At 54.8% G+C, this 70,347-nt stretch overlaps 1 protein-coding gene and 1 non-coding gene across 2 annotated transcripts; both read right to left on the bottom strand.

The window, feature by feature from the left end:
- Positions 1 to 18,101: 18,101 nt before the first annotated feature.
- Positions 18,102 to 18,172, bottom strand: TRNAC-GCA (transfer RNA cysteine (anticodon GCA)). Its single transcript has one exon. It is a non-coding gene; the product is annotated as a tRNA-Cys (tRNA).
- Positions 18,173 to 46,224: 28,052 nt separating this feature from the next.
- On the bottom strand, positions 46,225 to 69,541 carry CPZ (carboxypeptidase Z). The gene is made up of 11 exons (XM_019963253.2): positions 69,392 to 69,541; positions 64,621 to 64,653; positions 63,120 to 63,494; positions 60,746 to 60,958; positions 58,541 to 58,737; positions 57,853 to 58,014; positions 57,388 to 57,546; positions 52,824 to 52,959; positions 50,964 to 51,103; positions 47,335 to 47,434; positions 46,225 to 46,675 (listed from the first exon to the last, which is right to left on the bottom strand). Exons 1-11 carry the CDS (start codon positions 69,474 to 69,476, stop codon positions 46,341 to 46,343), a joined length of 1,935 nt encoding a protein of 644 aa, XP_019818812.1. The 5' UTR covers positions 69,477 to 69,541; the 3' UTR covers positions 46,225 to 46,340.
- Positions 69,542 to 70,347: the final 806 nt, after the last annotated feature.

Raw genomic sequence — 70,347 nt, 5'->3', positions numbered from 1 at the left:
TCTTTTAATTTCATGGCTGCAGTCACCATCTGCACTGATTTTGGAGCCCCCCAAAATAAAGTCTGACACTGTTTCCACTGTTTCCCATCTATTTCCCATGAAGTGATGGGACCGGATGCCATGATCTTAGTTTCCTGAATGTTGAGCTTTAAGCCAACTTTTTCACTCTCCACTTTTACTTTCATCAAGAGGCTTTTTAGTTCCTCTTCACTTTCTGCCATAAGGGTGGTGTCATCTGCATATCTGAGGTTATTGATATTTCTCCCGGCAATCTTGATTCCAGCTTGTGTTTCTTCTAGTCCAGCATTTCTCATGATGTACTCTGCATAGAAGTTAAATAAACAGGGTGACAATATACAGCCTCGACAAACTTGTTTTCCTATTTGGAACCAGTCTGTTGTTCCATGTCCATTTCTAACTGTTGCTTCCTGACCTGCATACAAATTTCTCAAGAGGTCTTCTCCAATACCACAACTCAAAAGCATCAATTCTTCAGTGTTCAGCCTTCTTTATGGTCCAACCATAGCTTTGACTACAGAGTCCCAAATAAGATCAACCCAAATAGGTCCACACACAGACTCATTGTCATTAAATATAAAAAAATTAAAGATAAAAAGGGAATCTTAAAAGCATCAAGGAAAAAACAACAAGTTATGTACAAGGGAACTACCATAAGGCTCTCTGCTGACTTTTCAACAGAAACTTTGGAGGCCAGAATGGAGTGACATGACATATCTAAAGTGCTGAAAGGAAAAAACTTACAATCAAGAATATTCTACCTGCAAGGTTAATTCAGACATGAAGGAGAATTAAACAGTTTTATAGACAAGCAAAAGCTAAAAGAATTCAGCACCAGTAAACTGGCTTTATAAGAAAGATTAAAAAGATGTCTCTAAGCAGAAAAGACCATACAACAGATATGAAAATTGGAAAAGGAAAAGGGTCTTCCCAGGTGGCTCAGTGGTGAAGAATTTGCCTGCCAAACAGGAGACCTGAGTTCCATTCTGAGTCTGGGAGGTCACCTGGAGAAGGAAATGACAACCCACTCTAGTATTCTTGCATGGAAAATCCCATGGATGGAGGAGCCTGGCGGGCTACAATCCATGGGGTCACAAAGAATCAGATGCAACTTACTGACTAAATAGCAGCAGCAGAAGAGAAAAAAATCTCACTGGTAAAGGCAAGTGTACAGTAAAGGTGGTAAATCAACCACCCCAGCAGGAAGGTTAAAAGACGAAAGTATTAAAATCATCTATATTCACAATAAATATCAGACTATGTGTAAAACTGTGGGAAATTCTTTAAGAGATGGGAATACCAGACCATCTTAACTACCTCTTGAGAAATCCGTATGCAGGTCAGGAAGCAACAGTTAGAATTGGACGTGGAACAACAGACTGGTTCCAAATCAGGAAAGGAGTACATCAAGGCTGTATATTGTCACCCTGTTTATTTAACTTACATGCAGAGTACATCATGAGAAATGTCGGGCTGGATGAAGCACAAGCTGGAATCAAGATTGCCGGGAGAAATATCAATAACCTCAGATATGTAGATGACACCACCCTTATGGCAGAAAGTGAAGAAGAACTAAAGAACCTCTTGTTGAAAGTGACAGAGGAGAGTGAAAATGTTGGCTTAAAGCTCAGCATTCAAAAAACGAAGATCTGGTCCCATCGCTTCATGTCAAATAGATGGGGAAGCAATGGAAACAGTGAGAGACTTTTTTTGCGGGGGGGTGAGGCGGGGGGCAGTTTCCAAAATCACTGCAGATGATGGCTGCAGCCATGAAATTAAAAGACGCTTGCTCCTTGGAAGAAAAGTTATGACCAACTTAGACAGCATATTAAAAAGCAGAGACATTGCTTTCCCAACAAAGGTCTGTTTAGTCAAAACTATGGTTTTTCCAGTAGTCAAGCATGGATGTGACAGTTGGACTATGAAGAAAGCTGAGTGCTGAAGACTGATGCTCTTGAACTGTGGTGTTGGAGAAGACTCTTGAGAGTCCCTTGGACTGCAAGGAGATCCAACCAATCCATCCTAAAGGAAATCAGTCTTGAATATTCATTGGGAGGACTGTTGCTGAGGCTGAAACTCCAAACTTTGGCCACCTGCAGAGAACTGATAGGCAGAACTCTGCATACAGAGAACTGACTCATTTGAAAAGATTCCAGTGCTGCAAAAGATTGAAGTTGAGAGGAGATGGGGATGACAGAGGATGAGATGGTTGGATGGCATCACCGACTCAGCGGACTTGAGTTTGAGTAAACTCCAGGAGTTGGTGATGGACAGGGAGGCCTGATGTGCTGCAGTCCATGGGGTTGCAAAGAGTCAGACACGACTGAACGACTGAACTGAACTGAAGACAAAACAAGAGGTGTAAACTGGGAAGTCAGCGTTAAGCACAGTAGAGGGGAAGTAAAACCGCAGGGTTTTTATAGTGCACTCAAAATTAAGAGATTATCAACTTAAAAACACATATATGTACATCCTCCTTAGTAATCGCCAACCAAAAATCTATAATAGATATGCACACATAAAAAGAGAGAAAGGACTCCAAACACTAAAGATAGTCACTACATCTTTAGGGAAGGAAGACAGTCAAAGAAGAAGAAAGGTACAAAAAAGAACTATAAAAACAATAAAATGGACGAGATGGTAGTAAGTATATAATTAATAATTACTTTAAACTTAATTACCTAATAATTTAATTACCTTTAAAATAATTACCTAATATTTTAAATGTAAATGGACTAAATGCTCCCATCAAAAGACAGAGTGTCTAAATGAATGCAAAAGCAAGACCCATATGTATGCTGCCTACAAGAGACTCACTTCATATTTCAAGATACACACACACACAGAGACTGAGAGTGTGGGAACAGGTATCCATGCAAATGGAAACAAAAAGAAAGCTGGTATAGCAATACTTATATCAGACAAAATAGACTTTAAAACAAAGACTGGGCAGGAGACCAAGAAAGACATTACATATTGATAAAAGGTTCAACTCAACAAGAAGATATAATCATTTTGAGTATATACGCATCCAACACAGGAGCACCTAAGTATATTTTTAAAAATCTCAAAAAAAGGAGAAACTGACAGCAGCCTAATAACACCCACTCACATCAATGGAAATGTCATCCAGACAGAAAGTCAGTAAGGAAACACTGGTCTCAAATGACACTTTAAACCAGATGCGCTTGGTAAATGAACGAAGGAATCACATCCAGTAGCCGCAGCATACATTCTTCTCAAGTTCACATGGAACATTCTCCAGGATAGATCACAAACTAGGCCAGAAAACAAGTTTCAGTAAATTTAAGAGGATGGAAATCATATCAAGCATCATTTCCAACCAAAACAGTAAGAAACTTGAAATTAACTACAAGGAAAAAATTGCATAAAACAAAAATAGATGAAGGCTAAACAGTATGCTACTAAACAACCAACAGATTGCTGGAAAAAATCAAGAAGGAAATTTAAAAATATCTGGAGACAAATGAAAATGTAAACACAATGACCCAAAATCTGTAAGACACAGAAAAAAACAGTTCTAAAAGAGACTTACAGCTCTACAAGCCTACCTCAGGAAACAAGAAAAATCTCAAATAAATGACTCAACCTCACACCTAAAGGAACTAGAAAGAAGAACAAAGAACCACCAAAACCCCATATTAGTAAAAAGGAAAGAAATAATAAAGATCAGAACATAAATAAATAAAATGGAATCTTTAAGAAAGATCAGTAAAACTAAGAACTGGTTTTTTGAAAAGATAAACTGATAAACCTTTAGCTAGACTCATCAAGAAAAAAGAGGACCCAAGTAAATAAAAACAGAAATTAAAGAGAGTAAGTTGCAAATGAGATCCCAGAAATAAAAAGAATCATAAGAGATTACTATGAACAAATATACATCCATAAAGCAAATACTCTAGAAGAAATGGGCAAATTCCTAGAAATGTGTGATCTCCCAAGACTGAATCAGGAAGAAATAGAAAATATGAACTGACCAGTTACAAGTAATAAAGCTGAATCAGTCATTTTAAAACTCCCAACAAATAAAAGCCCAGGAAGAGACAACTTCACAGGTGAGTTCTGTCGGACATCTTTAAAAGAGTTAACATCTATCTATTCTGTTCAAACTATTCCATAAAACTGAAGAGGATGGAACACTTCCAAACTCATTCTGCAAAGCTTGAATACCCTGATACTGTAACAAGATCAAGACACCAAAAAAGAAAAAAAAAAAAAAGAAAAAAGAAAATTGCAGGCCAATATTGCTGATGAACATGCATGCCAATTTTCTCAACAAAGTGTTAGCAACAGCAATATGAATTCAACAGCACATTAAAAGGAGTATGCATGATGATTAAGTCAGATTTGTCCAGAAATGCAAGGATGATTCAATATCGACTAACCAATCAATGTGATACACCATGTTAACAAATTGAAGAATAAAAATCATATGATCATATCAAAAGATGCATGAAATGTTTTTGACCCATTTCAACATCCATTTATGATTAAAACTCCTAACAAAGTGGACAGATTGCCAGTTTCTTATAAAGTCAGACAAATAGTTACCATGTGACCAAGCAGTGCCAGTCCTGTTTGCTTACACATGGGTATTACAATCATATGTTCGCACAAAGATCTGTCTGCACTCAAATGTTCAGAGCAGTGTCCTCCCCTGGTGGCCAATCAGGTTTTTCTTTAATCATTATGAACTCATTCATTTAAACATATTTAATGCACCTCAGATCACTGCAGTTAATATCTGCATTATTCTTAGTGAAGTTCAAATTTTGCATGTTTAGCCAGTGGTGGCCTCATCTCTTTGACTTATGAGTCTTTTTCTAATGTCTTTTTTATTGGGTTGACTTATTTGGTGTGATAAAATAAACATAAAATTTACTACGTTATGATTTTTCATTGAAATGTAACTGCTTTACAGTGTTGTGTTAGTTTCAAGTGTACTGCAAAGTGATTCAGTTTTATATATATGTCATTTTCAGATTCTTCTCCCTTATAGGTTATTCAAAATACTGAGTATGGTTCTCTGTGCTATACAGTAGGTCCTTGTTGGATTTTGGCCATTTTAAGTGTACAGTTCAGCAGCATTAAGTACACTGACGTTGTACAATCTCATCACCAGTCACATCCAAAACTTTTCCATCATCTTTTCCAAACAGGAATTCTGTCCTTGTTAAATACTGATGCCTCATTCCCTTCTCCCCCACCCCCACACCCATCATTCTACTTTCTCTATAAATTTGCTTGTCTGCATACCTCACTGATGCTGAAACTGAAACTCTAATACTTTGGACACCTGATGCAAAGAACTGATTCATTGGAAAAGACCCTGATGCTGGGAAGATTGAAGGCAGGAGTAGAAGGGGATGAAAGAGGATGAGATGGTTGGATGGCATCACTGACTCAATGGACATAGGTTTGAGCAAGTTCCTGGGGTTGGTGAAGGACAGGGAAGCCTGGCATGCTGCAGTCCATGAGGTCACAAAGAGTCAGACACGACTGAGTGACTCAACTGAACTGATACCTCACTTTGCCAACAAAGGTCCATCTAGTCAAAGCTATGGTTTTTCTGGTAGCCATGTATGGATGTGAGAGGTGGACTATAAAGAAAGCTGAGCACCAAAGAATTGATGCTTTTGAACTGTGGTGTTGGAGAAGACTCTTGAAAGTCCCTTGGACTGCAAGGAGATCAAATGAGTCAATCCTAAAGGAAATTAGTGCTGAATATTCATTGGAAGGACTGACACTGAAGCTGAAGCTCCAATTATTTGGCCTCCTGATGTGAAGAACTGACTCATTGGAAAAGACCCTGATGCTGGCGAAGATTGAAGGTGGGAGGAGAAGGGGATGACAGACGATGAGATGGTTGGGTGGAATCACTAACTCAATGGACATGAGTTTGAGCAAGCTCCAGGAGTTGGTGATGGACAGGGAAGCCTGGTGCACTGTAGTCCATGGGGTCCCAAAGAGTCAGACACGACTGAGCGACTGAGCTGAACTGACATACCTCACATACATGGGATTATATTACATTTGTCTTTTTGTGACTGCCTTGTTTCACTTAGCATGTTATCTACAAGGTTCATCTATGAGGCAGCATGTGTCAGAATTTACTTCCTTTTCATGGGTTGAATATTATTCTGTTGTGTGGAGAGATCACACATTGTTTACCCTTTCTTGGGCAGCCTCTGTGGGTGGAACTTGCCTGGTGCACAGAAGGTGCCTAGCAAATATTTTTGAGTGAAAGAATGACCAGGGTCAGGGTACTGGCTCTGTCACTTCCTTTGTGTCCCCTTGTTTACACACCTGCTTGTCTCTCCCATGTGACCCTGAGCCCCATGAAGGCGGGGACTAGTCTAATCTATTGTTTCTCAACTATATAATGTGCCTGGCAACAGTGGGTGCTGGTGAGTGAGCGGACAGGGATGTAATGGTTACAAATGGGAGTTGATGAGGCAAAGGGTTTGGAAAAGCTGAAATGATTGTGCTAGGACAGAAGTGGGCTTGACTTTTGGGAAGGGAGAGTCCAGTTAGCTGAGGAGGCTCGCACGCATGCAAGGGTATTTCAGCACCAGGGACAGCTCCTAGCACTGCACCATCCAGGACTCTCCCATCCTCACCCACCCTCACCCACGGGTGGACGCCCTGGGCCCCAGATGGCTGAGAGGGAAGGCCCTTCCTGGGGGTCCATATGTCATGGTTTACTGGGGATTCTGGATGTATCAGTGGCACACCCTTTCCTGGGAGGATGAGGAAGGGCAGTGCAGAGGAGGGCAGTAAGGACATGTTCCTCACCTGATGACCAAGGACGGGTCAGCAGGACCAGACTCTCTCCTCCAGGCAAGGGCTCTTCCACCAGAAGAACAGCAGTCTGGGGGCAGGACCCTAACCTGATCTTAGGAAGTCACATCATCATATCTGTGGAGCCAGAGCTTCACTGGTAGATCTGGGAAATGGGTGCCCTCACACCCTCTCAACCTAGGGTGCGTGTATGCACGCTGAGTCACTTCGGTCATGTCCAATTCTTTGTGACCCCGTGGACTGTAGCCCTCCAGGTTCCTCTCTCTGGTTGCCTTCAGTCGTGTCCAATTCTTTGTGACCCCATGGACTGTAGCCCTCCAGGCTCCTCTCTCTGTCCATGGGATTCTCCAGGCAAGGATACTGGAGTGGGTTACCATACCCTCCTCCAGGGAATCTTTGCGACACAGGAACTGGACCCATATCTCCTGCATCTCCTGCATTGCAGTCAATTACTTTACCCACTGAGTCACCCGGGAAGCCCCAGCTTAGGGAGCAGGGGCCTTGTTTTCTTTCTTCTGACAACCCACTTCTAGAGGCAAACCAAAACCGAAGATGGGGGCCTTGACCCTTGACTCTGAGATGGTCGCCAAGGGAAACAAACCTGTTTGGGGTGGGAAAAGAGAAGACTAAATTAAAACAGGCTTGAGCAAGGGGGGAGATGGGATCAGGTCTCATCTCTCACCAGCTCCGAGGCCTCAGGATTGCTCAGTTACAAAAGGGCACAGTTGCACCCATGAGGGATATGCGAGCTGGTGGGCTCCATGCTTCATGCTCATGGAGCCCACACTTTGGGGAGGACCCGGCAGAGAGGGCAGCCTCTGCCCTTCCTTGACCTCCACGCTGGTGGCAGGACCCTCTCTGAGTGTCAGTGGGCAGAGGAGGTTGTGGCCTGGGCTGTGTTCCCTTCCTCGTCCCCTGACAGTCACACTGCACCTCTCTTCCAGAAAAGCTTCTAAATTTAGGCAAACATCTTTTCCTCTGATGAGAAAGCCGATGCCGGTAAGCAGACTAGCTCAGAGCAGGGCGGGAACTGCCCAGGTAGGAGCGGAATGGGGAACGTCACCCTCAGATCAATCTCTGACAAGTTGTTCCTGGAACCGTGCTTTAACACAAGGTCACCACCTCCCTCTCCTCTGCGAGTGTCGGCCACAGGCAGGGCGCACATCTCTGCCCCTCCCCGCACAGGAAGCGCCCCTTCTTTTTCTTTTTCTTTTGAATTGGGGTATAGTTGACTGTCTATAAAACCATCCTCAAGAAAAAGAAACACAGAAAGGCAAAATGGTTGTCTGAGGAGATCTTATGAATAGCTGAGAAAAGAAGAGAAGCTAAAGGCAAAGGAGAAAAGGGAACATATATCCATTTGAATGCAGAGTTCCAAAGAATAGCAAGGAGAGATAAGAAAGCCTTCCTCAGTGATCAGTGCAAAGAATTAGAGGAAAACAATAGATTGGATAAGACTAGAGATCTCTTAAGAAAATTAGCAACACCAAGGGAACATTTCACGCAAAGATGGGCACAATAAAGGACAGAAATGGTATGGACCTAACAGAAGCAGAAGATATTAAGAAGAGGTGGCAAGAACACACAGAAGAACTATCCAAAAAAGATTTTCATGACCCAGATAATCACAATGGTGTGATCAGTCACCTAGAGCCAGACATCCTGAAAAGCAAAGCCAAGCGGGCCTCAGGAAGCATCACTATGAACAAAGCTAGTGGAGGTGATGGAATTCCAGTTGAGCTATTTCAAATCCTGAAAGATGATGCTATGAGAGTGCTGCACTCAATGTGCCAGCAAATTTGGAAAACTCAGCAGTGGCCCCAGGGCTGGAAAAGGTCAGTTTTCATTCCAGTCCCAAAGAAAGTCAATGCCAAAGAATATTCAAACTACTGCACAATTGCACTCATCTCACACGCTAGTAAAGTAATGCTCAAAATTCTCCAAGCCAGGCTTCAGCAATACATGAACCGTGAACTTCCAGATGTTCAAGCTGGATTTAGAAAAGGCAGAGGAAGCAGAGATCAAATTGCCAACACCCATTGGATCATTGAAAAAACAAGAGAGTTCCAGAAAAGCATCTACTTCTGCTTTATTGACTATGCCAAAGCCTTTGACTGTGTGGATAAAAATACACTGTGGAAAATTCTTAAAGAGATGGGAATACCAGACCATCCTACCTGCCTCTTGAGAAATCTGTGTGCAGGTCAAGAAGAAGCAGTTAGAACTGGACATGGACTAACAAACTGGTTCCAAATCAAGAAAGGAGTACATCAAGGCTGTATATTGTCACCCTGTTTATTTAACTTATATGAAGAATACATCATGCGAAATGCCAGGCTGGATGAAGCACAAGCTAGACTCAAGATTGCCTGGAGAAATGTCAATAACCTCAGATACACAGATGACACCGCCCTTATGGTGTCATGGATGCGATGGACTTGAGTTTGAGTAGGCTCTGGGAGTTAGTGATGGACAACGAGGCCTGTTGTGCTGCAGTCCATGGGGTCACAAAGAGTTGGACATGACTGAGTGACTGAACTGAACTGAACTTATGGCAGAAAACGAAGAACTAAAGAGCCTCTTGTTGAAAGTAAAGAGGAGAGTCAAAAAGTTGGCTTAAATCTCAACATTCAGAAAACTAAGATCATAGCATCGGGTCCCATCACTTCATGGCAAATAGATGGGGAAACAATGGAAACGGTGACAGACGTTAATTTTCTGGGCTCCAAAATCACTGCAGATGGTGACTGCAGCCATGAATTTAAAAGACGCTTGCTCCTTGGAAGAAAAGCTATGACAAACCTAGACAGCGTATTCAAAAGCAGAGACATTACTTTGCCCACAAAGGTCCTTATAGTCAAAACTATGGTTTTTCCAGTAGTCATGTATGGATGTGAGAGTTGGACTATAACGAAGGCTGAGTGCTGAGGAATTGATGCTTTTGAACTGTGGTGTTGGAGAAGACTCTTGAGAGTTCCTTGGACTGCAAGGAGATCCAACCAGTCCATCCTAAAGGAGATTAGTCCTGAGTGTCCATTGGAAGGACTGATACTGAAGCTAAAGCTCCAATACTTTATCTACATGATGCGATTAGAAAAGACCCTGATGCTGGGAAAGATTGAAGGTGGGAGGAGAAGGGGACGACAGAGGATGAGACGTTTGGATGGTGTCACCGACTCGGTGGACATGAGTTTGAGCAAGCTCCAGGAGATAGTGAAGGACAGAGGGGCCTGGCGTGCTGCAGTCCATGGGGTCCCAAAGAGTCAGACACAGCTGAGTGACTGAACAGCAAGAATAGTTGATTAACAAACAATGCTGTGACAGTTTCCGGTGAACAGCGAAGGGACTCAGCCATACATATACCTGCATCCAATCTCCCCCAAACCTCCCTCCCATCCAGGCTGCCACATAATTGAGCAGAGTTCCATGTGCTGCACAATAAGTCCTTCTTGGTCACCCGTTCTGAACATAGCAGTGTGCACATGGCCATCCCAAACTCTCTAACCACCGCTTCCCCCCACAACCATAAGTTCATTTTCTAAGTCTTGAGTCTCTTTCTGTTTTGTAAGCAAGTTCATCTGTATTATTTCTTTTAAGATTCCACATATAAGGGATGTCATATGATACTTTTCCTACTCTGCCTGACTTACTTCACTCAGTATGACACTCTGTAGGTTCATCCATATAGCTGCAAATGGCATGATTTCATTCTTTCTAATGGTTGAGTAATATTTCATTGCATCTATGTACCACATCTTTTATCTATTCCTCTGTCGATGGGGTTCTCAAGGCAAGAATACTGAAGATATGAAGGGGACAACAGAGGATGAGATGGTTGGATGGCATCACCGACTCAATGGACATGAGTTTGAGTAGACTCTGGGAGTTGGTGATGGACAGGGAGGCCTGGCGTGCTGCAGTCCGTGGGGCAAACAGTCAGACACGACTGAGCGACTAAACTGACTGTCGATGGACATTTAGGTGGCCTCTGTGTCTTGGCTACTGTAAACAGTGCTGCCATGAACACTGGGGTGTTGTGTATCTTTTCGGACCATGTTTTTCTCTGGATATATACCCACGAGTGGGATTGCAGCATCATATGATGGCTCTACTTGTACTTTTTAAAGCCACCTCCATACTGTTCTCCGTAATGGCTGCACCAACTTACACTCTCATCAGCAGTGTAGGAGGGTTCCAGGAAGGGCCCCTTCTTTCTGAAGATCTGGTAGCAAAGTTGAGTTTGGTCCTCAGACATCAGAGACAGAGGCGTCTCTGCCTCTTAACACTCTGTCTAGGTTTGTCACAGCTTTTCTTCCAAGGAGCGGGCGTCTTTTAATTTCATGGCTGCAGTCACTGTCCGCAGTGATTTTGGAGCCCTGAACCATTAGGGAAGCCCCCAGTCACAGCCCAGCCATTCTAGTCTTCTCCGTACTGGTCTCCCCACTTTACTACTGCCCCCTAGAGATTGTTCTTGAACCACCAGGTAGCATGATCCTTTTTCTCACCTCATTTCTCCTCTCCAAAGCCCCCAGAGATTCCTCTACTCACTCAGAGTAAAAGCCAAAGGCTTCTCAATGCCTTCAGTGGTAACTCTATCTGGCCGTTGTAACTTCTCCATCACTTACTCTGGACCAACCAGCCTCACCTCCTCACTGCTCCTGGAGCAGCCAGACAGAGCACACCCCAGGGCCTTTGCACCATCTGCCCTCCCCATTCAGAGCTCTCTTCTCCAGACAGCTGCCCAGCACACTCCCTCAAGTCTGTGCACAGTAAAGCCTGCCCTGGCCACGGTGCTCAAAGTCCTAACCCCCAGCTCCACCCCACTCCCCTTAGCCCTTAGCCAAAGATTCTCTACTCTGCTGGGAACATGTAAAACCTTCTGTGATTCTACTGAAGCCATGAAATTAAAAGATGCTTACTCCTTGGAAGGAAAGTTATGACCAACCTAGATAGCATATTGAAAAGTAGAGACATTTCTTTGCCAACAAAGGTCCGTCTAGTCAAGGCTATGGTTTTTCCTGTGGTCATGTATGGATGTGAGAGTTGGACTGTGAAGAAGGTTGAGCACTGAAGAATTGATGCTTTTGAACTGTGGTGTTGGAGAAGGCTCTTGAGAGTCCCTTGGACTGCAAGGAGATCCAACCAGTCCATTCTGAAGGAGATCAGCCCTGGGATTTCTTTGGAAGGAATGATGCTAAAGCTGAAACTCTAGTACTTTGGCCACCTCATGCGAAGAGTTGACTCATTGGAAAAGACTCTGATGCTGGGAGGGATTGGGGGCAGGAGGAGAAGGGGCTGACAGAGGATGAGATGGCTGGATGGCATCACTGACTCGATGGACGTGAGTCTCAGTGAACTCCAGGAGTTAGTGATGGACAGGGAGGCCTGGCGTGCTGCGATTCATGGGGTTGCAAAGAGTCGGATATGACTGAGCGACTGAACTGAACTGAACTGAAGCCACTCTCCCCAGGGAATTTTGCTCAAGTTGTCTTTCACAGACGAGTACCTGGCACCTACAAGGTAATAGAACCTGGGTGCTCTGAGGTCTGCAGATTGTGTAGAGAGGAGGCTGCAAAGGGGTCTGAGAAGAGGCCATGGGGATGTATGTGGAAGTGAGGTGGGGGCTCCTCCTGCCCCACGTCAGACCACGCAGGCCCCCAGCAGCTGTTCTCCCCTGGTTCTCAGGATATGCATGTCTTTCTGATGAACAGGGGCTGGGAGTTCTCTGAAACTGGTGCTAAACTTGGGCACGTGTCTGAATGACCTGGGGAGGGGGTGTGTGTTAGTCACTCAACCTTGTCCAAGTCTTTGACCCCATGGACTATAGCCCACCAGGATCCTCTGTTCGTGGAATTCTCCAGGCAAGAACACTGGAGTGGGTTGCATTTCCTTCTCCAGGGGAGAAGGGATTGAACCGGGTCTCCTGTATTGCAGGGAGATTCTTTATCATTTGAGCCACCATCAGGAAGGGGGGGAGGGGGGACTTGTTAATACAGGCTGCTGGGTCCCATCACCCCAGTTTTTGATGCCAAAGGGCTGGGGTGGCACTGAGAAGTTGCATCTCTAACTCCTTCTGATTGACCTCTTTCTTTGGCTGTGTGCACGCGGGGTCTTCATTGCTGGGCGGGGACCCTCTAGCGCGGAACTCTGGCTCGGTGTTGCTGCTCTGCGACTCTGTGTGCGATCTCAGCTCCCCAACCAGGGACCGCAAGGTGGATTCTTAACCGCTGGGCCACTGGGGAAGTCCCCTTCTGGCTGATTCTGATAACGTATCTGTAGACAGAGGGTACGTGCATCTTCAGCTGTACTCAGTTCAGTTCAGTTCAGTCGCTCAGTCATGTCCGACTCCTTGCGACCCCATGAATCGCAGCACGCCAGGCCTCCCTGTCCATCACCAACTCCCAGAGTTCACTGAGACTCATGTCCATCGAGTCAGTGATGCCATCCAGCCATCTCATCCTCTGTCGGCCCCTTCTCCTCCTGCCCCCAATCCCTCCCAGCATCAGAGTCTTTTCCAATGAGTCAACTCTTCACATCAGGTGGCCAAAGTACTAGAGTTTCAGCTTTAGCATCATTCCTTCCAAAGAAATCCCAGGGCTGATCTCCTTCAGAATGGACTGGTTGGATCTCCTTGCAGTCCAAGGGACTCTCAAAAGTCTTCTCCAACACCACAGTTCAAAAGCATCAATTCTTCAGTGCTCAGCCTTCTTCACAGTCCAACTCTCACATCCATACATGACCACAGGAAAAACCATAGCCTTGACTAGACGGACCTTTGTTGGCAAAAAAATGTCTCTGCTTTTCAATATCCTATCTAGGTTGGTCATAACTGTCCTTCCAAGGAGTAAGTGTCCTTTAATTTCATGGCTGCAGTCACCATCTGCAGTGATTTTGGACCCCCCAAAAAATAAAGTCTGACACTGTTTCCACTGTTTCCCCATCTATTTCCCATGAAGTAATGGGACCAGATGCCATGATCTTCATTTTCTGAAAGTTGAGCTTTAAGCCAACTTTTTCACTCTCCACTTTCACTTTCATCAAGAGGCTTTTGAGTTCCTTTTCACTTTCTGCCATAAGGGTGGTGTCATCTGCATATCTGAGGTTATTGATATTTCTCTTGGCAATCTTGATTCCAGCTTGTGTACTAGGAGTTGCTTTGAAAGTGGTCCTACCGATCTGTATCCCACGAATACAGGATCATAAGTCAAGTGTCCACCTACACACAGGTCTGTGTCTAAACATTCCACTTAACTATTAATATATATAGACACACCTTTTTTATTGCGCTTCACAGACATGACTTGTTTTGTTTGTTTGTTTGTTCACAAATTGCAGGTTGGAGACAACCGTGCATTGGACGAGTCTATCAGTGCTGTTTTGCCAAAAGTGACTCCTCACTGCATGTCTCTGTGCCACATTTTGATAAGTCTCACAATATTTCTAACTTCATTATTACTGTACTTGTGATGGGTGATCTGTGACCAGTGATCTTTGCTGCTGCTACTGCAAACATTACTACTTGCTGAGGCCTCAATTAGCGGTTAACTTTGTTGTTGATACTCAGTTGCTAAGTTCTGTCTGGCTCTTTGCGACCCCATGGACTGCAGCATGCCAGGCCCCTCTGTCCTTCACTATCTCCTGACGTTTGCTCAAACGCATGTCCACTGAGTCAGTGACGCCATCTAAGCATCTCATCCTCTGTCGCCTCTTCTCCTCCTGCCTTCAATCTTTCCCAGCATCAGGGTCTTTTCTAATGAGTTGGCTGTTTGCTTCAGGTGGCCAAAGTATTAGAGCTTCAGCTTCAGCATCAGTCCTTCCAATGACTATTCAGAACTTATTTCCTTTAGGATGGCCTGGTTGGATCTCCTTGCTGTCCACAGGATTCTCAAGAGTCTTCTCCAGCAGCACAGTTCAAAAGCATCAGTTCTTCAGTGCTCAGACTTCTTGTTGGTCCAACTCTTACATCCATCCATGACTACTGGAAACACCATAGCTTTGACTATATAGGTCTTGTCAGCAAAGTGATGGGTCTGCTTTTTAGCACGCTGTCTAGGTTGGTCAAAGTTTTCCTTCCAAGGAGCAAGTGTCTTTTAATTTCACAGCTGCAGTCACCATCTGCAGTGATTTTGGAGCCCAAGAAAATAAAGTTTGTCACTGTTTCCATTGTTTCCCCATCTGTTTGCCAGGAAGTGATGGGACTGGATGCCATGATCTTAGTTTTTTGAACGTTGAGTTTTAAGCCAGCTTTTTCACTATCCTCTTTCCCCTTCATCAAGAGGCTCTTTAGTTCCTCTTCACTTTCTGCCATTAGAGTGGCATCATCTGCACCTCTGAGGTTGTCGATATTTCTTCGGGCAGTCTTGCCTACTTACTCCTTGAAGAGAAAGCTTCACTGAGCTTGAACTGCACACTGGGCACCCCATCCAGCAAGGGGACAGACAGAGCCAAGACAGACTCCCAAGTGTGGCCGAGGGTCACCCAGGCTGCAGCTTCCACTTTAATCGGAGGCTGTGGAAGCAGGGAGGTATGATCCGTGGTTACGCCCCCTCGGGAAGACTCAGCAAGTGGGTCGCAGTGGGCGGTCCTTATCTGAACGGCGTGAAGACCTGCCAACCTTCGCCTTGTGTAGCTACTGTGTAGTTAGTCCCTCAGCCGTGTCTGACTGTTTGGGACCCCGTGGACTGTAGCCCACCAGGGTCCTCTGTCCATGGGGATTCTCCAGGCAAGAATACTGGAGTGGGTTGCCATGCCCTCCTCCAGGGGATCTTCCCAACCTTCCCAACCTTCGCCTTAGTTGGTGGCTCAGATGACTCTGGGTCACAACTGTGAAATTTACCAGTACATCCTGGAAATGATTCCCACTGCTTGCAGCAAGGTCTCCCTGTAGGAAAGCGGTGAGTTGCCGTAGGAGTTGATGGAAGACGGGCTGCCAACGCAGTCCACGGCCGTCTGTGCCATTTCAAATTCAAATGGCTGTTTTCAAATTCCAGTCTGGTTCTTGTTAGCCCTCCGAGTGCTTATGGTGATTTACGGACCCTCGTTAAGTGCGGCCATAACTGGATGGGTCTGAAGTCATTACCAACAATTAAGAAGCCGCCATTGATTTCCGCTAACCAGAAAATGGGCAGTTGAAGGCACTTGAGATGGGTCCTCAAGGGGGGTCATCTCCCTCATCCCCAGGGACCCACACAGACCACTGTAGCGGGCCCACAGCGGACAGCGGTGTGGCAGGAAGGTGGGCAGAGGTAGGCTCAAGGCCAGAGGGATTCAGAGGAATTCAGGTGCACACCAGGAGTGACCTTGAGCACACCCTCGGCCGCCCTGTCCTCCCCTTCCCCACGAAGGCGAGTCCCGGCTCCACCGGCAGTTTTGGGTCACACGCAGTAATGTGTGTGCCTGGAACGTGGCAGTCACCTGATCAGCTGTGGCTCTTGCTATATTTAAACAGGTAATGGCTAGGAACTGGGCACTGGAAAGCAAGCTACAGACACAGGGCTGCAGCTCGACATTACAGGATGGAAATCACGTTACATCGTTATCAGTACACATCCAACCTGCCGCTGGATGAGGCAGCAGAGAGCCAGAGGAACGGGGCTCCTGCTCCTTGGACAAGGCAGCCCTGCTCGGCAGCCTGACAGGGAAGACAAAGCCCCACCGGCCTCCGTGCTGGGCCTTGGGGCCCAGCTCCAGGCTTAGTTAAACTGTTTTTATCTCCCATAAATCCTCGTAAGCTACTTTAAGGCTCATCAGACCCTTCAATTGCCATTTAAGTGTTTTCTCTGCGCTAACTGCTTCTTGTTAAATAGTTTGACGTTTATGCGTCTAGACTTTGGCTGTTTTGATATTGATTTGGTCCAGAATCGTAATGGAGCAGAGAGGCAGCTCTTGTTTCGCTGTCGTTGGCAGCGGCCATATATCTCGGTTAAGTGGATTACGTTTGTATTTCTCCATGTTGGAACCCAAAGCAAAATGCACGCAGGGTTTGGGAGGGGCCACACCCTCCCAAATGGCTCCCCAGCTCTTCGGAACAGGGGAGACGGTTCAGCACAGGGACTGGACGTGCAACTCCGGGCGAGGTCTCCTGGCGGGTCCTGGCCCGTTGTCGCTGGGGGTCACAGGTGCCAGAGTCTCAAGTGGGATGATGTGGGCATTCCAAGGGAGGGTGACATTACCCCAGCTTGTTTGCAGCTTCCTGGGCTTGCCGAGCCCCGTCCTACCTCCCCACCTTTGTCTACGCTATTCCCTCGGACATGAGCACCTTTCTTTCTTCCAGCTTGTAAACTCCTATTCATCCCTCAAGACCCCAAGCAGATGCTCCCTTCTCAGCAGGTCCCCTTCGACTTTCCAATCATGCCTGTGGTCATGTGGCCACCCTTCAGCCTCAGTATTGTTCTTCAAGGTCAGCCAGACCCTCCGTCACTGTGGGTAAGAAGGGGTGTGACCTGCCCAGGCCAGTCAGCAAGTTTGAGGGGCAGCTGGGCTCTCAGGCTCCTGGCCTGACCCCTCTCTCACCATGTTCTCTGCACACCTGCCCCGGCTTACCCCAGGTGTGGCTATTCTCATGATCCAAGCGGCTGCTGCAGACACCACCCGGCGAGCTTGTGGCCAGAGAGTGAATCTCCGATCAATACCCAGGAACCACACGGAGCCACCGGCTGGCGGCCAGGGTGAGTTATGCCTGCAGGAGGTAAGGGAAGCCCCTTCCTCTCTCCCTCCTTCCTCTCTCCCCACTCATGCCCTTCATCCTCTGGCATCTCTTTCAAAACAATTTAAAAACACAGAAAAGTGCCAAGGGAAAAAAAAAAAACCACCCACATTCCCAGCTCCCAGAATCCACAAATATTCACCTCTCATCATTTCTATTTAGATTTATGGCCGTAAAGGAAATCAAAGCCACAGATGCCTTTTGCCTGTCTCCTGCCCATTCCGCTCCCCTCCTGCCCCTCCTCTAGTGAAGCCATACAGTTCTGGGCCATGGTTTCTCCTGGGGTTCACCTTCTCTTCTACATAGATGGCCATGTGGAAACAACGGATGGCACAACGCTGCCTGTTTAAAAATGTATGTAGACCGTTCCAACTTTGTTTCAACTGTGCTGCAGTATTTCATCATATGAGTATATGCTGCTGCGATGTGCTTAGTCGCTCCGTCATGTCCGACTGTTTGCACCCCTTTGGACGGTAGCCCCTTAGGGCTCCTCTGTACATGGGGTTCTCCAGGAAAGAGTACTGGAGTGGGTTGCCATGCTGTCCTCCAGTGGATCTTCCCCACCCAGGGATCGAACCCGGGTCTTCTGCATTGCAGGCAGATTCTCTACCACTGAGCCACCAGGGAAGCCCCTCATATGAGTACACCTGCATTTTACTCATCCATTCCACATGATGTGCATGTACGCTATTTCCAGTATTTTTTTTTTTGCCATGACCACCAAAGCTGCCCACAGCCAACCGTGTGTGCCTGCCAAGGGCATGTGCACAGCCTCTGAGGGCAGTTCCCGGAAGGAAAGAGGTGGCAGCGACCCTTCTCCCGCCCTTGGGTGCGCCAGCCTGACCAAGCCTGAACGTCTGCGTGTTCACGAGCTCATTGGACATTCAGGTTTCCTTCCCATTTGTTTACAGCTGTTGTCTGTTTCCACGAGGTTGTCTGCCTCACTGGCTGACAGGAGGGATGAATACACCCCAGGTATCAATCTTCCGTCGTATGCGTCGACCTCAGCTCTCCTCCGTTGCTTGATGTTTATCTTTGTTTCTGGGTCTTTCATCCTGCAGACCATTTAAACTTTGATGTAATCAAATCGATCACTCTTTCCTTTGTGAGTTATTATCTTTGTCTCCTGACTCAGAATTTTCCCTGAGATTCTGAGCTCATCTTATGCATTTTCTGCTAATAGTTTTGTTTTCCACGTTAAGCTTCTATTTCTGTTTAAATTATTTATTTATTGCCATGCTGGGTCTTTGCTGCACCCAGGCTTCTCCCTGTAGTGGCCTCTCTCGTTGCAGAACTCTGGGGCGTGCGATTTGAGCAGTTGTGGCCCTCGGGCTTAGTTGCCCTGTGGCGTGTGGGATCTTCCTGGACCGGGGATAGAACCCACGTCCCCCGTATTGGCAGGCGGATTCTTAGCCGCTGGACCACCAGGGAAGTCCCACTTTAAGATTTTAGGCTCATCTAGAAGTTTTATGGAAGGCATGGATCTAATTTTTGCTGAAACAACTTTATGTTTGTAGCATAAAGCTTGCTTTCTCATCATAATGGGTTTTTTAAACAATCTGTTGGATTGCACTTGCTAATTCGTCATTAGGTTTTGTGTGTGTGTGTGCGCACATCCGGCCCACGCTCACCTCTTCTTGTACAAACCGTCGGCAGATCTGGTGCCAGGGTGTATCCTCTCCTCAAGCAAGGCGGCGGCGGCCATTTTTCTTCTGAGAGTTTGAATGAGGTAGAAATTGCTCGTTGAAGGTGGGTGAAAACTCACCTTTGAAATAGCCGGAGCTTGCTCGGTTAGCTTCATGGTTGTAGGTGTTCTCGTGGACTCTAGCCTGCCAGTCAGGTCTGACTCTTGGCGACCCCATGGACTGCAGCCGCCAGGCTCCTCTGTCCATGGAATTTTGCAGGCAAGCATCCTGGAGCGGGTTGCCATGTCCTTCTCCAGGGGATCCTCCCAACCCAGGGGTCGAACCCAGGTCTCCTGCACTGCAGGCAGACGCTTTACTGTCTGAGCCACCAGGGAAGCCCAGGGAAGGTTTTCTATTTCTTCTTAAGTAAAATTTGATAACATGGTTTTCTGGGGGGAAAAAAAATCTATTCCTTCTAATTTTTCAAAATATTTGCATAAAGTTGTTTATAACCATTTCTGAGCAATTTACAACACTCTATCTGCTTGTGGCCATGTCTTCTGCTTTCTATATGATTTACTTTTGCCCTGGGCTTCCCTGGTGGCTCAGATGGTAAAGAATCCACCTGCAACGTGGGAGACCTGGGTTTAATCCCTGGGTCAGAAAGATCCCCTGGAAAAGGGAAAGGCAACCTACTTCAATATTCTTGCCTGGAAAATCCCATGGACAGAGGAGCCTGGTGGGCTACAACCCATGGGGTTGCAAAGAGTTGGACATGACTGAGAGACTTTCACATTTTCTCTTAAGCAGTCTTGGTAAAGATTTGTTTGTTTAATATTTCAAAGAACCAAATTGTATATTTTGTTGGTATTTACACTACCCTAGGTTTTTTTTTTTAATGTGCGTATTTATTTCCATGGCTGTGCAGGGTCTCAGCTGCAGCATGCGGGGTCTTCATTGCTTCAGGTGGGGCTTTGCTTGCAGCACACAGAATCTCTAGCTGTGCTCGCGGACTCAGGAGTTGCTGCTCAAGGGCTTAGTTGCTCTGAGACATGTGAGACTTTAATTCCCTGACCAGGGATTGAACCCGTGTCCCCTGCATTGCAAGGCAGGTTCTTAACCACTGGACCACCAGGGAAGCCCCTACCTTAGGTTTTTCACTGTTTTATTCTTGCTTGTTGAAGGCAGAGCAGGATGGTGATGGACATCCTGGGTCCTGGAGTGAATCTGGCTGCCGCGTCAGCCGTGTGGCATCAGGCCAGTTACCCACCTTGCAGGGCCTCATCTGTCAGGTGAAGAGAACAGCACCCACTCCGTGGGTTGTTGTGGAAAAGCTGACAGGGTAATGCACGTAACGAGCCACAAGCATTCTTTCAGCATCTAAAGCCGACTTGGCCAACCAAGACCGGAAGAGCATTTCCTTGGCCAGTACTGAACACTCAACAAGTCTATGCAGACAGCCTGCTTGAAGGTGAACAATTCAAAACATTTCACATGTCAGAAACCAGGCAACAGAGCCTACCTCAAGTCAACACCACTAAGAGCACCCAGCCGGTGCAGCGAGGCGAGACAAAGAAGGAAAAGAACGAGTTTGGGGAAAGAAGCCAAGTTGTCATTATTTTCATATGACATGATTGTTCTCTGCCAAAACCCAGATAATCTATAGACAACTTATCTGAATTACCAAGAGACTAGCAAGGTTTCTGAAAACGATATCAGTATATTTTAAAAAGATGTTACTTTAGGAGAAAAAGTTTTAAAATAAAATATGTTACTTTAGGGACTTCCCTGGTTGTCTAGTGGTTAAGACTCCACACTTCCACTGCAGCGGGCAGGAGCTTGATCCCTGGTCAAGGAACAGAGATCCCATGGGCAGTATGGCCAAAAATAAAAAAAGGTAGAGGAGAGAGAGATGCAAGCCCTTCTCCTAAAAAAAAAGTAAATAAAATAAAATATATTACTTTAGGCTAGCAACAAACATAAAATCTAATTTTTAAAATAGTCACAGCAATTATAGAACCCCTAGCAATAAATCTTTAAAACAATGATAGGAAGGAGCTCTGTGGAGAAAGTCATTAAACATTATTGACAGATATTTTAGGAGACCTAATAAATGGAGAAATACATCATATTCAGAGACACAAAGTCTCGTGAATTGCAAGATGTCAGTCCCCCCCAAGCCAACCAGATCTACAGATCCAGTACAATCCCAAACACGTACGTGTGTGTGTGTGTGTGTGCACGTGTGTCTTAATGAGCCAATTCTAAAGTGTTTATGGAACAATAAACAGCCACAAAAGTGAAGACCCTCCAGAATAATACCAAGGAGAAAAGCTTACCCTCCAGATGTTAGAAAATTTCATGAGGTTACAGTTACTCGAATCTTGGTCCCATAATTCCACTCCAAGGCACAGACCTCAGAGAACCGAACACACATTACGTACAAAATGTTGTACATGAATGATCACAGCAACCTTATTTGTAAGAGCCAAAAAGTGGACCCAGTCCCAAAGCTCTCCCACGATGAATGAATGAACGATGGATGAGCGACATGGTTGGTCCGTATGGTGGAGTATTTGACCATCAAAAGGAGAAACACTGACTCAGGCCACAACTGGGCCGAACCTTGAAAACGTGTTGCTCAGCGAGAGAGGCCAGTCACAAAAGGCCGCGCGGACTGTAAGGCTTCATTTATATGGCATGTATTGAAGAGGCAAACCCCGAGAGACAGGAAGTAGACTGGGGAGGCTGAGGGTGGAACAGGGAAGGCTGGGAGTGACTGCCAGTGGGGGTGAGGTTTCTTTGGGGGGGGTGGTTAAGGTGTCCTAAAATTGACTGCGATCATGGGTAGATTGTTGTTGTCGTTCAGACCCTAAGCTGTGTCCAGCTCTTTGATACCCCGTGCACTATAGCACACCAGGCTCCTCTGTCCTCCACTGTCTCCTGGAGTTTGCTCAAACTCATGTCCATTGAGTCGGAGATGCCATCCAGCCATCTCATCCTCTGTCACCCGCTTCTCCTTCCACCTTCAATCTTTCCCAGCATTGGGGTCTTTTCCAGTGAGTTGGCTCTTTGCATCAGGTGGCCAAAGTATTGGAGTTTCAGCTTCAGCATCAGTCCTTCCAGTGAATATTTAGGCCTGATTTCCTTTAGGATGGACTGGTTGGATCTCCTTGCAGTCCAGGGGACTCTTGAGAGTCTTCTCCAACACCACAGTTCAAAAGCATCAGTTCTTCGGCACTCAGCCTTCTTTATGGTTCAACCCTCATATCCATGCATGACTACTGGAAAAACCATAGCCTTGACTAGATGGACCTTTGCTGGCAAAGTAATGTCTCTGCTTTTTAATATGCTGTCTAGGCTTGTCATAGCTTTTCTTCCAAGGAGCCAGCATCTTTCAGTTTCATGGCTTCAGTCACCATCCGCAGTGATTTGGGAGCCCAAGGAAAAAAAAATCTTTCACTGCTTCCACTTTTTCCCCTTCTATTTGCCATGAAGTGATGGGACTGGATGCCATGATCTTCATTTTTTTGAATGTTGAGTTTTAAGCCAGCCTTTTCACTCTCTTCTTTCATCCTCATCAAGCACTTCTTTAGTTCCTTTTTGCTTTCTGCCATAAAGGTAGCATCATCTGCCTATCTTAAGGTTCTTGATATTTCTCCTGGCAATCTTGATTCCAGCCTGTGCTTCATCCAGCCTGGCATTTCACATGAGGTACTCTGTCTAGAATTTAAATAAGCAAGGTGACAATAAGCAGCCTTGATGTACTCCTTTCCCGCTTTTGAACCAGTCCATCGTTCCATGTCCATTTCTACGTTGCTTCTTAACCTGCATCCAGGTTTCCCAGGAGGCAGTTTAGGTGGTCTGGTATTCCCATTTCTTGAATAATTTTCCACAGTTTGTTGTGATTCATGCAGTCAAAGGCTTTAGCCTAGTCAATGAAGCAGAGGTAGATGTTTTTCTGGGATTCTCTTGCTTTCTCCATGATCCAACGGATGCTGGAGATTTGATGTCTAGTTCCTCTGATTACTCTGTGAATATCCTAAAAACCACTGGACTGCGCACATTTTTGTAGATGAATTTTATGATGCGTGAGTTTGAGCTGTACTTTTTGGGAAAGGGCTGCACCCAGTGCAGACCTAGGAAAATGGGCTGGAGCGGGCTCAGGAGGGCAGAGCTGTGCTGGCTTGTCCCCAGGCCCAGGCAGAGCAGTGTCTGAGGCACGCAGACGCGTGGTGAAGGTTGTTGACTGACTGTGCGTGTCTGGTGCGTGAACGGGTGATTGAGCAAGGCCCAAGCAGTTCAGCGTCTGCCCGGGTCAGCAGCTGGTGGGTGGTGGAAGGGCTGGGAGCTGAGTTCTGGCCATCCTGGCCTTCCCAGTCCGCCCCTCCTGACCCGTGGGAGGAGGGGAGGGCAGCGTGGGAGCTGGGGGTGCAGGGAAAGTCAGGAAGCAGGCTGCCGGCCCTGGGCTGGAAAGGTGGTGAGCGGGATCCGGGGTTTCCTGAACTCCCCCCTCTGTGCCAAGCTTGTCTGGGGCAGGTGGCGCTGGCTGGGAGGTACCAGTCAGTGCCTGGGAGGGACCCCGGGGGCAACGAGGATGGGGAGGGTACCAGCGGTCAGCACGATGACCCCAGCAGTGCCTGAGCAGGGCCAGACTTCAGGCTCGGGTCCGGGGGGACACTGGGAACTAGAAGCATGAATGCCGCCACGTGGAATGACCTGAGGGAGCACATGGCTGAACGCTTCCCGAGACGGCCGTGGGCCAGGTGGGGTGACCTCCCACCTGCGCTGTTGGAGGCAAACCGGGGCCCGGGGTTTACTGAACCCTGACTCTGCGTCCCCCGCCAGACACCAGAACACATGCACTCAGGGCTCAGTGGCTTTGGGAACAGGAATTCTGACTCTGCATCTCCACTAAGATGGTATTGGTAAGGTGAGAGTCTGGAGACCTGTGCTATTATAAAGTGCTGTCATGAAACCATTCTTCCCTCACTCCCAACCCACCAGGAGCCCCCTCAACCAGGTCCCCTGATTTAGAAAACCTCAAGGCTGGAGAAGGAAATGGTAACCCTCTCCAGTGTTCTTGCCTGGGAAGCGTCCAGGGACGGAGGAGCCTGGCAGGCTGCAGTCCATGGGGTTCCAGGACTGAGCACGCGTGCGTGAAGGTGGAGGGACATGAGTTGGTAGCAATAAACTGGTAGAACTAAATAAAAGAAAAAACCTCAGGGTAAAGGTCCAGGGTGGTCTCTGGTTTCCTCTGCGGCGGGTGGGAGGGAGGGGCACTCAGGAAGGCCCGCGGACGCGGGCAGGCGGTTGAGGTCTGTGCAGCACTTACCCTCCCCTGAAGACTGGCTATTTCTGGCAGGTGCCAGGAAAGGCGTGGGGAGCCCTGCAGCATGGTGGGCAGAGAGATCCCCTGGGGGCAGCCGGCCTGGCCCTGCGGCTGGCCCTTGGGGGCCCCGGGTGGATCTTGCGGTCCCTGTGTCTGGCTTTCCCTCCGTGTTGGGTTCATCCCACCCTGACCCCTGCCCAGGGCTTCCTCCGCCTGCCAGGCTCTGTCTGGGGTGTGAGCAGAGTGTGTTCATGAGCCATTGCCTGGCCAGGCTGGCTTGCTGAGATCCTGCCATGATTCCTGCATGCGTGTGCAGGGGGCTCGGGGTGTGGCTGAGGTTGGGTTTGGCCCTGGAATGTCTAATCAAGTCAGGGGTGGCACCTGCCGAGCTCACCCTAGCCAACGCACCAGGACACCCCAGTTGGAGGAGTAACTGCGGGGCGGCTCTCCCGGCCTCTGCAGGTGGGATTCCTCGCCACATTAGAACCCCCTCGGGACAGCTTCCCTGGTGGCCCCAATGGTAAAGAATCCGCCTGCAGTGCAGGAGACCTGGGTTTGACCCCTGGGTCGGGAAGATCCCTGGAGGAGGGCACAGCAACCCACTCCAGTATTCTTACCTGGAGAATCCCATGGACAGAGGAGCCTGGTGGGCTACAGTCCACGGGGTCGAAGAGTCAGACACGACTGAAGCGACAGAGCAGACAGCACTCACGGAACAGCTCTCGGGACTCTCTGGACGAGCCTCCTTGTGTCGGGGCTGGAACCAGGTCTGGTTCTGAGTGGTGCCAGCCTCGGGCCAGCCTTGGGCCCCGTGGGTCTGCACAGCCCCTGCCAGCCGGCTCCTCCCACCCCCACCTCCCTCGGATCCTGGGCCCCCGATTCCTGCATCAGACCTCCCCTCACCCCACAGAGAACCCTCTGTTTCCCAGGGCTGAGTTGACACGGAGGACTGTGGTCTATGCTGGTCATTGGATCATCAATAAATCTTCCCTGAGCCCCCGTAAGTCTCTCCTTCAGAAATATTTATCACCACAAGCAGGTCCACTCAGGGGTCTCCCTTTGGAGGGATGCCTTCCTCTGATCAGTCACTTCAGCCAGGGTTCATTCAGCAGTCAGACAGCTCATCAAGCAGAAGGTCCATCCCAGGCAGGTAAGAAAACCCAAGATCAGCAGCTTCCTCTGCCTTCTCCCGTGTGTGGGTGTGTGTGGAGAGGCTGCTTTTTGCTTGCAGAGCTGACCACAGCACCACGAAACGTGCTCTGTATGACGCGTGCTTGCAGTGAGGAAAGAGCTGTCGACTTCACACCGAGAGCCTAGCCAGAGGTGGTGACGCTTCCGTGGGGCTTTGGAGGATGTGTAGGAGTTCACTGGAGGAAGCATATCCTAAGAACAAGAATGGCAGGGAAGCACACTGCCTCTTGGGTTAATTCTCTCCTATAACAAACAAGCTGCTGTAACAAACCACCACAAGCTTGGTGGCTTACATTTCTTATGACAGTTCTGGGGGTGAGAAGTCTTCCCGGCCTAAAATCTAAGTGTCAGCAGGGCTGGTTCCCTCTAGAGACTCCAGGGGCAGAAGTGGCCCTTGTCTCTTCCAGCCTCTAGAGGCCGCTGACCTGCCCCGGCTCCTGGTCACATCCCTGCAACCTCTGCTTCCACCGTCAGGTATCCTACCTGTGCATGATAATCAGGCCTCCTTCTTGCTGCTGTTTTTCAGTCACTCATCATGTCTGACTCTTTGGGAACCCACGAACGTGTCCTTCAGTATCTCCCAGAGCTTGCTCAAACTCACGTCCCCTGAGTCGGTGATGCCACCCAACCATCTCATCCTCTGTGTCCCCTTCTCCTCCCACCTTCAATCTTTCGCACCATCAGGATTTTTACTAATGAGTCGACTCTTCCCACGTGGTGGCCAAAGTATTGGAATTTCAGCTTCCAGTGACTATTCAGGGTTGATTTCCTTTAGGAGCGACTGGTTTGATCTTCTTGCTGTTCAAGTGACTCTCAAGAGTCTTCTCTGGCCCCTCTTATAAGGACCCCTGTGACTGTTAGCTTTAGGATTCACTCGGATAACTTAGGACAGGGGTCCCCAATACCCAGGCCCCAGACTGCTACCCATCCTCAGCCTGCTAGGAACCAGGCTGCAGAGCAGGAGGCGAGCACTGGGCCACGGAGCAAAGCTCCATCCCCTGCCCATCACTAGTGTACTGCCTGAGCTCTGCTTCCTGTCTGATCAGCAGCGGCATTAGACTCTCATAGGAGTGCGAACCCTGCTGGGAGCTGCACATGCGAGGGGCCTAGGTTGCATGCTCCCTTGAGAATCCAATGTCTGCTGGTCTGATTCTGCATGACGGTGAGCTGTATGATTCATTATATATCACAAGATAATAATAACAAAGCGCACAGTAAAGGCAATGCGCTCGAATCACCCCGAACCATCTCCCCTCCCAGCCAGTTATGGAAAAATCGTCTCCCACAAAACTGGTTCCTGGCGCAAGAAAGGCTGGGGACCACTGCGCCAGGATCATCTCCAAATCTCAAGGTCCTCGACTCCACCTGGGAAGCCCCCTTCTCCGCCGGGGTAACTCAGGTTTCAGGCACTGGGACCCGGCGTCTTTGATGGTCCTTATTCACCCCCCACGCCAGTTCAGGGGAAAGGGTGGGAGGGGCTGGGGTGGGAGAGAAGCCTGGCCAGGATGGGGCTTGGTCCAGGCTAAGCCTGCCCGAGGCTGGTGCTTCTACACAGCAGGGTCACAGCAGCTGCCTCCCCTCTGAGCTGGCGGGGAGGGGGGCAGTTCTTGCTTTACCAAAGCCCCCCAAGGTGACGAGCATCCTGGGACTCTTACCTCTTGTGGCGTCCAGAGTCTAGGGCTGGGGATCCTTGCTCTGCTTGGGCCGGTGGCCCCAGACCCAGCAAGAAGCCAAGTCAACTTCCAGATACAGAGGAGTCTTACCTACTGCTGCCAGGGCTTCCAACCTGCAAGAGTGAGCAGAGGAGGCTTGTCCTGCAAAAGGGGGACCATCCTACAGGGGCCTCTGCTCCCCTGCCGCCCGGGAGCTGGTGCCAGGGACGAGTCCACCTCTCTGCACCACACTGCCGGCAGGTCCGCCCCAGGCAGCTCTGCCCCTGTGACGTGTATGTTACTCCCAATCAGGACGATGATCCCAAGGGGGAGGAAAGGTCCCCTGGTGCTCACTCTGCACCACTTCCGGCTTGTGTGCATCAGCTCGTTAGTACTCTCAGCACAGGTAAGGTCAGAAACACAGAGAGGCTGAGCTCCTCTACTGAGGTCACACAGGACTAACTCTTCTATTTGCCACTGTGAGGATAATGAGCTCCCAGACGGGGGCTCATCTTTCCACTCCAGATTTTTGGGAGCCACTTGTTAAATTGCCGCAATGGCCGTGTTGAGAGCGTTTACTCCATGAAAATCTGCAAGTATTGCCAATCAGAGTTGGCTTGTTTCGGTTTTCCTTTCTGGGGGGCAGGCAGGTTGTTAGGCGTCCCCATCACACCAGTGCACACACGCAGACCAGCCAGCCTGGCTCCCAGGGCCAGGCGCCCTCTTGGGGGCTGGCTTTGCACGTTGAGAATCATTCGTCCTCAGATCAGCACTTCCCAGCGTGTACCCGCATCACCCAGCCCGCTGCACAGAGCGGTAAGTGACTCTGCGGGCAGTGGACACAGCGGAGCCCAGAGCTGTGCCTGGCGGTCAGACTGCGGAGGGCGCGCTCTCAGCCACCACCCACCAGAGCTGTGCCTGGCGGTCAGACTGCGCAGGGCGCGCTCTCAGCCAGCACCCACCAGCTCTTCAAGGCAGCCTGCGGACCCCTGAGACAGCGGAGACCACAACTGCTCGCTCCAGGGGGGTCTAGCCCACGTCCCAGCCAGCATGGCCTCAGCTCACGTCACTTGAGGTCCACAGGCAGAGAGGACAGAAGTGAGAGGGCAGGAGGTCTGGCCTGCCTGCAGACGTCCCTCGGCAGACAGCCAGCAAGTGCGGTGGTTCTGGAAGGCTGGCTCAGGGGCCTGGCTCCCCAGCCCTGAGTCAGTCCTCCAGGGCTGCAGAGAGCATCAGTTCAGATCAGTCTCTCAACTGTGTCCGATTCTCTGAGACCCCATGGACTGCAGCACACCAGGCCTCCCTGTCCATCACCAACTCCCGGAGCTTGCTCAGACTCATGTCCAGCGAGCCGGTGATACCATCCAACCATCTCATCCTCTGTCGTCCCCTTCTTCTCCCCCCCTCAATCTTTTCCAGCATCAGCATCTTTCCCAGAGAGCGTGGTGGGACGCAAAGCCCAGGTCCCATCTCTTCCCCAGTGCATGACTGGTGGAAAGTGAACTCAGCTCCCTGGCCTTGCCCTCCCTGTCTGCGGGAGCCATATTATCCACCTGAAGGTCAAGTGGAGCCCTGATACTGCGTGTCTGGCTCCCAGGAAATGCTGCTTGGCTCTGGATGGGGCTGAGACCTCCGGGCTGAGCCTAAGCTTTGGAGTCTACTGCCCCATGGGTAGTGGGAATCTCAGGTCTCCTTGCAGACCAGCATTCTCCCCGCCTGATGCCCCGGAAAGAATTAGGTGCCTCCATCTTCTCCAGGAGGCTGGGTTTTATTTGTCTCCTCTCACCAAGAGCTGCCCTTTCAGGTTTTCATCCTGCTGGTCCAGACGTGCAGAGGAAGCCTGCTTTCTATTCTGGGGGTGCAGGAGCGAGCTGGAGGCTGAGGAGTGTTCTGGTCAGTGGTCAGGAGGTGTTTGTGCTCAGCCGCTCACAGCCTGGTGGGCAGATGGCTTTGATGTGTGCTGGGCAGGGCCAGGCAGGACAGAGCATCAAGGTGGGGAAAGCTGTGAGTCAGGCTTCCTGGCCTTGACCGTCCACCTCCCTGGGCCTGGCCCCTCTCCTTCCTGCTCCCGACACCAATAGCACTTGGCCAAGGTCTCAGCCTTTTCATACTGTTCATGGGGTTCTCAAGGCAAGAATGCTGAAGTGGTTTGCCATTCCTTTCTCCTGATGCTGGGAAAGATTGAAGCAGGAGGAGAAGGGGACGACAGAGGAGGAGATGGTTGGATGGCATCACCAACTTGATGGACACGAGTTTGAGCAAGCTCCAGGAGTTGGTGATGGACAGGGAAGCCTGGCGTGCTGCAGTCCATGGGGTCGAAAAGAGTCAGACACAACTGAGCGACTGAACTGAACGGAAGGTCTCAGCACTTCCCGGGCACTGAGGTCTGGACTCCAGGCTCTGTCCGCCCCCTTTAACTCTCTCCATCCCCTGAGAGTGGGTCAAGGAGTGATGGCTGGATGGCTCAGCTGCTGGGCACCCCTGCCAGTATCCAAACCCCAGAGCCAGGCCCCAGCCTCTCCCTGTGAGGGAGGGCTAGAGGAGCCGCGACTGTGGTTGAGAGTCATGTGATGACTGAGTCCCTGAGGCTGAGCACCCGTGTATCTGTGCTCCCCATGGCTGGGGTGGTGATGCAGCCAGCCTCGATTTCCTGCAGCTTCCTGGGGGTCGTGTGCAGAAGGGGGCCCTGCTAGGTGAGAGTGAGCTGGTTTCCTTATGCAGGACTTCTCGTGAAGTCCTTGCACGTGATACGGTGCACCAGGGATCTGCAGGTTAAGCCCAGATTTACTGGACTGAGGGTCCCCCTCCCCAGGCCTGGGCTCCAGCTGACACAGTAGGGCCTGCACTCCACACCTGCACTCCACACCTCAGCAACTCCTCCACTTGCCCCTCGAGGAGCTCTGATTGTGCCTCTAAGATCCACTCTGGGCCTCTTCCTCTGGGAAGCCCTCCCGGAATAGCCCACCCGCCTCAGACACACCGAGGGGGTGCACACTGGACACAGAGGGGACAGGGCGGGGCAGAGGGGAGCAGAAAGCGCACAGCACGGAAGGGCCACCGAGGGAACCAGGAGGGGCCACGGTCAGGGCGTAGCTCATGGGCTTTTTCTTGGCAGGAGACCTGGATGCACATTTCTTTGGGAGGATGCTGGAATGAGTATATGATTTAAAAGCCTTTCTGGGACTTCCCTGGTGACCCAGTGGTTAGAACTCCGTGCTTCCACTGCAGGGACTATGGATTTGATCCCCAGGGAAGGAAACTAAGATCCCACATGCCACACAGCATGGCCAATAAATAAATTAGACTTAAAAAAGAAAAGCCTTCCTTTGTCTTGCCCATTTCCATTCCAAGTTAGCCCACGTCTCTCGGTCCAGCAGGCAGACCTGGGTGCTGACTTTTGTCTGTGGGGTATTTCAAGGCGGTTTTGAGCAAGACTGAAGATGGTTATCGGACAAGGCAATGGCAACCCACTCCAGTACTCTTGCCTGGAAAATCCCATGGACAGAGGAGCCTGGTAGGCTGCAGTCCATGGGGTCACTGAGGGTCGGACACGACTGAGCGGCTTCACTTTCACTTTTCACTTTCATGCATTGGAGAAGGAAATGGCAACCCACTCCAGTGTTCTTGCCTGGAGAATCCCAGGGATGGGGGAGCCTGGTGGGCTGCTGTCTATGGGGTCACACAGAGTCAGACACGACTGAAGCGACTTAGCAGCAGCAGCAGCAGCAGCAGCAGCAGCAGCAGCAGAAGATGGTTATAAGCAGCTGCTGTTATACTAGTTATCCCCAAGGCTAAGACGCAAAGGTGAGGAACCAGGCTAATTTAAATTTTTATACAAATTGCAGGTTAAAAGGAGAGAATTCCGACAGGGGCCGCGATCACCTGGAGAAGGGGCTCCCATTCCGCCCCATCTGTGTTCATGGGCGAGCAAGCAGCGACCCCCTCCCAGGGTAAGTGGCTTGCCCAAGACCTCAGCTATGACACCCCGAGTCCCACCCACGAGGCTCTGACCCCACATGGGAAACGGCCCCCTCAAAGGGGGAGCAGGAAGAACGCAGGGTTGTCACAGGGTACCACCATTCCCCAGAATTCTCTGTGAGGTAGCGAGCTCCCCGTCACGGGCTGGGGTTGAGGGCATCCTTCGGGATTTGGCCCCCCAGGACCCCACCTCCCGGCCCCTCCCCCTCCTCCTGGCCCCTGCCCTCCTCGTGGCCCCTCCCCCTCCTCGTGGCCCCTCCCCTCCTCCTGGCCGCTCCCCTGGCCCCTCCCCCTCTCCCTGCCCCTGCCCTCTCCTGCCCCACTTCCTGGCCCCTCCCCCTTCTCCTGGCCCCTGCCCTACCTCCTGGCCCCTCCCCTTCCGCGAAAAGTCTGGAACTGGAGCCGGAGGGGTGAGGGGCTGTGGGCCCCCCGGGGGGCCAGACGAGGAGCTGACACTGATGTGCTCGGGCAGCCGAGAGTCGGCCTCCCAGAGTAATGAGTCCACTCCGGCCGCCCTGCCTCCAGCCGCAGCCTGGGAGCCGCCAGCCCGTGGTCAGCCTGTCTGGCTGCACACGTTTGACCCCGGTCCCCCCACAATCTTTTCTCACACCTAAAGAGCAGACCTCTGACCTGGGCCGGCAGAACTTGATCAGCGCCTCCAGGGTCTGTTTATCTTACGTATTAATTCTGGCAACGTGGGCTCGGCCCGGAGACAGCCTGACCCCTAATTCTGGGGGCAGCAAGGGGCGGGGGTGGGGGAGATGGCAGGCCCTGCTCTTTGACCATCACTCAACCCAGGAGCCTCTCTGGTCAAACCGGATGGGTCGGAACCAGCAGTTCTTTTCCTTCTTTCTACGGTTCACCACGAGTCCGAGGGATGCGGCTCTGGGCCAGCGGGTGCTGGCGGCTTGTGGGAGAAATTCTGCACGAAAGTGTCGAGGACTGAAGCCTCCAAAACCCAACTGCTCTGTCTCGCACATTCCATTCTTGACTTGAGCAGGATCAGATGGAGTGTTGGAATCCAGGTCAGGTCTGAGTCCCCTCCAGGATGACTTTTCCGAACTCTTTAGAGTCAGAAGCATTTGGATCAGAGAGAACGGGGAAGCCTCTCCCCTGGGTCGTGGGGGCTGGAGCCTCGTGCAGAAACACCGGTGGGACGGAACCTCCTCCAGTTCTCCCACCTGCCGTGAGGCTTGGCGCAGGAGACACGTCACCTGTCAGGTAAGACTGGCGATCTCTGCCAGGTAGGATGGTTGCAGCAAGGGTTAGAACGGCGGGTGGACGTGAACAGCACATGGACCACAGCATCCCTCCCATCCACACGCCGTCCTGATAGCTCACAGCTTATCCCCAATGCCGGGCACATCAGAGGTCCTCGGTAAACATTTGCCTGATGCAGTCATTAATTACCTACTTTAGCCAGTTTCTTTAGCCAGTTTCTCTCAGACCCTGCTACGAGGATGCTCTATCTCTCCCCTGAATAATTGACATTTTAAATCTTGCGGACACGGAACCGGGTGATGATCCTATTCCCGTCTTTAGTTCCAAGTCCAGGTTTGAATTTCCAACACCCCTCAGGTGCACACGGGGGCTTCTGGCAGCATTTTGTGTGGTATCCTCACCTCTTGCTTCTTATTCTTCGGTTCATATTTTCCCTTTGTCCAGATTCCCTCATTGACCAGTTCCACCCTGCTTTATGATAGCGTTTCTATCAACGACCCCAGACATCTGGGGAGAGGTAACAGAAATCCTTTTTTATACTCATGGATACATCTTCAGTGGGCAGCTAGGTCTCCGTCATCAACTTGGATAAAGGGAAATAAACACGCAGCGGAGCGTCAGGTTCCTTCTCGGGCCCACGCTGGGCGGTCATGTTCCTGGGGGCCCAGCATGCTGACAACAGACCGTAGCTGCTCGGTTTTGAGGGTCTGCTGTGCGTCATGCTCTGGGTGACTCACCTCATGAGTGGACACTATGCCCGTTTGATGGGTCAGGAGCCTGAAGCCCAGAGATCTTGAGCACCTTCTCCAGGTTACCCCAAAAGGGAGCAGAGGGGTCGGGATCTGAACCAGAATCTCTCTCCTATGCCTGAATTCTCCTCCAGTGTCATCAGTGTCTCTGAGGAAGACTGAAACCAGGGTGAGTCCCTAGCTTTGCAGGGGACAGACTGACCCACCATCCTGCTCACAGCTCCCACTCAGAAACAAGTTATTTTCCACATGAACTCAAGATAAACTAGTCATTCCTCCTGATGTGAACTAGAGTACACGTCTACCATAGAGGAAGGCTGAGCACCGAAGAATTGATGCTTTTGAACTGTGGTGTTGGAGAAGATGCTTGAGAGTCCCTTGGACTGCAAGGAGATCCAACCAGTCCATCCTAAAGGAAATCAGTCCTGAATATTCATTGGAAGGACTGATGTTGAAGCTCCAGTACTTTGGCCACCTGATTTCAAAGAGCTTACTCATTGGCAAAGACCCTGATGCTGGGAAAGATTGAAGGCAGAGGAGAAGGGACGACAGAGGATGAGATGGTTGGATGGCATCACCAACTCGATGGACATGAGTTTGAGCAAACTGTGGGAGTTGGTGATGGACAGGGAAGCCTGGCGTGCTATAGTCCACAGAGTTGCAAAGACTCACACTACTTAGCAACTGAACAACTGCCATAGAAAACTGGGAAAGTACTGGGAGCAGAGATGCACACGGTGAGCCTCACGCTTCCAAGCAGTGCTGGGAGAAGTGCCGGGGCCACGCCGCCGTGGGCCTTCTGACTTCGTTCTGTGCGTTTCACGTGGCCCCTTCGTGCTCTGCTGTCTTCCTGCAGAACAAATGAAGAAGCTCTGCCTCGCATTTCTTCATGTGTTCCTTCTGGAAAACAGAGGAGCCCGCGTTTGATGGGCTCAGTGGCCAGCACGGAGGTGGGGCTGGATCAGAACCACAAAGAGCCTGCCCCACGCCCACCCCTCCCAGAAGGAGGAGTGCGCTGCACTGACCCACTCCCTGCCGTTCACTGTCCTTGTCCTCTCTTGTCGACCGTGGCCTCTGGAGGTTTCCAAACCATTTCTGTTCTTTGAGAGCAGTGCCTGGTCCTGTCCCATGGCAGCGTCCTCTGTATCACCTCCCGCAATGGTGTCTGTCTGCCTGGAGCCCAGAGCCCAGGTCAGGCCAGTGTGTGTGAATGCTCCTGCTGCTCTGGGGCCTTGTCTGTGGCCTCAGCACGCGCACACACACACACACACACACGTGCTTGGCTGGGCTCAGGCCCGGACCAAGGATGCAGCAGCTCAGGAGAGCCTCCCCCCAGCGGGTGCGGGCCCCACGGCTCACGCCACCTGCTGCCCCCCAGAGGGCTTACCTGGCGCGGCCTGCCACCACCCGCCCAGCCAGAGCCCGCCCGTCCCATCCTCTAATGAGACAGCCTCCCCTCAGTGACGGCCTTTGTCTGCGTACAGATCAATTTGTCTCCACTGAGGGGAGAGAATTGCAAAGCAAACCAATTATGCACATTCCACTGCGCTCGGGGCACGCAGACTGAGGGGTCGGAGGGATTTGCTTCCTCCCATCTGAGCGGGATGACTGCTGACCACTGACCGCCCCGGGGAGAAACGTGATGCTCCAGGTCCTGGGGAAGAGCTGCCCAACTCCTCTTCCCTCGGATGGTCAGGTGGCCCCACTCGCAGATGCAGAGGACCAGCCGTGCCTCAGAAAGTGTCTGCATCATTTCCTGGGGTGGCCCTAACAGAGCACCGCAAACTGGACAGCAAAGAGGTCAAACCAGTCCATCCTAAAGGAGATCAACCCTGAATGTTCATTGGAAGGACTGGTGCTGACGCTGAAGCTCCAGTACTTTGGCCACTTGATGCGAAGAGCCAGTTCATTGGAAAAGACCCTGATGCTGGGCAAGACTGAAGGCAGGAGGAGAAGGGGATGACAGAAGATGAGACGGCTGGATGGTATCACCGGCTCGTTGGACATGAGTTTGAGCAAGCTCCGAGAGATGGTGACGGACAGGGAGGCCTGACATGCTGAGATCCATGGGGTCTCAAAGAGTCAGACACGACTGAGCGACTGAACAATGAACAAAGCCGACAGAAGCTCCTCTCCCTCAGGCTGGAAGCCAGGAGCCTGAGACCTGGGCGAAGGCAGGCTGGACCACCTCAGAGGCTGTCGGGAGAGGTCCTCCGAGGCTCCTCCAGCTCTGGGCCCCCAGGGTCCCTCGGTTCATGGCTGCCTCCCTCCCTCTCTGCCTCTTTCATCACGTGGCCTCTCCCCGTGTGTCTGTGTCTCTCTTCTTAGAAGGACACCAGTCACTGGACTAGGGCCCAGCCAGTCCTGCACGACCCCACCTTAACCTGACTACACCTGCAAGGACCCTTTTTCCAGATAAGTACCTGGGCTCAGATGTCCGCTAACTTCCGTGGGCGCACACTCCCACCACCCACGAGAGCCAGCACCCTGCCCCCGTGGACCCTCCATGGAGGGAGGCCAGGTGAACACTGGGGCCTCTCAGGCATCACCTCCGTTGGGCTCTCCAGGAGGGCCGTGTGACCAGGGGCACAGCCAGGCAGGGCACCCGGGGCCACAGGGCGACCTGCACAGCTGACTCTGAGCCCTCAGGCGCCTCCAGGTACCTGACATTGCCCTGCAGTCCTCGCTGCCACCGCTGCACAAGGCAGGGGCCCCTCGGGGCCCGGTAGCTGCCCGCAGCACTCAGCTGGGAGCCTGACGCGTGGGGGCTGCTGACAGCAGAGGTCGACACCAGAAGACGCGTTGGACACTGGGCCAACTGGAGCTCAGCTGGACACTGCGACTGGAGCCCAGGCCTGTTTCCCCCCACACACAGCCTGAGGGATGGGAAGGACCAGGTCTGAGGCCTCCCGACATCGCCGGCTCGGGGGGCCCCAGGCCTGGGCGGGAGCTCAACCCACGCCCTCACCCCCGCGCTGGGACTCCGGCTGATGAGGGCTCAGGCTGCCTGGTGGCCAGCTCTGCCCAGGTCCTAGTGAAAAAGACGTGTGCCTGACACTTGTGCACGCAGAGGCCATGAGGCCATAGGGGTTGGGGTGAGGGGTGGGGCCGTCCATGCTTTTCTCCATTTCGTCCCGGAACAGCCCATAAGGTCAGTGTTATCATCATCCTATTTTCTGGATGAGTAGGCGGAGGTGGAGAGTCCCTTGAGTCACTTGGCCCGGGGTGCTCGTCAGGGAGGCCATGGAGCTGGCCCGACTCTGGCATCAGAGTCCAACTGGAAGGCTGCAGACGCGAGACTCAGCAGCCTCTTCCACTGGTCTCGGAGTCTCTCCGTCAGTGGGAAGCTGGGAGCCCTGCGGGCCGCTCCACTCCAACACTGCACCGTGGCCTCAGCCGTGTCCCTGGAGACCCCCCTCCAGGCATGCTCATCCTCGGAACCTCTCACGGAGCCTCCTTCTGGGGCTGGAGGCAGCTGACAAGAGGCCTCCCTCTGCTGCAGATGCCCAGCACAGAATCAGGCAGGAAGACACCTCTGCCCCCAGCCCCTCTCGGAATGCACATTATCAGATAGGTAATCAGCGGGGAAGGAGAAAGCTGCTCTGGCTAGGGTGGTGGTGAAGCTCCGGAAGGAGGCAGACTCTGCCCCCGGTCAGGGTTTCACAGGCTGCCCGCCCCCACCACAGCCCCATTTCTATTGACTATTCTTCAGGAGTCCTGATTGGGTGCAAACATAGCCAGCCTCAGACATCTCCTGACCCTTGTCTACATCGTCCTCCTCCCCGAATCCTCCACCTGAGGGAAACCAGAGCGTGTTGTAAGCACCAGCTTTGGAGACTGAGCTTCAGACTCCCAACCTCCCATCCTTCACGCCTGCGGTTCGGTTCATCACCGCCAACCAGGCGGCGGAGCGGGGTCACAGGTCTTGGTGGCGCTCATGGCCCGCACCGTCCCGTGGGCTGGACGGAGCCTGGTCATCCCGACACAGCTGCCATCTTGGTAAGACGTCATGGTTCTGGCTCAGCTGGCAGAGATGCAGACTGGCTGAGACAGACTTTAATTCTCTTTATTGAATTGGGTGCTATTGGATTTATAAAACTCAACTTTCCGATGACAAAAAATATTATCTGTGTGTCCCACGGAGCTCAGAGCTTGCTGCAAAGGCAATTTCAGCCACTCATCCAGCTCAGGGGCTGTTATCGCCCCCGGGGATGGTGTCATCTGCAGGGTTGGGATATAAAGTGCCCTTTTGGATTTTTCTTAAGCTTACATTAGAAAATTGTGGATAAATTTAATCTCAGCTAAAAGGTAAAGATAGTCCACAGCCAAAGGGCAAGGCTGGAATCACACGGCAATTGCTGTGCTTTATGTCCAATCAGACGCAAACTGAGAGAGGAAAATAGGGTTCTCCAGACTAATCAATTACATTTGAGTAATTGATCGTATATTATTATTGATGAAAGCCCATAATATGTGAGTTAGAAGAAAGTAAGTTCTCAAAAGATTAGATTTGTATACGAAAATGGAAGGGAAAAAAATGACTCTCATAAAACCATTTGAGAGTGGTTTATGGTTTAATGCAGAGTGGGGCGTGGAGACTGGCCCCAGATTGCTCTCCCCTCTCCCCGCGGACTGCCCACCTGGGAAGGAGGGAGCTAAACGTTTAGCAGAGGGGAGGGTGGTGAGCCTGCAGGAGCGGCTGGGTGGTGGAAGTGTCCTCATGGGAAGATGTGACCCAAGAAATGGGTCCCCTTAGAGGAAGTGCTTTTTCATCATGAAAACATCAAGACAGCAATGGCCTTCCTGTAAGGGGGTGACTGTCCCACCCCTCAAGGTGTTAAAGCAGACATTGTAAGACTGGCGGTCGGAGATGCTGGATGGGAGGTTCTGCTTGAGCGGAGTTGTCTCTAGAAGACCCCCAAGGTCGTTTCCAATTGAGGGTCTAGGACTCTGTTCATGTAGCAGCCTGGATGGGGGGGGGGGTGGTCTGGGGGAGAATGGATACACGTGTGCGCATGGCTGAGCCCCTCCACTGCTCAGCCAAAGCTACCACCACGCTGTTAATAGGCTATACCCCCGGACAAAACTAGAAGTGTTAAAAAGGGGTCTGGGATTTAGAGTGGAGAAGAAATGGCAACCCACTCCAGTCTTCTTGCCTGGAGAATCCCTTGGACAGAGGAGCCTGGTGGGCTGCTGTCCATAGGGTCACACAGAGTTGGACATGACTGAAGCGACTTAGCATGCATTGGAGAAGGAATTGGCAACCCACTCCAGTATTCTTGCTGGAGAATCCCAGGAACAGAGGAGCATGGTGGGCTGCCATCTATGGGGTTGCACAAAGTCGGACACCCCTGGCATCAGTGAAGGCCCCCCCCACAGCCCTGAACCTTGCTCAGCCCCTGCCCCTGTTCCCAGGGCGAGTCTCCCACACCCTCTCCTTCCCAGCGCCCCTCTCCCACTGACCCCACAGCTTCTCCTGCTTCACAAGGAAAATAGAGGCTCTGCCGTTCCCTGGGCTTGAGGCTGCCCCCCAGCACACACACACCTCCAAGCCTGGGTGGGACCACGAGCCCTCAGCACCCGCTGCCCTGATCCCTTGCCCTGCCTTTTCCCCTCCTCCTCCCGTCCCTAAGACAGCAACCGACAGGCCCAGAGGGCTCGGGAGACGCTCGGCGTGGAATCAGGCCACGTCTCCTCCTCCTCCGGGGAGACGAGGCCCCTCGGATGACCCTGCTCCGTCCTCTGGCGAGCGCCGGCATCCACCTAGGCAGCCCAGGAAAGCCTGGCCAGTGCCCCAGGGCACCCCCAGCCCTGCCCCACCCCCGCCACTCCCCAGGCACGTCCGGCTTTCGTCCTGTTTCCCATTCACTCATCCCTTGTTCCACGAGCATCACGGATGTGCTGACCTCTCCCAGGGGCCTGGGATGCAGAGCTCACGGTCTGCAGGCACCAGAGGACATGTGACGGGCATCATACAACCAAGGATGGGTGTGCCCCAGACCCCCTCCCACAGACCGTGAATCCCCTCAGCGCTCCACGTCCACCAGTGAGCACTGTCCACTGGCTGTCACTCCATCCCACAAGCCTTCTCTCTGCCCTTTGTGAAGAACAGAGGCAAAATTCAGATACCATCAAATTCACCATTTTAAAGTGTACGGTGGGCTTTACTACGTTCCCAGAGTCGTACAAGCATCACCACTGTCTACTTCCAGGACATTCGCATCAGTCCTGAAGACCATGCTCCTTAGCAGACCCCCACCTCCACCCCCCCAGCCCTTGGTCCCCGTGTTTCCATCTGCGCTCTCGTACATGATCTGTTCAAGTTATCGACGTCTTCTTAGGTTAAGTTTTATAATTTATACTTATTTTATTTTATATGTTCAATTTATATGTTTTCCAGGACATCACCTCTTTTTCTCCAGGTCAGTTTTATGGCCATCAAGTTACATGAAACTTCTGGTAAAAAAAAAAAAATATATATATATATATTTATTTATTTATTTATTTAATGTCTTCCAATTTTTTAGTTATTGTCTTTTTCTCACTTTCAATCATGTCTCTCTTACTCTGTATTTCTTAATCAGGTTTGTGAGAAATTTATGTGTTTTTATTGGTCTTTTTAAAGAATCTGCTCTGAAAAAAAAAAAACAAGAATCCGTTCTGAGATTTGTGTATACTTTCTACTCTTCTGATTTCTTTTCTTTATCTTTTTATCTTTTTTCTCTATCATTTTCCTCTTCTTATATTCTGGGTTTTTTTTTTTTTTTTTGATTATACATTCTTCACGTGATAAATTAATCCCTGTATTTTTAGTCTTTCCTATTCAAGGATCAATGTACTGAAAGCTTACATTTTTCTCAGCTCTGTGTCCCATTGATATGCTTTCCTTGTCCCCTCTCTTAGATGAGTTATTAATTTCAGTTTTCGTTTCCATTTTCCTCTAAGGATGTAGTACAGAGTCTAATAGTCTTCCAAAATTCTTCTTTCTATGGTAACAAAGCTCTCTGTTTTTACTGGACACATCCCCACCCAGGATAAAAACTACAGCTCCCAGCATTCCCTAGGCTAGGCAACCACGTGACTGGCTTGTGGCCAATGGGATGTGAGCGGAAGGGATGCGGAATTTTGGGGACCAGGCGGATGAGGGCAGCCCTTGGATGGCCGAGCATCAAGACTGTGGGGCCCGAGACAGAGTGGACTGTCCTGCTGTCTGACCACCACCTAGCCCAGACTTTCAAATGGCTCTTCTGTTGGTTCTCTCCTGTGCAGCTAAATCCATTCTCTAAGATAAAGCATAATTTGAGTGTGCTTCTTACTTTCCAAGGAATAAAGGGTTGGGATTTGTGGGGGCGGAGGGGGGGGGGGTTGACAAAATTTTATAGATTATTTATAATTTTTCTAGAATATGGCTAGAGAAAATCTTAACTTTTCTAAAGGTTTCTAAAGGTTTACTCTGTGACTAAGTACATATCAATTTTCATAAATGGTCAGTGGCTCTTGAAAACAAAATATAATCTCTACGTTAAGCATGAAATGTTTTGTATACATCTGTTACATTGAGTTTGCTGATATTTGATTCCATTTCTCTAAAGCTTGGTTCCTTTTTTCATCATCTGCTAGCTTGGTCTGATTTTGAAATGGTGCACTGCAATTCCTATTGGAATTCATTACGTTGTCATATTTTTAAATACCTTGGTTTTATACAGTTAGCTGCTAAGTTGATGAGTGTAGAATACAGATTTGATTATTTTATCTTACTCGTAAATTGTTCTTTTAATCCTTCAAAATGTCTCTTTCCCATTTAATGTTTTTGATTTTCAGTTCCACCTGCCCTAGACTAAAAATGATGCCCTTGCTCTCCTTTTATCTGCATTTCTTGGAAGCCTTTCAACATCTCTTTATTCTCAAATATTCTTTACCACTCGCTTGAAAGATGCCTCTTTAACAGAATGTAATAAAAAAGAATATATGTATGTACACATATGCATGACACTGAATCACTCTTCTGTACATCTGAAACTAACACAACATTTTAAGTCAACCATACTTCAATTAAAAAAAAAAAGTTTAAAGAATAAGCAAAATAAAGTACATGCGGCCTTTTTACAGCCGGGATTGGTGGCCTCTGCCCTTTAGCGGGAGCTTAGCCCGGGCGCAGTTTGGGGTCTGCGTGTCTCGCCGTTCGCTTCCTCTGCGCTGCCCTTTCCCTCCCTGTGAGCTGTTTTGCCTTTTCCTCTCTCTGCTGCTGTCCACCCCACATCCTCTTCCCACCAGGGGTCCCCTTCTTTCTCCTGCCTCCACATCGAACTCCTGGTTCTGCGTTAGCACACAGAACCAAGACCCGCCAACAGTAGCCCCAAACTGCCCGTTCGGCTGCCTTTGGAGCCTCTGCTGGGGCCCCAACCCCATGCAGGAGAGGCAGGACCAGGTCTCACGGCCAGGAGCTGCCGAGTTAGCCCTGCAATGACTTTCTCAGGTCTCCTTTTTCTCACTGAAATCCCAGGTCCCCCTGGCGCTGACACGGGCTTCGGCCTCACGTGACCACGGCAGGAGGACCCCTGCTTTCAGTCTCCACTATGTCGGGGCTCTGTCTCAAGTGGGTGATGTGTTCCCTTGATCCTCTCCAGATCGGGGAAGCTCTCCTCTGTGACCCATGACTTCTATCTGCAGAGAATGTAAGACGGGCAAATAGCACAGGCTCATCCCAAGCCCTGGCTGCGTGCCTGTGGGTAAGTTACTTAACCTCTCTGGGCCTATAAAACAGGGATGATTCTAATACTCATCAGTGAGAGGTGACGAATTAAGCTCGTACACATAAGGCTGTTTGAGCATCACAGCACAGGGAAAGCTTTCTGTGGGCATCACTATTATTATGATCATTGATTACAAGTATCCATGTCGCATCATGGCACAAAGAGTGGGACATGACTGAGTACAATTATTCATTGTGGGGGAAATATCAACAACCTCAGACATGCAGATACCATCCTAAGGGCAAAAAGTGAACAGAAACCAAAGAGCCTCTTGGTGAAAATGAAAGAGGAGAGTGAAAAAGCTGGCTTAAAACTCAACATTCAAAAAATGAAGATCATGGCATCTGGTCCCATCACTTCATGGCAAATGGATGGGTGAAAAATGGAAACAGTGACAGACTTTATTTTCTTGGGCTCCAAAATCACTGCAGCCATGAACTAAAGAAGCTTTCTCCTTGGAAGAAAAGCGATGGCAAACCCAGACAGAGTATTAAAAAGCACAGACATCACTTTGCTGACAAAGGTCCATAGAGTCAAAGCTTTGGTTTTTCCAGTAGTCATGTATGGATGTGAGAGTTGGACCATAAAGAAGGCTGAGTGCCCAAGAACTGATGCTTTTGAACTGTGGTGTTGGAGAAGACTCTTGAGAGTCCCCTGGACTGCAAGGAGATCCAACCAGTCCATCCTAAAGGAGATCAGTCCTGGGTGTTCATTGGAAGGACTGATGCTGAAGCTGAAATTCTAATACTTTGGCCACCTGATGTGAAGAATTGACTCATTGGAAAAGACCCTGATGCTGGGAGAGGTTTACAGCAGGAGGAGAAGGGGACGACAGAGGCTGAGATGGTTGGATGGCATCACCGATTCAATGGACATTACTTTGAGCACACTCTGGGAGATGGTGAAGGACAGGGAGGCCTGACGTGCCGCAGTTCATGGGGTCGCAAAGAGTCTGACACGACTGAGCGACTGAACAACAACCCGGGTGGGAGTGCCGAGCGGAGTCCTCGCCGTTGAGCTCTCTGCAGACACTGGCCCACCGTCTTCTAGTGTCTCAGAGTGACGGATGAGAAGCCCAAGGGCAATCTGATGCCTTTTCTTTTTTTTTAATTTATATAGCGGCACCGTTCTTTTTTTTTTAATACGGCTTCGCTGGATCTTAGCTGTAGCATGTGGGACCTTTGCTGCCACGTGTGGGGTCTACGTTTCAGCATGCAGGATCTAATTCCCTGACCAGGAGTTGCATCCAAGCCCCCTGCACTGGGGGCACAGAATCGTAACCACTGGACCACCAGAGGAAGTCCCCGCCTTTTAAGACTTTTTTTTTCCTCTATAGAAGCTTGCAAGACTTTCACTTTTCCCTGAGAATTCAGACTTCATCTGACTATATCTGGCGTGTTTTCTCCACCAGTCTTGCCTTGAACCTACGAGCTCCTTCAATCTGCCGTCACGAATCCATCGTTCGCTCCATTTTTTCTCTACTCCTTGGTTTTCTCCCCTAGTATTTGCGCACGGGGCTGCTGGGTCTGTCCTCAACATCCCTTTTCCCTGCGGCTTTCTCTCGGTGATATATTTGTCCTTGGCCTTTCCAGACACTAATTCACAACCAAGGCTCCTGATCTCTCTCAGTTCAGCTTAAAGTTGTATTTTGGCTCACGAATCATGGCTTTAAGTTCCAGATACTTTGCCTGCCTCCTTGAGTCTCTGAGCCACGCCGCCCTCAGCCCCACCCTCCACATCCTTGGCTGAGTCTCCAGCAGACCAGTCTCCCGCCGTTTCAGAATCTGCCTGCCAGTCTCTGCTGGCCCTCAGCTGCATGGCCTCAGGATGAGTAAAAGCTAATAATCTGACCTTGTATCTTAACAGGTTATTTCCCAGCACAAAAGCAACAGAAAAAGAAGGAAAATCTCAAACTGTTTTCCGTCATCACATGGCCAGTGGAGCGGCGGTGTTGTCTGAGGTTAGTGTGTATGCATTTGGAATAAAGCACATGATTGATTATAACAAATACAGACTTGATCTCTCCCATCGCTGTGGAAACCAAGGGTTCTCGGGGTAGCACGGGGGGCCAAGTAATCCTGAACTTGGATTGGAGCCAAGCACATGAACCCATCCATGCTCCCCCTACAAAGGAACCCTGTTTCCAGCTCTGTCCTCTTCAGGGTCTGGAAGCTGTGATCCCGCCCCCATCCCCCATCCCCATCGTGGAGAAGAGGGCAGTGAGCACTCGGCTGCAGAGCTGACATTTTCCAAACACCGTTTCCCACATTAGAAACCAGGAGACTTGAAACGACGGGAGGGAACCTGGCTCAGGGCGAGGCCGAGGACTCCTGGGCTCTCTGAAAGGACAGAGGAGCCACTGTGGGGTCTCTGCTGTCCGCAGACAGTGTAGGCACCAGTTGGGGGCTGGGGCGTCTCTCAGAGGTCAGTCTCCCTGCCCTTGTCCTCACCTCCAGTGCCTGAAGCGTGAAATGGGCTCCAGGCAGAGCTGTCTCCGCCTCTCAGACCGACCCGGGAGTTGGCCGTGACCAGTGGAGCCGGTGAGAGACGTGGGGCGAGCAGGAACCCCACACGGGGTCCTGCAGGAGGGACTCAGCTGACACCACCCATACACCACAAGGTCCTGAACTCATCACAAAAGCTCTCTGGGTGGCACCCATATCTGTGCAGCAAGGATGGGGTGCCCGGTACACAGTGGGACCAAATACACGCTGCTCTTCGGGACTGCTGGCACAGGGGTGAATGTGGGGCAGAGGGACTCCACGAGCCGTGGTGTTTGACCAGAGCTCCGGATCACCCCCAGGACGCACACACGTGCCTTGGCTGCAAACCACGAAGCGCTGCGTGGGGCCCAGACTGTGTGACGGGAGGAGGCCCGCGCCCCCTCCTGCACCCCGCCACACACCGCCCTGCACCAGAAGCATGCCCCCTTCTGTCGGCTTTGGTCCAGGTTGGCAGGACGCGCTCCCACAATGCTGATGGGCAAGGGCAGCGGGGTGGGGGGCAGGCTGATATTCATGAAGTGAAGCCACTGCTCTGGCAAGATACACCCCCACTTCTGTATGGGTCAACCCTGCCCAGGCCTGGACTAGGGATGCAAGGGACCTCTAAGAACACAGCCAGGAGCCAGCAAGGAAACCATCGAGCTGTGGCCGGTCCTCCTCTTAGGGGTTGAATTGTGTCCCCCCAACCCCGCCACCCCCCACTCCCCAGAATTTATATGTTGGAGTCCTAAGCTCCAGTACCCGCGAACGCGACTGTATTTGGAGACCGCGGTGATCAAATCAAATGGGGCCCTCAGGGTGGGCCCCCATCCAATAAGACTTATATAAACAGAGGACACTGGGATAGAGAGACAGGCGTGGAGGGAGCAGGATGGGAAGACAGGGGGTCAGGACGGCCGTCTAGGACACAGGCCTGGAGCAGAAGGAGCCTGCAGACACCCTGACTCGGCCTCCCAGCCTCCAAGACCAGGGGACGAATGCGCGTGGTCTGCGGGGCTTTGCTATGCAGCCCTAGATGACTAGCACACCCTCTCTAGGGGCCTCCTCTGTTAGGCTTCCTCACTCCCCATCCGACAGATCCCAGGACGGACAGACGCACCGAACTTCAGAGGTGGACCAAGAGGGGGCCCTGAGGGGCCCTGAGATGCTTTCATCACAGGATGAGGAGGGGGCTGAGGAGGGAGACCCTTCCTCCTGGAGTCAGGCGCTTCTGAGGGTGACTGCTGGGCCATGCTTCTTGCCGGCTCACCTGCCCTAGAGACTATGATGACCTTGTCACCTGCTGGGGGCTCAGCCAATTCCCACTCCCCAACCAGGCTCCCCCCAGCTTCCCCCCACCTCCCACCTGCATCCACATCCTCCCAGACACACAGCCGTCAACCGCAGGACCCTCAGCCTCAAGTCCCAGCCCGGCATCACCCTCTCCGTGTGGCCTTGGGGCATCACGCCCCCTGCTGAACCTCGGCTTTCCGTCTATAACGTCGAGGCCCCTCTGGCTTCAAGGCCTCCCTTTCCGGGAATGGGCTGCGCACAGAAGGGTTGGCAGAGCCGCCCTGGGATGGCCGCCTGGGGGACAGAGGAGCCCATGCGAGGGACCCCGGAGGCGGGCAGGACAGGCAGGCCTCTCTCCTCCAGCAGCCACGCCGGCCCGCGCACACAGAGCCTCTCATCGCAGTGGGAGGGGAAGAGAAACACTTTAATGAGACGGAGACGGCTTCGTGGGACGCCTCTGGAAGACGGATCAAGAGCAGGAGACGACGTGGCCTGCGCGTCCGGCAGGGCCGGGGCACCTAGTACTTGAGCAGCCAGCGTGGCTGGTGCTGGCCCAGCGACGTGAAGTAGGACCACCACCAGGGCTTGCTGCCGCCGGTCGTGGGCTGTCTCCGGGCCCCCAGGGGCTCCTCGTCGGGCTCCTGGGGCTCCCCTCCGAGCCCACCCCTCCGGGACCCGGGAAGGAACTTCTGGGGTCCAGTCCTCAGTGGCTGGAGAATGAAGTCCACGCGGCCGGCCCTCTTCATCCGGGCAGGGATGATGACTTTCTTGATGACCTTGGAATAGCCAGGGGCTTGAGCGATGACGATGTGGGCCCCCGGGGGCAGGAGTCTCCAGTAGTCACCATCTGGGGCTGCAGACACATGGAAGGGGAATGGCTCTCGGAGCTGGGCCCACACAGCCTTGAGACAGTGGGCACTGGGGGTCGGGGGCGTTTGCCTGCAGGACAGCAGACTCCAAGGGTGCACTCGCCTCTGTGTGGGCCTGGAACGTCCTTCCCACCGCCTCCCTCTGTCAAACTCCTATTCATCCCGCAAAGCCCTGCCTAGCCACACCTCCTCTCTGAAGCCTTCACAGTCCATCCCACCCCACCCCACCCCACCCCTGTACACACACAGTTAACAAGCCCTCCTTTCTCTGGACTGTTTCCTCCAGGAGCACACGTCACAGGGTACGGTATTTTTCAAACCAGCTGTGAAATCCCTGAGGGCACCCAGAGCCCACAAGGACACACAGCTGGTCAGTGGGATAGAAGCTCTGGGACGTGAACCCACAGGCTCCGTCTATAATGGTGGTGTTCCTTCTTGAGGAACACAGGATCCACATCGATGGTCATCAGCAGTCAAGACCTGCATGTGTCCCCACCCGCTGGGCTCAGTGCTGCAGGAGATACAGCTCGAGGTGGACACAGACCCCCGGGGCTCCCCAGCCTCACCCTCCCCCGAGGCCAGCAGTGGACGGATGGAGCAGGGTCACACTCTGAGCACTGCAGGAGCCTCAGGAATTGCTCACCAGTGGTGATGTCGTGGCGGATGCCCTTGACTAAGATCCGGGCGTTCTTGACCGGCTTGCCAAACTTGTCCATCACCATGCCTTTGATGCCCCGGTGCACCTGAGGGGGCCAAGGACCGGGTGGGGATACGGTTTGTACCCGCTTGAGGGCCCGGCTATTTGTAAGGCCTCCCCAGACAGCCACTTTGCTTTTTGCATTTCTTTTCCATGGGGATGATCTTGATCCCTGTCTCCTGTACAATGTCACGAACCTCCGTCCATAGTTCCTCAGGCACTCTATCTATCAAATCTAGTCCCTTGAGAGTCCCTTGGACTTCAAGGAGATCCAACCAGTCCATTCTGAAGGAGATCAGCCCTGGGTGTTCTTTGGAAGGAATGATGCTAAAGCTGAAACTCCAGTACTTTGGCTACCTCATGCAAAGAGTTGACTCATTGGAAAAGACTCTGATGCTGGGAGGGATTGGGGGCAGGAGGAAAAGGGGACAATAGAGGATGAGATGGCTGGATGGCATCACCGACTCAATGGATGTGAGTTTAAGTGAACTCCGGGAGTTGGTGATGGACAGGGAGGCCTGGCGTGCTGCAATTCATGGGGTCGCAAAAAGTCGGACACGACTGAGCGACTGAACTGAACTGAACTGAACTGAGGGCCCGGCAGCCCACCCAGGCTGTCTCCAGGGAAACCCTCGTCTGTGAGGTGAGGGTGAGCAATGAGGAGCCCACCGCCAGGGTCCTCCCCCAGCAACAATCAACCCCATTCAGGGTTTCCAAATGGCCCACAGTGCCAGCTCAGGGGGTCAGGCCGACAACATCTCCTGAGCCCTGAGCGGCACCTGTGACCCCTTGTGCCCACCTGTGAACACATCTGAGCCCCCTGCCTGGGTAACTAGGGCCAGTGGGGCCGGGGTCCCGAAGGCAGTGGGGAGGCAGCAGGAGGACACAGGCCTGAGGGTTGGGACCCTGGTGTCAGTCCCAGCCGGGCACCAACCGGCTCTCTGACCTCAGGCAAGCCACCTGGGCATCTCGGCCCCTCTCCCCATCTGTAACAGAGGGTCACTGTGCCCGCCTCAGGGAATAAGAATCAGTACAGCCGAGCTGGAGGCAGGGCGGCCCCACCCTCTCCGTGGGCTGGTCCTAAGCACGGGCGGTGTCCGAGCAGATGCCCCACAGCTCACGCACACGTCACCATCAGGCCAGGAAGCCTTACACTTGGCAAAGAAAGCACCTCCCAGAGCCTCTGCACAGTTCTCCTAAAATGACGTGCAAGGCACAAGCTGAGCACCCTAGCTCCATCGGCAGGAAACAACCAGAGGTCGATCCTCCTCACGTCAGAGGAGGCCGGGACTCCGGGTGGGAATGGCAACTCAGCTTGGGGGCTGCTCTGTCCCTGAAGGCTGCCCCTCCCTCCTCCAGGGCCGCCCAGGACTGCCAGCCTCCACCCCGCCCTTCCTCTGCTCACAAGGCCTGACCTATCCCTCTCCCCTTTCCAGACACAGCTCACACTCCTCTTCCTCCAGGAAGCCCTCCCTGATGACTGGTCACACCGGGGGCCTCCTTGGGGAACTCACAGTCCTGGTTCCCTTCTTCCAGCTCTGACCTCACTGCGATGTCACCGTCTGCTTTTTCCCTGCCCCCTAACCCTAGAGCAGAGGCCAGACACACAGAAGGACCTCCAGCGAGCGCTTGGTCCATCCCTGCTCTCAGGCGGACGGTAATCATCCTGCAGAAGCAGGCACGTGGAGCTCTCAGGCAGAGGAGGAGAGATGGCCCCCGCCGCCACCTCAACCAGAGGGAGGTGGATGCCACCCCCCAGGCCTGGTCAGGATCACTTAGGGAAAGGCCTCAGTGGACATGACAGACAGATCCTTATCAGGAGGCCCGGGCAGCTGTCCTGGGGACCGTCCTGGGGGGCAGCCAGGCTCGGCCACAGGCTGCCCGGCCGATTGCAGTATTAAATCTTTATGCCCCGAGCCTTCACATGCAATATCCACAGAGCAATCCCAGCCCCGTTTAAGGCTCCTTAAAAGTCATTTCCACCAGACGGCCGTAAAGCGTGACGCGCGAGGAGGCCTGGCCATGAGCCATTATTGATGCTGCCCGGCCCCGAGCAGCAAGGTGGCTGGCACAGCCTCCAAGAAGGACCCCACGCTGACAATGTCCAGTTGTCATCCGGGGCCTTGCTCCTTCCCCACTGCTGCAGCTGCTGGCCCAGAGGCTCTGCTCGCTCCCCACCGGGAGGAAGTTCCTGATCTTTCTAGAAGGGAGGGGCTTCGACAGTGGAACTGGGGCTTGGGGCAGGCAGATCTGAGTTCGAGAGGCCGATGACATCGGACCAGCGCAGTCACTCTCTGACCCTCTCTGTCTCCTCCTCTGGCTATATCAGAGCCCCCGTGATCCTGGATGGGAGCCCAGGGTCCCCCAACTGGCACGATCCTTCCCCAGCACCCTCATTCTTCCAACTGAAAAATGCAGCAGCCCTGTCTCCCAGCCAGGCCTGGTGGCAGGATTTGAGGCCGTGTGGCTGGGGCTGGGGGCAGGGGGCACCAACTGTAAAGTTCTGCACGCTCACAGCCCCTTGCTGTCTCCCTCGGGCAATCCTGCTCCTCTCTTCGGACCTGCTCCTCACTGGCAGCAACATGCGATTTTTATGATTCTTAAAGATGCTCGGGAAAAAGGAAAAAGCAGAGGCTTCTCACAAAACCCCCGTTATCATGCTCCGTTTTGAGTTTCCGTGTCCCTCACATGAGCATTACCCTATTCAGAACAGCATCCCTTGGGAGGGGTGGGGGGCACGCTGCGGAGCCTGAGGGCTGGGGCAGGGCTGGAAGGGGTGGCGGGACCTCAGCACTGGGTCCCCACATGGTCACTGGACCACCGGGAGTCTCGGTTCTCTGGGTCCGGTGAGGGGTGACTTTAGACACGCTCTCTGAGGCCCCCCGCTCACGGTACGCTTATTTCTGGAGGCTCTTAGCCCACGATGAGGAGGTCACCCCTCAATCCTGTTGCCCTACTCCCACCCCAGCAGCCCGTGTCCTCCCCTCCGAGCCTAAGGGGAGGACAGGCCCTGCCTGACGACCCCGCACCCTGCTGCCAGCCATGCCCTGCAGGCGTGCTCCCAGCCAGGACTCACCTCTTCCCAGGGCCATGCCCCTCATTCTGGCCACGGGACCCTCGGTGGTCTAAACACCCCCACGCCACCCCCTCTGCCAGAGGGTCCCTGTCCTGTGGCATGACCCCTACTTCCACTTCAAGACACATCCCAGGTGCCTCCTTCCTCCAAGAAGACACCTGGCCTCCAAGGCTGGGTCAGGGGCTGCCCTGGGCTGCACTGCCCCCTGCACTCCCCTCACAGAGACCCCTGCTGCACTGGGGACCCTGATGTGTGCCCCCCTGGCATCCCCAGCCACCCCGAGGCTGGGCCTAGGGGAGGAGAGACGTCTGGTGAGCCTTCACTCATGAACACAGATGGTTAACGAAGAAGCAAGTGCAGAATGACTACGTGACCGCGTGGACGCCGAGCCCCGCCGTCCGGTGTCCCGTCCGGGGGTCGCCCGCCGCGGGGCCCGGGTCTGGGCGCCCCTCCGCATGCCAGGTCCCGGGCGGGGTCGGGCACAGCACGCAGAGCTCACCATCTCCATGAAGTTTAGCAGCGGCTCCTTGTTGTGCTGCCAGATCGTGTAGAGTGCCTCCTCCGGGGGGAACTTCATGCAGCCCAGCTCCACCGTGATCTCAAAGCAGTTGCTGTGCAGGTAGTTGAAGTCGGACATGCCTGCAGCACGGTGGGGGTGGGGGCAGCTGAGCGAGCGGCCCTCAACACCAGCCCCCGCGGGCCCGGGCTGGAGAGCTGGGAGAGGCCAGTCCTATCCCGGCCTCCCAGCCAGACAGATGGAGGCAGACGGCTCCCACCCAAGGTCCCAGGGGAGGGGGAACTGGGCTGGGGAACAAGTGGTCTGGCGCCCCTGTCCACAGACTCCCCTACCATCTGTGCGGCCTTCGGGGGAGCAGGAGCAAGTCCACCTCCAGCAGAGAAGCTGGGCTCACGCTGGGCCCACAGGTGCCCCTGCCCCAGTGCGGTCACTGATAACAGTGTCCATTTACAGGACAGTCCTGAGAACGATTCAGAGAGGAAGGTCCTACAAACTCCATCTCTGGGGGAGCCCAGCTCAGGGGGGCTGACAGCCGGCCTGGGAGGCCACAGAGCCTTTGGAGCAGGTCGGGCTGACCACCGCTCCCTGAGCCTGCCCTCCACCCCAACTGCTTGGGAGGTCTTGTCCAGCAGAAGCTTCTAGGTGGCTCTGGGGCCTGGACCTTCAGAGCTTCAGGGCCTCCTCCAAGCCCTGGCAGCCAGCAGCCACCCTTCATGAGTTACCGTTCAAGTCCGCAGTGAGGCCACACCCTCCACACACAGATGGCCCCTTGTCCCTGGCCATGGCCCCTAACCCTCCTGAACTCATGCCCGGTGGGTGGGGAGCTCGGCTCACCTCTCCCAGGCTCAGCACCCCAGTGGGCTCTTTACAGACCCCACTGAAGGGTCATGATTGAGACTCGAAGCCCTCCCCCCGAGGGTCAGGGGACCCATGTGTCTGGGTCCTGGCGAGACAGAAGCTGCACTGCCCCCTCCGAGGAAAGACCACATGTGCCACCGTGGGCAGCAGGGGCGCTGAGCAGAGGAGAACACGTCTCTGGAACAGGAGCTGAGGGGCCGCCCTGTCCACCTCCCAGGAGAAGTCGGGGGACAGGCAGGGTGAGTCTCAGCTCTGCCACAGGCTCAGGCCCTCGAGCTGGCCCTTTCCTTATCTGAGTCCAATTTCCTTATCTGTCAAGGGACATGAATATTCAGCGTCATGCCAGCGTGGAGGGGTGGCCAGCAGCGCGTGGAGGCCTGTGGGCTCAGCCTCGGGGCCCCAGTGACACAGGGAGTCACCTGCTCCCGCATTTCAGAGAAATAATGAATATAGTTTTAGTGTAAGAACATCCCACATGTTTGGAGTTAGTATTTATATAGTACTCAACACCCTTCCTCACTTCTCTAAAACTCCGGCTTCACTGACAATCCTGTACTCCATCAGGCAACCCTACAAAACCCCCAAAAGGCGAACTGGTCATGGGTGGGATCATGAGATGGTAAGTGACCATTAAATAAACCGCAGAAAAGGCAACAGGAAGTCTAGCCCTTCCCGGATATAGGAACTTTCCCTCCCTCCAGCCCCAGTTCAGCTCGGACCCCGAGCCTAGCCCTTCCCCTGCCCAGCTGCGCCCTCCCCCAGCCCCGGCCGGGCTTCGGGCCCCGCCCCGCCCCAGGACCCGCCCCGGACTCTGGCCCGCCCGGTCCCCGCCCCCACCCCAGACCGCGCCCCGCCCCCAGCCCACCCTGTTCCCAACCAAAGCCCCGCCCCAAGCCCAGCCCCCACGCAAGGCCCCGCCCCCACCCCGGGCTCCAGCCCGCCCCCGGCCCCGCCCCCCAACACCCCCTCTACCGGCCCGCGCACCTCCGGTGAAGCTGTACCAGTCAGCCCCATTGATGATGCTGCCCCTCTTCAGGAAGTTGCCCCCACACCTGTTCTCCGACCTGTCCATCATCATAGGGTGCACGTCGGCGTAGGCTCGGGCCAGCAACTTGAACATCTGGAAGGGAGACGGAGAGGTCCCCACGAGGGCTGTGGTGGGCGCCCTGCTGGACGCCCTCTGAGCTGGGGGCAGAGGGTGAGGCGGGAGGTGCCTCGTGGGCGGGGCTGCCTCAGGGAACGCCTGCAGCTCAGGTGGGAGGGGGGCAGTGTCTTTATAGCGGGCCCAGCATGTGCAGAGGAACGGAGGTGGGTACACGGGCACGTCAGGGAGCCCTGCACACCTGGCTAGGTGGTGTGGGCTTCCCCTCGAGAAGGGGGCGTTCCGGAGGTAGGTCGGCATGAAGCATTTCTTGCTATTGAGCAGAGTGCAGGCCTTGGGGGGAAACAGGTGGGGGGGGGATGGGGGCTGGGATGGTCCCATTTTTACTGCCTTCATCTCTCACGTGAACGTCTATGGTATTCACCACTTTATGTGCCCAGGAACACCAGCCGCTGCAGGAGCCCACCGCCTGCTGCCATAACCTGTCCCCAGTTTCCACTGCGTCTGGTGGTCCCACACAGGACGCAGCTCAGGGTCTGCCACCCCCTGGGAGTGGGGGAGCCTGGGGGCAGGGCCTGGAGGGTGGCCCCAATTCCTAGGTGGTGCAGAGCCCCTCCCCCACTGGCCTCCCCCAGCCCAGAGCTCCCCTCATGACACCCCTCACCCCTGCAGGCCCCAGGTCCTCCTCCCAGACTGGACTCAGCCACCTGTGTGTCCCAGGACCGGACACAGGTCTGACCCAGAGTGGAGGCTCCAAGCAAGGTCCAGATGGATGAGGGGTGCGCCTGCCCTGGGCCTGTTCAGGGGCCCCGGGCCCCAGGAGAGGATGTCCCTGCATGAGGGCCTTCTTTAAGAAAAGGGGAGGTGGACAGGTGGGGCCAGCAATGAGCGGCTGCTCCAGGCCAGAGTGAGGTCTCTCCTGACGACTCAGACCCAGGGCCTGTGGTTTGGAGAAGGATGCGTCCAGTTTCTCAGGGTAAGGCTGCAGTTTCAACTTGGTCCCACAGACACAGCCCAAGTCCCCAAATACAAATCCATGGGTGTCCTGCAGTCACCAAGGTCAGCAGTCAAGGACCGCTATCCTGCCAGCAGCCGCCGCCACCTGTGGTCAGCATCAGCCCTTTCAGGCAGGCATCCAGGTGCTGACGGGGTTGTTTCTGGAACTCTGCCTGGGTCCCCACCTCTCTGGTACCCACCACCCATCTGAAGAGTGGGACCTAGGCTGGTTAGGCCCAGAAGGTTAGGCTAGCCCCTCTCCAAGGTGTGCCCCCCCCAAATCCTCTCTCCTGGTCTCTCTCCATCCTGCCCTGGGGCCGCCTCCTGTCACCTGTCAGTCAGCCCCTCAGGAGAGCAGAGAAAGTCCCCACCACCCCAGGGTGCTCGAGCCCCAGGCTGGCTGGGATCAGGCCTGCCCTGGGGGCGGGAGGTCTGCCCAGGTGCCGGGTGTGGGTGGGTGGGGAAGACACAGGGATCATGACCACTCCCAGAGAAACAAGGTGGGGTGTGGTGGGCTGCTAGGAGGCGCAGACGTGGACTGGCTGCAGCCCAGGAGCACGGGCCAGGGTCAGAGGGAAGGGCCAGCCGGCCAGGGGCCTGCATAAACTAGCTCCTTCCCACTGGGGGCTGGGCCGGGCCAGGGAGGGCCTGGACAGCAGGACGGAGCTGGAGCCGAGCTGGGAGCAGGATTTTGGCAGAAGGGGCAGGTGTGTAGGGGGACAGAGGGGCGAGGCAGGCAGCCCTGGCTGGCCTAGGAGCCTTGAATGCTGCCCTGAGGCACTGTGGCACCATGGAAGTCTGGGGGTGTGGCTTGGACACCCTGCTCAGGCCCTCCTCCTGCTGCCCCACTCCCCAAGCCTCTCCTGGGACCCTGGTTTCCACAGAGACCACCGCTGGCTGCAGGTCTGAAGGATGATCGATCGGTGATTGATGGCTGGTGGGGAAGGCACTCGGTGTTCTGACTCTGTGGGGACTCGTTGAGGTGAACTTCCCCCCTCGAGGCATCTTCACGCATCTGCCCCTGAGAGCCAGAGAGTCTGAGCCTGGTGCCCAGGGGCTTCACCCAGATGCTGACTTTGCCCTCTGATGGCACAGCCACAGCGGGCACAGGCCATGCACAGGGGAGACACCCAGCCACTCCAGAAGCACTTGCAGAGCCCCAAGCATAGAAGCCAGCACCTCTCTGGGTCCCAGGCATGTGCTGGTTGTAGGAGTCAGTGAGTGAGTGAGTGACTGAGTAAGGGAGTGAATGAGGGAGGGAGGGAATGAATGAACGAGTGAATAAATGGGTGAGTGGGTGAATTAATGAGTGAATGAGTGATGAATGAGTGAGGAAATGAATGACTGAGCGATGGATGAGTGAGTGAATGAATGAGTGAGCAAATAAGTGAGTGAATTAGTGAGTGGATGAATGGGTATGTGATGAGTGAGTGAATAAGCGACTGAGTGACTGAATGAATGACTAAGTGCGGGAATCATTGAGGGAGGGAGGAAATGAATGAGTGGATGGTTGATAAATGACTGAGTGGGTGAATTAATGAATGAGTGAGTGATGAGTGAATGGCTGAGCGAGTGGGTGACTGGGTGGGTGGCTGAGTGACTAGGTGGGTGGCTGAGTGGGGATGTGCTGAGTGAGGGAGGCAGTGGGCACCAGAACGAACGAGGGCAGGGCCAGTCAGCGGGGACACACAGGTGACGTCCGGATGGTGCAGCTCCCGGCGCTGCAGGGGGCGGGCTCAGCCCGTGCCCGCTGGGCCCCCCAGCTCCCACTGCCCACAGCCCTGAACCTCACTCCTGGGAGCCTGGGGGAGTCCCCACCTGATCCTCCGGCTCCACGGTGGGGCTGGCCCTGGAGGACGCCCTTCTCAAAGTCCACCCTCAGGCTGCGGTCCACACACACACAGACACGCACGCACCCCACCCCTGCTCGTCCCCGGCCTCCCGGGCAGCTCCCTGCCCTGGCCGAGGCCGCACCTCCTCGTCCTTGCTCGAGTCTGACTCCGTCTCCCCCATAGACGAGGGCCCGCAGCTCAGGGCCCTGTCCTCGTCACGGCGGTAGGGGGAGACCTGCCGTGGGGAGGTGAGGAGGGGGTGCTGGGTGAGGCAGGGGGACCCCTGAGGGACCACAGAACAAGATGGGGGCCGGCCCGGGCACTTGTCCATCCGGGACCCGCCCCACGCTCTCTGCCCTGCCCCCACTACCAGGGGAAGGTCTGAGAAGGCGGCAGCGGCCAGGCCCGGCCCTCCGCCCGAGTCTGGGCCTCCAGGGGGCCCGCTTAGTGCCCAGGCCTTAGTGACCCGGTCAGACCCTCCGGAGCCTCCCCGTGCTGGTCAGGGGAAGTCCTGCAAGCTGCAGCCTCCTGCGAGGGTGGGAAACTCCTGCTCCTGGCGGGGCACAAACGGCCCTGGGGGATGGGGGCCATCAGGGCAGTTTGCGCAGCTCAACTCCAGGGGGTGACCCAGCAAAGCTCACCCCCACTCCCTGGCCTTGGTCTCCTCAGCTCCCATGCCCTTCCAGAAGGCCAGCTCTGGTGTCCATCAGGGCAGGGGTGCCCCCGGAGAAGGGAAGAATGCAGCCAGAGAAGGGTCCGGCCAGCATCCCGGGTCTTATCCCCTGCTGCTCTGACCAGTGGGGAAAACGGGCCTCCTCTGGGCCCAGGTGACCAGAACTCCTAGTTGGACCCCACTGCTTCCCAGGGCACCTGAGAAGTGAAAGAAGTCGCTCAGTCGTGTCCGACTCTCTGCCACCCTGTGGGCTGTCCATGGGATTCTCCAGGCCACAATACTGGAGTGGGGAGCCGTTCCCTTCTCCAGGGGATCTTCCCAACCCAGGGCCCGAACCCGGGGCCTCCCGCATTGCAGGCAGATTCTTTACCAGCTGAGCCACCAGGGAAGCCCAAGAAGATGGAGGAGTGGGTACCCTTTCCCTTCTCCAGTAATTCTCTGGGATTCTCCAGGCCAGAATACTGGAGTGGGGAGCCTTTCCCTTCTCCAGGGGATCTTCCCAACCCAGGGATGGAACCCAGGTCTCCCACATTGCAGGCAGATTCTTTACCAGCTGAGCCACCAGGGAAGGACCTGACCTTTAGCAAGCCCGCCCTGCCCACAACCGGGGAGGCGCCAGGAGCCGCCGGGCGCCATGCGGAACGCAGCACTGCCCTCTGCTGGCACCGCCCGGGGCCGCGCCCTCCCCTGGGGTGGCCTGTGTGGGGAAGGCACTCAGCCAGGGTGCCCACCCCAGGAGCTCCCAGAGGAGACACTGATGGAAGGTGGGGTGGCCAGAGAAGGGAGGGGCGGAGCTGGCTGGAGGGCTTCCTGGAGGAGGGGGTTTGGAGCTGGGTCTGGAAGGCTCCGAATGGTTCAGAAGGCTGGAAGGCACTCGCCTCAGGACCTGAAGGACTTCAGGCCCCCCGAGGGCACCACCCACAGCAAACCCGCCCAGCCTCTCACCTTATCGTCGGGCGTGGGAGAAAACATCTTCTCCTCCTGGGGATGCTTGGAGAAGTCGAAGGGATAGGACACCACCAGGTCACCCCCGTGGAGGCTGGCTGAGAGCACGAAGGGAATGGTTCGCATCCACTTCATTATTGCCTTCGTCTCGGGGGCCACCTGCCCAGGGTGGGTCGGGGGGGAGGAGGAGACGGTCCTCAGGGCCAGGCGCATCCCTGCTGATCACTCAGCCCCACGCCTAAGCTTTAGGATTCCGCCCCGGCCCCACCCCACCGGGTGCCCCCAAGTGCCCATCCTGGGCCTGGAACTCTCCTCCCCCACCTCCTGTGGACGCCACCTCCTCCAGGCAGCCCTCCCACGCACCGTCACCAGGCACCTGCCAGGCTCTGGGTGCTTTCAGTAGGGGCAGGACCCCCCAAGGGTCCCGGAATAACCGGAGCCCTCGGTGCGGCAGCGGGCTCCTACCTTACCCCACCAGTAGTGCTGGGGGATGGCGATGTGGTCGCTGCGCGCGCCGCGGACCGAGGCCAGGCGGTAGTACTCGGACGTCAGGTCGGGGAAGTTTCGGTTCAGGTCCAGGTTTTGCGCGTTCTGCCTGCCGCTGGTCCACCCGTTGTAGCCGGCGCCCTGAACCACAGGACGGCCCCCAGCCGGGGGTCAGCACGCCCACCCTGATCCCCCTGGTGGGAGGCCCAAGGCTGGGCTGAGAGTCACGGCGGGCGGGGTTCTCTCTGGTTTCATGAGATGAACTCTGGAGCTCATCCGCCACCTCCCAGACCTCCGGGCTGACCCTCCAACCTCCAGGCCCCGAGCCAGCCGGCTGTGCCCTGCCTGGGGTGCCCCACGTCAAGGATGCACAGCTCACTGCCCACCCGCTGAAGGCCCTGCTCAGTCACCTCCTCCAAGAGGCCCTCCGCTCCTGGCTCCGCCACCCACCCCCATTTCATCCTGTCTCCACAGCGCACGTCACCTTTTAAGCCACCACAGCATTACCAGCGTTGGTCCCCACACCAAGCAGGGCTTTGCCCGTATGGGTGCCCGCTGAGTCCCCATTACCCAGGACGGCAGGGGCACAGACCCTCCACAACCGCTGATGGCTGAGCGGACGGGGCGTGTGGAAGGCAGCAGCCGTGGGGCGGCATGGGGCCCTCACCTCTGCGGCCGCCACCTCGTAGCCGTCGGGGTTCATGGAGGGCAGCAGGTGGATGCGGGTGGTATTAAGCAGACGCTGGATTCGGGGGCTGCCCAGCAGGTACTCGGAGCACAGGTACTGCGCCAGGTAGATGAGCATCTCGCGGCCCGCCACCTCGTTACCATGGATGTTACCGATGAGCTTCACCTCCGGCTCCACTGTGGGGGAGGGGACACAGTGACCTGGGGGTCGCCTCCGGGGTCCCGGAAACCTGAGGGCCCACGTGGCAAGGGCAGGCTGTTGTTATGGAACCTATTCACGCTGGTTCTGGCCCAAGTGTCTCTGTGATTAACGAGGTCTCATCAAGGCCACCACTTCCGCTGAGCTCGTCGGTGATGTAGAGCCTTAAATACCAGCGTGATGGATCCATGATAACTGATTAATAATCCTAGGCACTATCGTCGGTCTGTGTGAATTTCATTCACGGCCACTCCCCGTGCTTGTGCGGTGGAGGAGAGCGGACACTGGTGCTGAGACGGGAAGACAGGGGAGTGAAAGGATGGATAGATGGAGCGATGGGTAGGTGGAAGGAAGGAAGACAGGTGGAAGGATGCATGGGTGGCTGAGGGCCTGGATGGAGGGAAGGTGGGTGGTGGAAGGATCGCTAGGTGGAAAGCGGGAAGCAACGAAGGAAGAGAGAAGGACGGAAGAAAGGAAAGAAAGAAGGAATGAAGGTGGCTGGAAGGGTACACGGATGGAAGAATGGGTGGCTGCATGGACGGGTGGATGCGTGCAAGAGTGGACCAGGAGCCCAGCGGTCTTCCTAACATGGACCCTGCACGAGTCGCCTCTCCTCTCTGAGCCCCGCACTGCTCACATGGAAAACGGCATCTCCCTCCCAGGCTGTGTGCAGCCCCGTCCCTCCCACAGCCCCAGCACACAGATGCCCCTGAGGCTGTCACAGCAGTCACTGCCCGTGGCCCCTCACAAAGGACATGGCCCGCCCCCGTGTTCCTCAGCTGCGCCCCCTCAACCTGAAAGCGGGAGTCCCGCCTTCAGCCCAGAGCTGGAGGGGGAGCCAGGCAGGGTGGGCCCTGGAGGCAGGGGCGAGGCTCAGTGACCTCCGACCCCCGATGGGAGACAGGGCTTTGGGCACGTGAAGTCCACGCTGCAGAAGCCACCCGGACGGAAACCAGGCTGAGCGCAGCTAGACCAGCAACGGGGGCCAGAGCCGCTTGGCCAAGACGAGGGCCACGTTTGAGTACTTGGTAAGGACCAAGGCCAAATGGGATCCAGACGGATCCTGTCCGACTCGCAGGGTCTCAGGCACAGACGAGCTGAGGGGCTGGGGAGAAGGCCTGGGACCCTCTGCCCAGCTGCTCTCAGTGCCCCGGAGCCAGGCTGGTGCTCATCTTCGCCTCGCTACCCAGGAAACAGGCCGTCCAGCCAGGGTGCTGAGTCTTTGTCAGAACATCGGGGTTCTGGGGCCAGACCCCCACGCCCCAGCCCCGGAGCCCAGCACCTTTTCCTTGACCTGCCCCTGACATGGCTTCACAGTCATTTTTCCAGCATCTGCGCTCCAGGCCGGAAGGGCCTTCCCCGTCACGGCAGGTGAACCAGGACTGGGGCAGGGCCCGACCGCCGCTGAGCCCTGCAAGAGCGCGGCTGCAGGCACAGTGAGATCCAGCGCTTCCCACGTGGGGCCCCAGCTCCAAACAGGACGTAGCCTCCTAGGAGCTGAAATGGACTTGGGTTTTAAATAAATGGGAAGACGCTCTGGGAATCACACTCAAAGGAGGAGCTGTCAGGGTCCAGGACCCAGCGCCCACACACCTGCCTGGCGTCCAGGTGCACCAGGGCAAGGCTGCAGCAACAACACAGTTAGGGTTTTCACTAGAGACGCACAGGTCTGACGGGCCTGTGGTCACCGTGCACCCCTCACCTCAAGGCCCACGATGTCTGCAGCCCCCAGGGCCGTAACCCTCCTGGCCGCCTCCTCCCCAACTCCCAGCGTGGCTGTGACGGTGGGCGCACACGCCTGGTGGGAGGTGGCCAGCACCCCAGTGCCCCCAGCACGCCCCAAATCCCCACCCACCCCGTCCCCCAAACACGGGGGCTTTGATTAGGACCGAGGACCTGCTCGTGTACCCCAACGCTAAGCGGGCCGGTGCCTTTTCCCAGCCCAGACCGCTCACCCCGCCTCCCCCGATGGCGGCAGTGGCTTACTCAGCTCGTGCTGGCCAGGCCGGCTAGAGAACTCGATGACCAGCAGGTCCCGGCCGTCGAAGCTGCGCCCGATGCTGTAGGTCTTGGAGATGTGGGCACAGCGGGCCGCCGTCCGCCTCAGCACGCGCACCATCTGGGCGTAGGAGTGATGGGTGAACTGAATGAAGGTGGGCGGGTGGCCCGAGGGCAGTGCCTCCTCGATGTCCAGGCCTCCTGGGGGTGGGGGGTGGGTGGACATGGGCACCAGGAGTCAGCTCAGGGCTGCCGCTGCCCTCGCCCCAACTCCCAGCCCCGCCCTGGGGAGCCCGGGATGTCGGGACCCACACGGGCCCCTCGGATGGCTCCCCAGACATGACTGCGTTTGGAAGTAAAGTTCCCTTTGTGAAACCTGACGTGGACAGCTAATCACAGCCCCCGACAGGTGTACACAGCAATGCAGCTCCTAGCGTCAATGAAGAACAGGCGTATGGGGTTTGTTTGGAAATTTTGTAACATACAGAGCAGCAGAATACAAAACAGACGCACGTGGACAGAATCCTCAAAGAAAACCGTGGTCTGGCTGCCTTCTGACTTAGGATGACTGTGTCCCCAGGCATCAGCGGTGACGGGGTAGGGAGGGGGGAGGGACGGGGGAGCAGAAGGTATGCTTTTCCCCCAAATTTGCAAAGCTTCCTCAGGAGACAGTCTGGGCTTCCAGGCATAGGTAGGCTGTCTACCACGGCCATCCCCAGACCAGCTGGCGGGCCCCTCCCACTCACAGGAGCACCCCAAGGCCAGCCCAGGGGCTCCCAGACCGCCTCCCGTGGTGTCTCTGCACGGGAAGACGCAGGTCCCAGTGGGCTGGTCTTGGAGAGCAGGGGCACTAACAGTGCACGCTTTTCCCAAGCGTCTCACTTGCCTTGTGGTTTCATTTCTGCTCAAAATGGTTTCTGAGGGAGAAGAAAGCAGACGGAACCAGCAATTTGGTGGCAGACTGGCCCAAAATAAACTCCCTCCAGCCCACTCTGCGGGCTTCCCCGGGGCCGGCGGGCCTGGTCCCACAGAGATGTCGGGTTCCTTTCCTCTGTCTCTCGGCCCCCACCCAGCCACGCTTCCTGCCTCTTCCCTGGCGGATGGCTCCCGTCTGCCTGCAAAGTGCAGCCCATGGGCCTCTGAGTCACAAAGAAGCTGCAGGTAGACGGCACCCTCATCTCCCTCCCAGATTCAGCTCCAGGATCCACTGAGCTCTGCACAGCCAGTGACTGGCGGAGCGGGAAGCCAGGGCTCGCTGGGGGCCAACCCGAGGCACCCCTGGTTGCTACCTACCACCTCCTTGGTTCCCAGCTGGGAGCCGTGGACACAGCGGGCACCTGAGGGCCATCAGGCACGTGGACTGATCGACCCATCCGTCAGTGGCCGGCCTGGCTCACACCAGCCCCCACCCTGCTGCTGGTGGCCTTCCCAGAGCCTCCAGTCGGTCACCTGTGAAATGGCTGCACCCGTATTCAGGGTCACTGTGGGGTCTTAACGAGACAACACGTGTGTGACACTTGACCCCAGATCACGTGGACCTCCCTGTGACCTTTGTGACGTCCGCACATGAGACGCCGGAAGCCACCGTCCCGCACCGACCGGTGTCACGCACACTGGCCACGGGTGGCTATTTGCATTTAGGCTCAAATTCATTACAATCAAGGAAAATCAAAACTTCAGTCCCCAGTCACCTGAGCCATGCGCCCAGCTCTCAGGAGCCACGTGTGACGCGGGGGCTGTGGTCTGGACCAGATTAGAGGGCTCTCCTCACAGGCCACCAAGGGTCCCAGGGTCACTGGGACCACCCGTCTCACTCACTCTGGAAGCCTGGCTGGGGGGCAGGGAGGCCTGCAGAGGTGCTCGTCACCCATCGCCCCACCTCACAGCCATGTGGCCCCCAGAAGCGCCTCACACACCCCCTGAGACGGGGGGCTCACTATCACTCGGGACTGCCCATTCCAGCTCCACTCATTTGTCTGCATGAGGAACCAAAGCCCATCTCCACAGCCCCTCTGGGTGGCTTCCCTGAGCCCATGGGGTTCCACGGACCCCACTCTGAGGCATCTGGCTGCCGCTCCAGTCAATATGCCACGTGTGATCTTTCAGGAGCGGCCACAGGCGATCACAGGCTTTGCCAGGCAGGCCTCAAGAGAGACAGGCTCCTCACACCAGCACCCTGCAGTTCTCTGATGGGCGAGGGGAGTGCCATCCAGGACTCAGGCCCCCACACCTCTGCCCTCCCAGCCTGGCCCCTGCACCCAGGGCCTCCGGCTTGGCCAAGGCACTGCCCTCCCAACGCATGTCCTGTTGGCCCGCCCGGTCATCCAGCCGCTCACCACAGCGGGGCCCCCCTGGAGCCCACCTCGCAGCTTCTCCAGGGGGTCGTAGCAGCCTTCCTCCGGGCCCGAGAAGTAGCGGCCGCAATCGAGGAAGTAGGGCCAGGCCATGTCGATGGCATCGAAGGCAGGCTGGCAGGCCTCGCGCAGCGCCCCACAGACGTGGCGGCAGGGTCTCCGCACACGGCCGCCCTCGCAGCGCGGGGCCAGCACGGCGCAGCCCAGCAGGCGCAGGTCGGGGTTGCACTGGCCCTCCAGGAGGTGGTGCAGCACGCTCAGGAGGATGTACTCGGAGCTGGACTCCACGGCCTCCCGGGACCGGTGTTGCAGCAGCGTGGGGAAGGCCGTCCGGTTGTAGGTGACGTCACTGCAGGTCTGCAGCTGCAGGTCCACGCACATGGCTGAGGGCGGGGGGGGGACGGTGGGGTCACCAGGGCACTCCCTCCCACGATGACCCCCAGGACGTGCTCAGACGCCGGCCTACTAAGTGCCGCTCTGCCCAAGCTGACCCCACTAAGGACCACAGCCAGCAGGGACGGGCGGCACGGAGAGGCCCGGACAAGGCCCCCGGCAGAGGGAGCCAGAGCCTTCGGGAGGACCAGCAACGGCCCCCGGGCTGACCCGTGAGAGGGCCCAGCAGCTTCCACATCCGCAGACTGGGCCCAGGAAAGCCCACCCGGCCAAGGAGTTGCCTCGTTAAGGCATATGGTTGACTTCTGTTTGGCAAAAATACTGTCCTACTTAAAAAAAAATAATAATTCTTTACCAGCTTCCCTTGTGGCTCAGCTGGTAAAGAATCTGCCTGCAATGCTGGAGACCTGGGTTCTATTTCTGGGTTGGGAAGATCCCCTGGAGAAGGGAAAAGCTACCCACTCCAGTATTCTGGCCTGGAGAATTCCACAGACTGTATAGTCCATGGGGTCGCAGAGAGTTGGACACAACTGAGCCACTTTCACTTAAAAAAAAAATCCAGTGCTTCTGCTCAGAATACCCCAATGCCCAAATCTGGCAGGAGGAGCCTTGAAGAAATGCCTGCTCTGAGTGCCTCCGATACGCCAGATCCACGTCCTCTCCAGCATCACCCCCAGGAGTTCAGTGCTCCCTTCCTCACTTTAGAGACAGGAACTCGGGGCCAGGCGGGGAGGGGCTTGTCCCAGCCCCAGACTCAGCAGGTGCCAAGAACACACGGGGTGCAGAGCCAGCCAGCGCGGCACATGCGCACCTCAAGTCAGACCCCAGACCTCCTCGAGCCCGCCTGGGGGGCCGCGGAGAGGGAGGGATGGAAGAGACCCCCGCAGAAGCCCAGGGCAGAGCCAGGGGTGGGAGCCCAGCTGCACAGAGGGAAGGGCCTCCCTCTCTTGTTTTGCCTGATTTCTAGCTCTTTTAATTAGGTCTGGATTTGATCGAAGGGCCCTCTTAATCATCACCCATTGCAGAACCCCAGGTTCCTCCCCCTAAAAGGCTTTGAGAGCGTGGAGGGCCTGTGTTCACTCCCACAAAACAAAACCGGGCGGTCCGGATACGTACCGCTGTCTGCAGCTGCAGACCCGGGGCATCCACCTGCAGAGAGAGGGGGCAACACCGTCAGGGGCGGGGACCTCTGCCCATCCCCAAATCCCGCTGCTCCTCACGGGGCCGGTCCCCCAGCCACTCCCACCCTCCCCGCCACAGCCGCCCTCTGACATCCACGTGGCCGAGACCCCCATTCCCCAGGCGGGAAGACTGAGTCTGAGGTCACACAGCTTCCCTAATAGAAGGCAGAGCACTGACTCGGAGTGCTGGCCGAAAGCCATGGTGTGAATACATCCACTGGCCGGTTCCAGCTTCGGCTGGGGGATGGAAGCGCAGGAAACAAGAAATCAGGAAGTGGGTGCTGGGCGGGGGCCGGAGAGAGACAGGCAGAGCTGGATGAGCTGGGACCAGAGGGGAAGTGTCCTAACCCCAGATCTTCATCTGGAACCCAGGCCTGGACCACGGTCTGACAAGGATGGAGGCTGCTTCTAGGGATTCACCTTACAGCCTGGGGTCACGGAAGCCTACCTGAGCATACGCGAGCCCCCCAGAGGGGGGATACGGGTGGGGGGTCCTGTTAGGCTAGCTGAGCAGCCCCCTGTACACACAGTACCCCCGACATGGACCACGGTTCCCCCACTGAGGACTGGGCAGCCACAGCCCCTGACCCCCATGGGCCAGCTCCCTAAGCTGTTGTCATGGGAAGGAGACATTCAAGGCGCCCTCTTGCCAAGGACTCCAGGCATCCCAGCCGGCTGGAACCACTCGGGCAACGTAAGGGGCAGGAGGATAATCTTCCTGAAGCATCCAGGCAACAGGGCTGCCCCTCAACACAACAGAGAGGGCTGCAGCTGCCCGCCGCCACGCCCTGCACGCTGGGACGGGCTGGCAGTGGGTGAGAACTCCAGGTGCCCTGAGCCACCTTCTCTCAGCCTGGCAATTTCCAAGCACGTGCCCGGCTCCCACCGCCTGACCCCATCACCCGACTCCAAGCCCTTCTGGTCTGAGCTGTTTGCAGGTTGTGCCCACTGCCCTCTGCCGCACGAGGAGGTGTGAGGACAAACCAAAACGTGGGACTAAGGGAAGGGCGGGAAACCGCCCCAGGCTCTGCTCGGTCGCTGCGCTATCCGCCCATCTGCGTTCGGAGAACAGACAAACGGATTCACTCGGAGCAGGACCCCCCCCAGGAGCATCTGTGCCCAGCGCTCACACTCAGAATTCACACTCACTGACCCGTGAGACGCCACACCCATCAGCTCAGGAGCCCCAGGGCTCCCCGGCCCAATGGCTCCCGCCAAGGCCCCTTCCTCCCCACACCTGTGTCCCAACGCCAAGCCTGTGCCTGCCGCGTGCCGGCCCAGAGCCGAGCCGGGGCAGAGCTGAAGATGCACTCAGACTTGGTGAGCAGAACTCCCACTGGCCCTGGTGCCTCTGCTGGCCTCAGGAAAATGCGGGCGGAGGAGGCCAGAACACAGCAGTTACCCCCATGCCAGCTCCTTCTAAGCATCAGACCTACTCAGCTGCCTGGACTTGAGTGGATTTGACAAGCGGATCCCTCCTGGTTGCAGGCGGCTCCAAGCCTCCCCAAGTCACAGATGAGAAAGCTGAAGCTCGGGAATTAAGCGCCTCTCTGGGCCTCGGTTTCCCTGTCTGTAAAATGGGGGTGAGAACAGTAGTGCGCACTGTTGCCCCCAGGTGGCGCTAGTGGTAAAGAATCCGCCCGCCAGTGCGGGAGCCGTGAGAGACGCGGGTCCCGTCCCTGGGTCGGGCAGATCCCCAGGAGGAGGAAATGGCAACCCACTCTCGCCTGGAGAATCCCATGGACAGAGGAGCCTGGAGGGCTACAGTCCAAGGGGTCACAAAGAGATGGACACGACTGGGCGGCTTGGCACCATTGCTGGGGGGTCCCACGAGCTGGTGCTGACACGAGGCTCGGGTGGCACAGGAAGGAGGGGGCCGGGCCCCTTGTGACCCGCCCACAAGATGGCAGTGCCCGTCGCGATGGACAGGAGGGCGGCATCTACTGACGTGGACCGATGCTTCCAGCGTGGCTACCAGGAGCAAGAGAGAGACGGCGGACTCACCTCCCGGGACGGCTGTAAGGAAGACCCACAGGTTGGTGTAACAGGCCTTGATCCTCTCCCGGTTCTGAAGGCCAGACGCCCAAAACCAAGCTGCTGGCGGGCCACACCCCTCCGCAGGATCAGGGAAGAGTCCTCCTGGGCTCCCAGCAACCCGCAGCTGCGGCCACGTCACCCCAGTCCCTGCCTCCGTTACCCCGTGTTCCTTCTGGTGTGCTGTGCCCAAATCCCCACCTTCTTCCAAAGACACCAGTCACGGGATTCAGAGCCCAGCCTGAGCCAGTGCGCCTTCGTCCTAACGCAGCCAAACCGGCAAAGGTCCCGGGTCCCGATCAAGCCACAGTCAGAGGCATGGGGGAGGGTGCCTAGGACTTCAACGTATCTTTGGGGGACACAAAACAACAGGCCAGCCCCAGTGGGGGCCTTCGGGGAGCTTGGGCTGGGGTGGGGTCGAGAGGACACACCGTCCAGGGTGGTGCCCACCAGCCACGCGCGGGCACTGAGCACCTGAAATGCTGCGACTTGAAAAGGATGTGTGTTTTGGGTATAAAGTACCAACTTGCAGCTAAGCTGCTAAGTCACTACAGTCGTGTCCGACTCTGTGCGACCCCATAGACGGCAGCCCACCAGGCTCCACCATCCCTGGGATTCTCCAGGCGAGAACACTGGAGTGGGTTGCCGTGCCCTCCTCCAGGGGACCTTCTGGACCCAGGGACTGAACCCATGTCTCTTGCATCTCCTGCCTTGGTAGGCAGGTTCTTTACCACTAGCACCAACTGGGAAGCCCCAGTATTGTGTATATATTGGGTTAAGTAAGATTTGCCCTTAGGTTTAATTTCACCTGTTTCTATCTCTATCTGTTTTGAGGGTTGGCATTAGCGTGTTGGACAGCGCTGGTCCAAAGGCTGCTCTTGAGCAGTCCACACGTGACCGTTACACCTCTTGACCACAAGGTGTCAGCGTGTCTTCAACCAAGGGAGCAAGATGCCGGGGGTCGGGTGTCTTAGATGGGGAACAATAACAGAATGAGGTCAGAGAGGTCGGCCCATCTACCCAAGGACACACAGTGTCCAGGGAATTCAGGATTTGAACCCAGACCTGTCCCTCAAAGCAAGGCTGCTGCTGCTAAGTCACTTCAGTCGTCTCCGACTCTGTGGACTGCCTCAAATTCCAGGCTGCTGATAAGAAGGCAAGGGACAGGCAGGGGTGAGGGTCTAGGCCTGCTTGCTCTGAGCCCCAGGACAGTAAGACAGGAAGGACAAGGACAGTCCTGGACAAAGCAGCCCAGAGTCAAGCTGCCCGGCCATGCTCTCGTCACTGTCTGGTCTGGAAGAGGCACTGGGCTTCCACGGACCACACATGCTCATAAGGAGATCCTACTGGAAAAAGGAATTATTCTAGAAAGAGGCACTGATGCTGCACAGAGGGGAAGACAGAGACCCTCCCTGCCCAAGCCTCCAGGTGAGGAAGGGGCAGCCTGGGTCCGGAGGAGGGTCTGCACTTCTCCCTGGGAAAAGGGCAGGTCAGGGAGAGCTTCCTGGAGGAGGGGGTCTGTGCTCCCTGACAAGCCTATAATAGTGGACACTTCCTGGGGTCTTGGGGGAGGCTCCATCCGTGACACCCTCTGCATGACCTTCTGCATCCCACGTGTGCACACAAGTGTGGGCACACACCCAGACACACCCAGACACACTGCCTGGCCCCCGGCTTTTCTGTAGAAAGTGGGGGAGGAAAGAGGTGAAGGTGGGGCAGAGGTGGAGAGAAAATTCAACTTGAGCTGAGAGAAGAGGAAAGGGAGAGATGGGCTTGGCAAACTGCAGGGGCACTTTGCTCCTGGCACAACCTACTTGGCTGGTGCCAGCAAGTTCTCAGGTGTCCGCAAACCTCCGGCGCTTGGGAGACTCAGAATCCAACACGCCCAGACCCCAATGTGGGAGGGAACCCTCCCACCCCCCACTTCAGCAGTCCGGGTCACAGGTGTCTGCTGCTAAGGACCCTGAGGGTGGCGGACCAGACACACCCTCACCTTTCACTGCGAAGGGAAACTGAGGCCCACCCAGAAGGCAAAGTGTGGGGAGGACCACAGCCCGGGCCCCAGCTGGCCCCCATCCTCAGGTGCCTCCCATCACCCTCCCAGGCGCGAAGTCCCTGGACGCTCCCTGAGTGCCGCCATCCCCTGCCCCCAGAATCCTCCAGGAGCACCCCCTTTCCCTGGCACGGACCGCACCCCCTCCCTGGCCCTCTGCACCCACTTCCGGAGATGCTGTTGTCCACATCACGGAGTTGGGAGGGAGGGCTCAAGAGTCTGCAACAGGGTCCAGAGGCCGCCCCCTTCCTGGAAGGACTAGGGACCTCGAATGCCCTCTCTTCCTGCAAAATCCTGGCACCTGCTCCCTAGGACCCCACCTGCAGGGCACCGACCCCCCCCCACCCCCGCTGGCCGTGCCCAGACTAAGAGGAACCCCTGCTGGAGCCCGCGGTGCTGAGAGCTGGGCACCTCTAACCTGCCTGTGCACTCCACGCCAGGGTCCCAGCCTGGATGCGCTCAGCGAGTCAGGCCCCGCCTCTGGTGCAGACCCCCAGGTCCAGGGTTCACAGGGTGCCCATTTGGGGGACGTTCTCTGGAGCCCCGGGTCACGCGGGGGAAAGTTGGCGGTTCCGGGGTTGCCGAGTTCCACCCCCGGGGCCGGGCGGTCCCGCCTTACCCTCGGGGTCCCAGGCGGGCTCGCACCCGGGCCGGGCGGCGGCGAGGACCAGCATGGTGAGGAGCAGCGGCGGCGGGGGCCGCATGGTGGGCGGCGAGCAGGGCGGCCGGGCGAGTGATGTGGCACTCGGGCCGGGGCGCAGCGCCGCTCGGCTCCCGCCCCCCGCGGGCGGGGAGTCGGGTTACAGCGGCCGCGCCAGGAACCGCGCCGAGCCGTGAGCGCGCCCGCTTCCGGAGGCCGCCGCTCCGCCCCCAGGGGTTAGAGCCCCCCTTGGGGCTGGGTGCCGCCTCCCACCTGACTTCCGGGTCCCCCGCTGATGCTGCCTACTAGCCCCGATTCCTGGACCGAGGGGGAGCCGGGGAGGCGGGGGCCCGGCCTGCCCTGGACCCGACTGGCAGGGGGGCCAGGCCGGCTACCCCCAGCTCCGGGCCTGGGTCCCAGCAGAGGAGCGATGGAGTGTGCACTCCTCCAGCCCTGTCGCAGGCTGGAGGATGCACCTGAAGGGTCTCTTCCATGACCTTGGGCGTCCCCTGCCCCACCTCTGAGCCTGCACCCTGCAGAGAAGTCCTCTCCCAACAGGACCTCAGCGGGGGGTCTGACACCCCGTTTTCAGGGTGTCAAACAGTGCGCAGTGAAACGTGGCAGTCCTCAACTGGGCACCTTAAAGGAGCCAGTGGACGTCCAGGTGGTGGCATACAGGTTCTCCGGGGTGTCTCCACCCGCCACACACTCCCCAGATGCGGGGAGCCCAGTACAGACACCCCAACTCCAGGGTGTTGGAGTGCACACGCCTGTCTGCACCTGCAGCTGTGAGACAGCCCCTTCCCACTCCCCTTCCTTCCCGCAGCCTCCTGCCTGCATCACCCAGAGCCATCCGGGCAGGAGGCCTGAGGGGCCTGGGAGGAGGGAGGCCCAGGACCTCAGCCCTCAGGTGAGAAAAAAAGGTGATCGCTAGA

This window comes from Bos indicus, chromosome 6 (genome assembly GCF_029378745.1).
Source record: "Bos indicus isolate NIAB-ARS_2022 breed Sahiwal x Tharparkar chromosome 6, NIAB-ARS_B.indTharparkar_mat_pri_1.0, whole genome shotgun sequence".
Lineage (NCBI taxonomy): Eukaryota > Metazoa > Chordata > Mammalia > Artiodactyla > Bovidae > Bos > Bos indicus.
This window is presented reverse-complemented; position numbering and strand designations above follow the sequence as displayed.

Excerpts from the sequence above, each read along its gene's own strand:
- CPZ (XM_019963253.2), bottom strand. The coding sequence starts at position 69,476 with ATGCGGCCCCCGCCGCCGCTGCTCCTCACCATGCTGGTCCTCGCCGCC. Across the intron at positions 52,960-57,387 it reads CTCCCACGCCCGACGATAAG|ATGTTCAAGTTGCTGGCCCG; the intron begins GTGAGAGGCTGG and ends TCTCCCTTCCAG. Across the intron at positions 51,104-52,823 it reads CTGGTACAGCTTCACCGGAG|GCATGTCCGACTTCAACTAC; the intron begins GTGCGCGGGCCG and ends ACCGTGCTGCAG.